Genomic DNA, 72,089 nt, shown 5'->3' with positions numbered 1-72,089 from the left:
GACTGAGCCACCCAGGCAACCCTCCTATGTATTCTTTCTTGGGAAGTTACTTGGGGATGTGTATCAGCAAAGTGAAGGAATAAGGAAAGAAGATGACATGAGAACCAGAGGGAAAGTGGCTCCAAATATAGAAATCAGGAAGGAAGCTAACAGAAAGCATTCAGCACAGAATGGTTCAGAGAACAGATGTCAGATGTTCCAGAAGAGAGTTATCTAGGGATAAAGGAGGTCAGGATCTGATGATATTCCTGATCATCTGAAACAACATAAAAAGTCAATATAGGGTGTCAATATAGGCTGGCTCAGTTAATTAAGCATTTGCCTTCAGCTCAGGTCAGAATCCCAGGGTCCTGGGATCAAGTCCTGAATTGGGCTCCTTGCTCAGCCAGGACCCTGCTGCTCCCTCTCCCTCTGCCCCTCCCCCCCTGGCTTGTGCTCTTTTTCTCTCTTTCTCTTTCTCAAATACATAAATAAAATCTTTAAAAAATAAGTCAATATAGGTGCATAATTTGGGGGTGGGGAATGGGCAGGAAAAGAAAGTAGAAGTATCAAAGATACAAAAGCTGTGCAAGAAGGGAAACCAAATCACACCATGTCTCATCACTATCACAACAGTGTAAACATCTCATTAATTTATAATTTTTAAAACCAACATAGTCAAAGCATGCAATATTTAACTATAAGTATCTAAATATAATCTTAGCAATTCCAATGCTGAAAAAATACAAATGATAAGTTTAGAGAGACAAGTGAGAACAATCATGGGATGGTGTCTAGAGCTGATATAATAAAAAAAAAGAAAGGCATAAATATTTTCAAGTTGCAAAGATAACCAATAAGGGAGTAATATAATTATATTACAAGAAGGAGGTTGAAAGTAAATAAAGTGAGATAAAAACTCAGCTAAATTAACGGAAGTCAACAGCTAATAGCTAAAATTGATATATCTAGAAATAGCTATAGTGCATATTATTTAGAGACATGGCAGAAACTATAAGAAGAAACAGCTAAAATTAGAACATGTGACCTCTGATGAGCAGGATGGGCAGAGGGACAAGGCACAGGATGGTTGTTTTTCTTTATAAGCTCTTCAATTTGACTTTTTTAACCAAGAATATATACTACTTTGATAAAAATAAGTATATTCTTAATTTTTAATGAATTTAATCAGAAAAAAATTAACTTATTGATTAAATTTTTTGTTTAAAAAAAATGAGAACAGGATATATTTCAAGTTCCAGATATCACTGCAGTTTCCCGTAAACGAATTCTGGTCATCCTTTAAAGGTGCTCACCCTTCCTCAAGCATTCCCATTTGTCGCTGCACTGCAGATTAGTCTTATCTGGGAAAAAGCAAGTCTCATTATAGAATTTAAAATTCTAAAATAGTTACCTCTCAGCGTTAACCCAAGCAAGAAATTATAGTTGCCAGGAAGCAAGGTTCTTTTGCTACCATGTGATATCCAAGGATGTGGAGTGAATGGAGGAAAGGATTCTAGTCCCAGTCACAAATGCATTTGCCCCAACAGGAAGGAAACTTTTCCCCCTTCCCCTGCCCCATCCCTTGCACACATGTGTGTACCCTATTATGGTTGGCTGGAAAGGGGGACTAGTCTAGACTGTCTTCAATTCCTAAAGTACAAATAACTAACCTGCAAATTACCTTCCAAAAAACAATCTGTTTCTAAATTGTGGGCTACCCATACAAATACCATAATGCTACATATATCATCAGAAACTAAGGGATTCCACATAAGCAATATTAAAGATATTAGTAAGAATGCATACCATTTATCAATATTTGCTCTATGCCAGGCTCTATACTAAGACTGGATCATATATTAAGGGGAGGGTTTTTTTAATCTTCACAATAATCTTTGTGAGGTGGTATTATTTTACTAAATGAAGTATCACTGATTTCATCATTTTACTCACAAGGACACGGAGCCTCTGAGGACATAGTCATAGCAAGTTAGAGTTAGGATTTGAATTTAGGTATATCGGACTTCAAAACTCATGCTTTTAATCATCATATTACATTGTCTCCCTCATTCCATTAAGAACTAAAATCAGGGGTGCCTGGGTGGCTCAGTGGGTTAAGCCTCTGCTTTCGGCTCAGGTCATGATCTCAGGTTCCTGGGATCGAGCCCCACATTGGGCTCTCTGCTCGGCAGGGAGCCTGCTTCCCTTCCTCTCTCTCTGTCTGCCTCTCTGCCTGTTTGTGATCTCTGTCAAATAAATAAATAAAACCTAAAAACAAAACAAAAAAACACCTAAAATCAGACCATTTCTATGAAAATCTTTTTAACACATTAGATTTATGGCTTTCCTATAAAAATACTAAGTATAATGAGACTTTTAATTGGTGAGTTAACATTACCATTTTTGTTACCATACATTATAATTCTACTTTGTGATCTATAATGATGTCCTTAGGAAATACTGATGTGTGTGGAAGTAATCATTCCTCATCTAAATGTTTGCATTTCCCTATCTAGATTTCCAATGTTTGTCTCTTGCCTCACTTGTAAATAATCACCTCCACTTCTTAAAACTTACTGTGCTAAAGAAAAAAAGAAAGAGGTTCAAATTAAAAAAAAAAACCCAAAAACAAAAACTTAGTGTGCTGACCTATTCTCTAACAGTCCTGCCTCCTCATAGTGACAGACGAGGACAGGAGAAGAGGGGAAACTTTGTGCCTAGATCTCCATCTGACACTCAGGGGTGGGAGAGGACCTCACACTGGTGACTTAAAGGAGCTGTGGTACAAACCTGGCCATATCAACTTCCTCCCTTGCCACCACCCCCACCCTCCAGCAACCATGGACTCTGGAAAGGATCCAGAAGTTCCCAACTATGCTACTAGTGCTGATGTTGCATAAGCAGATGGTTATCACAGTAGAGTGAAATGACCCTGTAGCCAAAGGCTGTGTCAAACGGCCTGACTTAGGGGTTCAGGCAAATATCAGAGGTGAGCTGCACAGCCAGTGGGGGCCTAGACAGGATCAAGTTAGTACACACACACCACACATATGCATGCATACACATACACATACCACACACACATACACAAGGAGTATGTGATGGGTTGAGGCCGGGCATCAAGTTCTGCTCAATTCAAGGAACAGAATATAAACTCAGCTGCTAGTCATCTAGTGACCAGAACAGAGGCCACTACCAGAGACTCAAGGACCTGGGGGGGGGGGCGGGGAATAAGACTTTGCCCTGGGGATCTGAGGGCTCCAAGGCGGTGCACGTCACCACACATATAAACACGGGGTGGCTTGTGTCCACCCCACACACCATCAGAGAGGGAAACAGTGGGGTGGGCTGAATTAGGTTTTCAACACAAGAGACTGAGTTACCTCGAAAAGAATAATTAAAACAGAAGCATTTGAGATACTACTAACTGGGACATTCAGAGTCTCCTTTTGCTGTTCAGTGGAGTGGGAACTTCTGAGGGAGATAAGCTTTGTTAAATAAGATAAAGAAGTTAGCCAGGGCACCCACATGGCTCAGTCGTTAAGTGTCTGCTTCAGCTCAGGTCATGATCCCAGTCCTGGGATGGAGCCCTGCTCAGCAGGAAGCCTGCATTTCCCTCTCCCACTACCCTTGCTTGTTTCCCTCTCTGGCTGTCTCTCTCTGTCAAATTAATAAAATCTTTTTAAAAAATAAAAATAAAAAATAAAATAAAGAAGTGAACCCAGGTGGGTCTGAGTCGATTTGCTACCATGTTTCTGGAAGTATATCTGCATAAAAGGAGACAGCTCAGAAAGTGGGAATCTCCTGAAAAAAGTGCATAAACTCTGGTGCAAGAACTCCGTGAGAGCAATCTTGTTCAACTAACTCTCCTTAATTCCTCCAGGTGGTTGGCTATACTCCCACTGGTTAAGAATGCCAAATAAGAGGGCTCTAGTGAAGTAATACGGACTTTCTAGCTAAACGGAGAGATACGTATTCCACATCCAAACATTAATGGCTCTGGGATTATTTACTATTTTCCAAGCTGAATACATGAAAAGTTATTTTGAAGCCAAGCAAAACCTGATTAGGAAAGTATCCTATTGCATGGACAAAACAAACAAACAAACAAACAAACAACCCAAACATAATTTCCTGAGGCTGCAACAGAATTGGCATGATCTGGATATAAGAGATCTGGAGATTTTAAACTGAGAAATGTTAGGAAATCTGCCATTCTTCATTGGTGCAAAGGGCATCATCACCATCAAGACTGCATGTTTTAATAGTCATTGGGTCATTACTCCCTGAGGTAAGCAGACACTAGTATTAACTCATTTTTATAAATATTGCAAAAAGGTACTAAATTGACAAAACATTTCCTAGGCCATATATCTAGTAGAACGGGGACTCCCTAACACTGTATCAGGGTTCATGGAAACAAAATTAATAGGAAGTGTGCATGTGTGCACATGTGTGTAACCAGAGAAAGAGATTTATTATAAGGAATTGGTTCGTGTGATCATGAAGGATAACAAATCCCAAGATTTGCAATTGGCAAGCTGGAGACCCAAGAAAGCCAATGGTGTGTAGTTCCAGTTCAAATATAAAGGCCTAATAAGGAGAGCTGAGACCATGACCTGAGCCGAAGGCAGAGGCTCAACCCATTGAGCCACCTGGGTGCCCCTCTGATGGTTAATTTTATGTGTCAGCTTGATTCAGTTACAGAATGTGGAGATATTTGGTCAGATACATTCAGAGTGTTTCCATGAGGATGTTTTTGGATGAGTGTAACATTGATTTTATTCACTTATTTTTAAAAATATTCCACCAGCCTTTTTCTTTTCTTTAAGATTTTATTTGTTTGTCAGAGAGAGAGAGAGTGTGTGTGTGTGAGCGTACAAGCAGGGGGAGCAGCAGGCAGAGGGAGAAGCAAGCTCCCTGCTGAGCAAGGAGCCCAATGCGGTACTTGATGGCAGGACCCTGGGATTGTGATCTGAGCTGAAGGCAGACGCCTAACCAACTAATCCACCCAGGTGTCCCTGACCGTAACATTTATTTTTTATTTTTTATTTTTTTATTTTTTTTAAAGATTTTATTTATTTATTTGACAGAGAGAGAGATCACAAGCAGGCAGAGAGGCAGGCAGAGAGAGAGAGGGGGAAGCAGGCTCCCGCTGAGCAGAGAGCCCGATGCGGGGCTCAATCCCAGGACCCTGGGATCATGACCCAAGCCGAAGGCAGAGGCTTTAACCCACTGAGCCACCCAGGCGCCCCTCAGCTCAAGTCTTAATCTCAGCATTGCGAATTTAAGCCCTGCATGGGGCTCCATGCTGGGTGCGGAGCCTACTTTAAAAAAAAAATTAAGAAGAACCTAGTGGGACAGTCCTGCCAGCCCTCTGCTCTGTCATCTTCAGCTTCTTCCTCTAGGAATAGGTCAGTGACTCCTGGTCTAGAAGTCAAAGCCCAGGGTTGAGGAGGGAAACTGGTGGCATTCTATGTTCTCCAATCTGGTTTAATAGTCATAAAGCTGATACTGTATTTTGACTTTCACGTGGCTCCTTCAGACAACCTTTACTTGGGTAAAAACTGGAGGAATGAAGGTTAAATTGGCTCGGACATATTAACATGGATTAAAGCTCCAAAATCCCAAAAGGTGTTCAGAGATCATCTGCTTTCTTGCCTCCTGGCTCTGACAAATTGCACTGATGAAAGTCTTTATAAAATATCTACAAAGGAAGAGGCAATATGATCCCCTCCAGAACACTCTGGGTGCTCTGTTAAGTCCTTTTCACTTTCTCTCTTCTCTTTGGGGGGGAATATATATATATATATATATATATATATATATATATATATATTTTTTTTTTTTTTTTTTTTTTTTAGTAGAGACCAGCCCTTCCATGTCTCAGGCCCATGACTCTGAGATCTGGAACAAAGTATCACTATAAACAGTTGAGATTACACTGGTAGCCCCCCAAAAACCATGCCTCCCTGCGTTCATGCCCTGGTTTAGTTCCTCCCCCTTGAATCTGGGTGGGTCTGCAATTTGCTTTGACCAACAGACTGCAGCAGAATGGATGCTATGCCAAACCCAGGCCTAAGCTCTGAAGGTCTGGAAGCATCTGCTTCTGCACTCTTGGGAGCCCTGAGCTGCCAGGTGACCCCTGAGCTATACTACTAGAGACACCACATGGACATTCTACAAGCAGAGGGCATCTAGTAAGACAGAGGCCATGAGATTCTATGGAGAAGCACCAAGGAACCTAGTCAACAATGAAAACCAATGGGAGAAGAAGGGTGAAAGTCACCCTATTAATCCACCCTTCCCCAGCAACCCCTAGGTCCCCAGAGCACCATCTGAAAGAACAATCATGGAGACAATAAGTTGGGTCCTACTGGCAGTTTTGTCCCTCATGAGCCATGTGGGTATGTCACTTCAGCTCTCTGGGTCTCAGTGGAGGTAAACTACAAGTTTTCTTCTTCTGGTAGCAATAAAATCTGACTCCTAAGTGACTGGATTCATAATAAAGCACAAATCAGATGGCATTTCTGCAACCTGCGGGTACCCACCCTTGTCATCAACCAGTTATTACCCTGAACTATCCCTTCTCTAAATGCTGGACTCTGTAGAGTCTAGGTCACTTTAAAAGGAGCAGAAATACCTTCTAAACTCAACTCGGCGGGAAGTGACACATTTCAGGTAAACCATGTTGTACAGAGCTTTTGCTCAGCGGAACTGCCTGTATTTGGATACGTGATATAATGGGCCATAACCCTATAAAAGTGTACCATTTGTCAAGGGTACACGTCTACATTACTATGGTAGACAGAAATCACATGTTGGTAGGTCAGTTTATATATACAGAAAATACCCACGTGTGTCTTTGGAATCTGTAAAATCCAAGTAAGACAAATGCTCTTGATTATACATACTGCTATTTTTTAAAGATTTTATTTATTTATTTATTTATTTAAACGTATTTGAGAGAGAGAGAGAGAACACAGGAGGAGGAGCAGAGGAAGAAGGACAAGCAGACTCAGTGCTGAGCATGGAGCCTGACATGCGGCTCGATCCCACAACCCTGAGATCATGACCCAAGTGGAAATCAAGTTGGATCTTCACCGACTGAGCCACCCAAGTGCCCCCGTACATATAGCTTTTGCATATGGAATGTGTGACTTCCAGTCAGCCAGTGGGAAGCACCAAAGTGTACCTCCAGAATCATAGTCTCTGAACTGATCAGGTCCCTCCTACCTTGTTCAGGAAAATGTGTAGGTTCCACTTGCCTGCCTGTGCCATGATTTATTCATTGGCTCTCATCTGAAAGTTCCCTGTATCTCCAGGTCTTTGATGCAAAATAGATAGATTCTACTGCCTCCCTCTGATGCCTTTTTACCCCCTGAAGGTCTTTAGCTGTAAGAACGCATGCAGTTAAATGTAAGCTTTCCCAAATTCAACCTTCATCAGGCCACACAGTTTTCCTCCACTTTGCACAATAAAATAAACACTCTCTTAAAATTTGAAAGGCTCCCCTCCCCACAGCATGTAAAGTTTCTTCAGCTGATGGGGCATGAGCCAAGTCATACCACATTAAGAGAGCATCATTCCAAACCTACCATTTGCTCCTAAAGCATAACACAGAGATATTCTAAAAAGAAATTATTAGAAATTTGCTTTTCACCCTCATTAGCACCAAAAAAAAAAAAAAAAAAAAAGGAGAGACTAAGCAATGACTTAGCAAGTGACTCAGTTTGGGCCATCACACACATAAAAGCTATATCCAGCAAACAGTTCATGGTAATGTATTATTGTTCCCTGTGCACACTGGTTATTTAGAGGCCTACAATATAAATTTCACAATATGCTTCTAAGAACTAGAGGTATTTTTCTTAGAAGGGAACACATCTTTGGAATACTTTCACTGTTACAGATCACTAAGGATATCAGTGTGCTTACAAAAAGTAGTTTGAGTAAAATCAACTTTTTCTGGGGGGCCTGCAGGACTCAGTAAGTTAAGCGGCTGCCTTTGGCTCAGGTCATAATCCCAAGGGCCTGGGATCGAGCCCTACATTGGGCTCCTTGCTCACCAGGGAGCCTGCTTCTCCCTCTCCCTCAACCTGCCGCTCTCTAGCTCTCTGTCAAATAAATAAAAATATTTTTTTATTATCTTTTCCTTTCTTTTAAAACACTAGAAAAACAAAAGAAATCATTGAGATAAATGATGAGAACAAGAAGTATGTACATAAGCACTAAACAAAGAAAACAATATTTCAACTTGCCTGAACCTAAATAAAATCCATACCAGAAATTAATTTTTAGAAACACAAAACAGATTGAGATATGGTAATATTTGGAAGAATGGAGAGGATGGGATGAGAGAAATATGAGCTAGGTCAGTATGACACACCTAAATAAAATACCTAAAATCTTAATACCAGCAGAAGTCATGTTCTGACTCTATTGTGTTTTTCAACAATAAAATTCCATGAAATTTTAGACTCTTCTAAATTATAAAGGGCCCAATATTGGCACATTACAAATCAAACTCCCAAGAGATTCGATAATCATTTGTTTTGCCTCTAATTTTAATATTCTACATAAATACACTTTGAAGATTTTTTTTTTTTAATTTATTTGACAGACAGAGATCACAAGTAGGCAGAGAGGCAGGCAGCTAGAGAGGGGGAAGCAGGCTCCCCACCAAGCAGAGAGCCCAATGCGGGCCTCGATCCCAGGACCCTGGGACCATGACCCGAGCCGAAGGCAGAGGCTTTAACCCACTGAGCCACCCAGGCGCCCCCATAAATACACTTTGATTAAGTCAGTAAATTACAATGGAAAGAGAGGCTTCAGTTTCAAGAGCAAACTCAAAACTCTGTTTACTGGGTAGTTACCTCTAAGTACATGGTTTCAGAAACATGACCTCCACCTCAAATTAAAGGATTTTAGAACAATAAAAACAGATGAATCAGTTTTATAAACAGGATGGAAGGGAACAAAACCCCATGAAATTGTGTTAAAAGTGTAGATTTTTTATGATTCAATGATAGTTTACATAAGAAATAAGCGGTCAGTGATATGTTGAATTACTGGGAAGAAATATTTAATGGTGTCCTCAGTTGCTAACAAATGGTGAAACAGATTAATCAAGTAGGTGTTTTATTCTCATTTTTATAGTCAAGATAATTTTTAATGCATATCTATACATATTATAGGCATTTTTAACAAAACTCATTGACCATCATTAAAGAACATGTAAAAATTTGATTCCCAGAACTAAAAAAAAAAAAAAAAGTGACTCAAAGTAAGCAGTATAGAATATTAAATAGTGTTAGAAAATTATTTTTTAAATTAGTTTTACATTTGCCTCCTGTGTTATTTTAAAACTTTCTTGGTGGGACACCTGGCTGGCTCAGACTGTTAAGCGTCTGCCTTCAGCTCAAGTCATGATCCCAGGGTACTGGGATCAAGTGCCACATGAGGCTCTTTGCTCAGCAGGGAGCCTGTTTCTCCCCCTGCCGGCTGCTCCCCCAGCTTGTGCTCTCTCTCTCTCTCTCCCTGACAAATGAATAAATAAAATCTTTAGAACTTTCTTGGTAAACAGCTCAGTGAAGCTAAAGTATAGTACCAAGGTGAATGGAAGGAATCTCAGAGCAGCTCAGTTTAATACAACAAATACTGGAGTATCTACATTGTCCCAGACACAGAAAGAGTACAGGGGACATAGCTGTGTGTCTGAAAGCTCTGCTGACCTCCCCTGACCAGCTGTACCTACCACAGTCTACACATCACATAACTCCCTACCCTCCCCATTGCCCACCCAGGTCCCAGTCACAGCACATGAGACCAGGAGGGGACAACTGCCCAACCAACCCATAGGCAGGGCTGTGCCAATTAGATTCTCTCAGAACAAAAACCAAGACAATAAGGCCAAGAGGTCTGTACAGTTGATCCCGTACGTGCTAGTCAGTAAATGGAGAAAGGAGGTCTTGGGAGAGAAGCAAGGCACTCAGATGGATATGCAGAAGAGCATCTATTGAGGCAGGTGAGGAGAGGACTGGACCAAAAGAGGCAGACAGACAAAGGCGGAGATGGAGAGATGGAGGCAGAGACTACAGTCAAAGAGAGACAGGAATGAGATGGAGCAAGATGACAGACAGTGATGAAGGTGGCAGAGATCAAAACAGACACTCAGGGATATAGACAAAATGCAGAGAGCAACAGAGACAGAAAACAGAGATAATCTGTGGCAAGCAGCAGTAGGGCTAGATGAGCAGAAAGACAGAAGGAGAGAGGAGAGAAAGAGGGAATAGAAGGACAGGGAGTACTGGTGGGGGGTGGGGGAGATGGAAGACAGCCAACAGGGAGTACAAGAGTGTGAGTCACAGCTGGAGAATGGGCACCCAAGAGCAAGATACCTACAGCAAGACCTAGAGAGTGAGTGAGCAGAGAACATAAGCCCACTGGAAGAGCATGCAGGAGAGATTGAGGAGAGAGACAGAGACCAAGAGCCAGAGGGAGATAAAGAAGAAAACCAGAAAATTCAAAGAGAAGGCATAACTAGAGACAACAGGAAAGCTGGGATTGGGAAGTTGAGGAGAGAGATAGCTAATTCATATGCTGGGACCCACAAAATGGTGGCCGCACCAGTCGCCCAGCCCATGTCACAAATGTAAACTTAAGTTAGCCCACTTATGCCTCACTGTCAAGGACACCTCACAACACCAATCCCAATTGTCCAACTCAGCTGTAGTTCGCCTACCTTACTTAGAAGACCTTTTAGTCTCGTGAGGAAACCCCCTGACCTCCTAAGCCATCATGCTGCCCTGTTTCCACATTGCCTCTTCTTTAAAAACTGCTCTTGCCCTCAAATCCCTCCAGAAGAGCCTCTGCCACTTGTGAGGCAGGGCACTCCCCCAGTCCATGCATTGCTTTTCTCTTAAATAAAGAACATCAAAGTCATCACTAAATTGTTTTAGTTCTGTCATCGTCAAGAACAACAGAGAGGGGCGCCTGGGTAGCTCAGTTGGTTAAGCAACTGTCTTCAGCTCAAGTCATGATCCCAGGGTCCTGGGATCGAGCCCTACATCGGATTCCCTGCTCAGTGGGGAGCCTGCTTCTCCCTCTCCTTCTGCTGCTCTGCCTGTTTGTGTGTCTTGCTCTCTCTGTCAAAAAAAAAAAAAAAAAAAAAAAAAGAACAACAGAGAAAAATGCCACACTCTGAAAGTCCGGCCAGAGCATAATCCCTGGCCGTGCTCGCTAGGCGGGAAAAACGTCAGGTGTCATTTCATCTGACAGAGGGAGAATGACTAGAGTTGAGGGAATCCTTGGTCTTCAGAAGGTATTAGTTACCACTTCAAAATGGCTGATGGATCACGCCGCGTATCTCCTCGCTCTGGAATGACAGCTTGAAAACTGAAAGGAATATACACAACAACAAAGAGAAGGCATGAACTCTGTTTCCAGGAGATGAAAAGTAGATGGGGAGTAAACGTGCAGCACAGGAAACCACAATTTCAAAATTCCAGAGGAATCTGGCCACATAGGGGGCTAACAGGGCCCCGCAGGTCCCTGGAGAGATTTCACACCCTGAAACACTAGCTGCCACACGAGGCAGGAAGGGCATGTGAGAAAAACTGGAACAATAACCGAAAGGCTATTTCAGTGAGTGAAAAAGTTCACTCACCCTCCAACAGGCACCCTCCTCCATCCACTCACCGAGCAGCCAACCCTGTGGCTCTCAAGTAAAAAACCGCCTGGGGTGGGTCTCAAAGCAGTGGTTCTCTGCCTGCGACAGCCTTCAGAGCTGCGTGGAAGGCTCAGGAAAACACAGGCACTGGGCCCTCGCCCAGAGATTCTGATGCACCCGGGATGAGGGCCTGAGAATCTGTGTTCTTAATGAATCCCAGGGATTCTACTATTAGAAAGTAACTGAGGGCCATTGACTTAGTGTCTTTAAACCTCAGCATCTGCAAGGGTAGAGTGGCAATAACAGAAGCACCCACAGGACAAGAGTCACCCTGAAGGTCAGAGTAGGCAAAGCATGCAAACCTCAGGTACTCGGCCAGGCACACATGTGAGAAAGGCCATCTGTCCAAGGTCACAACTGTAACCAATAACTCTAATCTAATAGTGCTCCTAACTAGCGGTTCCTGCTTTCCGACATCTCTGGTAAACTCTCAGTTTACTTATGGTCTTCCGTGACTTCTGAGATCATGACAGTGAGGAAAGATGGAGAAGGAAAGTGAAAGCAGCTCTCCAGCCTCCAGATGACCAACTTGCCAATCGGAAAAGCAAGGACGCGCTGTCTTCAGCAGGCAGAACACAGGTGTTTTTTGTGAAGCTGAAAGAAGTACCTGAATACACACCCCCCCGCCGACCAAGTTCAACCCCTTGAATTACAGTGGTCTGGACAGAAGGTTGAGAAAGTACTTGATCCAGAGAACAAGTGACTGGTTCTGTCCATCAGTCCCGGCAGGGAAATGGCACACTCAATTAGTTAGCTAGAGGAGTGTTTAATGACGCAACTATTTACAAAGGCAAGTATGAGGTGCCGGCAGCAGCAAATGATATATACTATTTGCCGATTTCTGAGGGAATTGCTCCCAGCAGGGCAGGTTTGCAGCTACCCAGCTGATGTCCCAGAACCTAGAATGGGGAAGAGATGCGCATAATCAGATCTTAAGAGGGGGTACCAGCTGGCTGCTGCCTGCCCCCCCAGAACACCTCTGAGGAAACTTCAGGGACACGGAGCACCCCCAGGGTTAGTAAGACATTCAAACCTCCCCAAACCCAAAGAGAGCGAGCTGGATATGTAACCGTTAATCAAGGCAAAACAGCTAGTCTACAATGGAGGGAAGGAGGGAGGGAGGGGGGAAACTGGAAGAATAAATAGCACAGAGTAAATAAAATCTCCCTCCCGTCTCATGGTGGTACGCCCCACAAGCTGAAGCCAGCCAGAAGCCAGAAAGCAGGGGAGCCTATGGACATAATCCGTACAAGTCAGCCTTATAGGCACAGAGCAGGTTGGAGAAGAAGAGTGAATGACTCCAGGGAGGCAAAGAGAAAATGGGCAGGACAGTGATCCAAGAAGAGGCTCAGAGCACAACTGTCATGATAGAACTCTAGTCAATTTGATACCAGTAATGCTGAGAAGAAACAAAAGAAAACTGAAACTGAAAAATATATTTGAGGGGCGCCTGCTGGCTCAGTTGATTAAGCATCTGCCTTCAGCTTAGGTCACAATCCCATGGTCCTGGGATCGAGTCCCACATTGGGCTCCTTGCTCAGCAGGGAGCCTGCTTCTCCCTCTCCCTGCCGCTCTCGGGCTTATGCTCTCTCTCTCTCACAAATACATAAAATCTTCTTTTAAAAATCTATTTAGATAAAATAAATACAGTCTTATCATTCAAATTAACTCCATCTTCTTTGCCATGGTTGTGTAATGTACAATAAAAACCAAACTCAAGCAGGAGCTAAACATCTTCCAGATGCTGACCCCAGCCCTTGAATGTCAGGGCAGGGTGCCTATGCTTGTTTGTTGCTTTCAGAGAAGGAAGGAAGGAAGGAGAGGCCATTCTTTACAGAAGCACCCGATATCATCACAAGACCTTTAAAAAGATGTGAGAAATGATGGTTTGGGGGCACTCTCAGTTACAATTACATTAATAATTATAGAATTGAGTCAGGGGCCTTTCAGTGACTCAGTCAGTTAAGCATCTGCCTTCGGCTCAGGTCATGATCCCAGGGTCCGGGGATCAAGCCATCAGGCTCCCCGCTTAGCAGGGAGTCTGTTTCTCCCTTTCCTTCTGCCACTACCCGCTCTCATGCTCTCTCTTGCTCTCTCTCTCTTTCAAATAAATAAATAAAATCTAAAAAAAGAAGAAGAATTGACTCTGTTAGTTTGCAAACTCAGCTTTATGCAACACAGGACTAACCAAAAGACTGTCATTTGAAATTTCAAAATGAGCAATCTTAGGATGAGTAAGCAAACATCCTGATCACTGGCACAACTCTCTAATACCCAATCAGAAGAGTTTTTGGTAGTTGATCATTAACAGCAATGGGGGGCTGTTAGAGCAGAGACCATGAGAACTGAGGAGATGCTAAAGTTGGTCAGAGCACAGTGGGTTTGCCAAGACTGCATGCACATGGAGAACCACCAGAGCACCAAACAAATTCCAGCATCTAGCTCATGCTGTGTGAAAATTTAAAAAGGGACACCTTACTAAAATGCGAGTGGAGAGCCCAGAAAGGGGAGCTCTCCCACGGTACCATTCAACATCAAGAACTGTCCATTATAGATTTGAGAAGATGGGCTTCATATATACAATGGAATATTACTCAGCCATCAGGAAGGATGAATGCCCACCATGTGCATCAACATGGATGGAACTGGAGGGGATTATGCTGACTGAAATAAGTCAAGCAGAGAAAGACAATTGTCATATGGTTTCACTCATATGTGGAACATAAGGAATAGCATGGAGGACATTAGAGGAAGGAAGGGAAAACCGAAGCAGGGTAGATCAGAGGAGGAGATGAACCATGAGAGACTATGGACTCCAGGAAACAATTTGAGGGTTTCAGAGGGGAGGAGGTGGGGGGATGTAGTAGCCCAGTGATGAGTATTAAGGTAGGCATGTGTCCTAATGACCACTGAGGGTTTTATGCATATAATGGGTCATGGAACACTACATCAAAAACCAATGATATAAAAAAAAAAAAAAGAAAAACAACTAATGATGTACTGTATGGTGACTAACAGCATTAAAAAAAAACAAAAACAAACTGTCCATTACAGACAGACCCCCAACAGAAGAATCCTCAACAGGAAAGAATCATCATCAGCTACAGGCCCAACAGGGAACAAAGTACACTGTGTCTCCTGTAAGAAATGATCATCTCAGCAACTCAGAGAATGAGAAACCATCATCACCCTGAATTTCTGCCTTTCTCCCATGAATGTTTGTTTGAAACAACCCCTTCCAACTTCCTCCTTCTTCTCCATCAAACAACGTTCCTCTCCTCTGTTGGACTATCCTGTCATTTCTGCCATAGCCTGCTTGTCCCAAATTGCAATTCTCTGCTATTCCTGAATCAACCCACTTCTGCTGGTAAAATAACCGTTTTATTTTTAAAGTCAACAACTGAAAACTCACAATGGGTGAACAAACCAAGAGAGCATGCCAAAGAAGTCAGAGCAATGAGCTATCCCAGAGGAACAAGATTTTTTTAGGAGAACTTCCACCCACCGAAACAAAGATTCACACATTCTGTAATCTTTAAACTGACTTCAGTGATCTAGTCATCCCACATTCCATCTCGCAGAAAAAGAAATGGCTGTAAAAATCTAAGAATAATTTGGGGGTAAGGCATTTATAAGGGGAAAAAGTGTAGTGTGTGTTCAGCTGACGTAACATTTCTTAAATCTTTCCAGGTTTATAGGGCATGTTGGTCTTTATCATAAATCCCTCAATGAACCCCAATATCACAAGTCCTCCTCATTTTGGTATGCTCAGCCTCTAGCTCAGTATGAGACACAAAGGAGGTCCACCATGTTTGTGAAGCTGAACCCATGAGCAAGCCTTTACTTTTCATTTTACTTTGTCTTTGATTTTTCATTCCTCCTTCATCTCTGCCCTTCTTTCCATCAGTCATTTTCCATCTTTCGCTAAAATAAACCTAACTCATTCACTTCCTATTTCCTTCTCACTTCCAGCTCTGATGCTCCCACAATCTCCATCCCTGGGGTTTAGTGATTCTCAGTTTAAGAAAACGGGGTTCCTAAATACACACATCCACACGCATGTCTGCACGCACACACACACCCCTGCATGCACCCTTCGCACACAATTCTAACTGTGCTAGTCTTTCAGGTCATTCACCAGCGTGTGTGAGGGAGTTCAGACTGTGAGAACAGTTCAACACACACTCGATGCTGATGCCTCCCCAAGGACAAGAGCAAGTTTCGTTTTCATTTCATTTTGTTCATATGCTCACTATTAACATAACTCTAAATGACCCTGTTTTATGAGTTACTAGACTCTTTGGCCAATGTCCCTACCAAAGAGAAAAAGACAAAAATGCCAAGTTTTGGCAAGGAGGTGGAGTGATGCGAGCTCTCCCTTTGCCGAGGGTGGGACGGTAAGTTGATACAGATCCTTCAAACAACTGGCGGGCAGCTTCTACCACAGTAAACCATACATATCCAGTCTCTACACAAGAGAAACCTGTGCCCACGTGTCCGGAAAGACATGTCCAAGAATGTCTGCAGCAGCACGAATAGCATAAGACTCGAAACAACTCACAAGTTGCTGGAGGAAGTCAAGGAGATGACGTGACCACTGGTTGACCTGCCAGATGGATCCAGGCAATCAGAGGCACCTCACCCTTTCCCCTGCCCTGGAAATGTACGTTCTGCTCACAGCTCCCACAGGGGGAGCCATTCCAAGCATGTAGCCCTGAGACAGTAAGGGGTAGATACCATGTGGGCTGTATATATGGCTGACCCCAGTTAAGGCCTGTATATAAACTTTTCAGATTCTGGCAGTGGGTGTGGAGATCTACTTGACTTTCAGCAGCCCAAGACAAGCTTCTGAAGGAAGTTCCCTTGTTGACTAAACCTGCCAGTTACCCATCTGAAGTGCTCTGCCTCTTTCTTCGGTATATCCTTGCCCTCCGTGTCCAGAGGCGAGTTTGTGAACCAATGTATGTCCATCAAGAGCAGAAGGGGTAAATAAAATGTGTAGTATAGTCATACCATCAACTATGACATCACAGCGAAAATGAACTAACAGCACCTGTAACAACATGGGCAAATCTCCAGCTGACCAGAGAACACATGCTCTGTGGCCCCATGCATAAAACCCTCAGCAACGGATAAGAAATTAACTATGGGTATTCAGAAATAGGAAACAAGGTGGTAAAGCTAGGAGGAAAAGCAAGAAAGTGATCAGCATAAAATCAAAAGATGGCTCCCTTTGGGGGGTAAGAGAGCTGGGATTAGGAAGGGTTCCAGGGGCTTCTGGAGAGCTGGCAGGATTCTATTTCTTGGCATAGATGGCAACAGCACAGTATTTACTTTATACAAATGTGTTGAGCTGTACAAAATTATTTTATGTTCTTTTCTGTTGTGGTATTATACAATCAAAAAGGTTAAAAAAATGCTGTGAGGTGTGTAAACCTGGCGATTCACAGACCTGTACCTCTGGGGATAAAAATACATTATATGTTTATAAAAAATAAAATTTAAAAAAAAAGGTTAAAAAAGGGGGGGGGAGAAGAATCAAGGTAGGACAACTATTACCAAATAACTACCACCAAAAAAAAAACAAAACAAACTGGTTTTTGGGTGGAAGAAAGGAGTGAACTAGGTCAGTTTTGTTCTATGAGGCATACCTCAAACAGAGCAGAGCTGTAAAAGGACAGATTTAGGTGAGACCAAAGAATAACAATAAGAAAAGAAAAAGGAGGAGGAAGAAGAGGGGGGAGGGAGGAGAAAAGAGAAAAGAAGGGGAGGGGAGGGAAGGCAAAGCAAGACAAGAGACACCTGTTCACAATTACAGTTACTTAAAAGCAGAACAATCCTTGTAAGAAAGTGAGTGTCCCATCCCTGAAGCTATTCAAGCATGGGCTGGATAAACTGAGAGGGAGGTTCTGGAGACATTGGAACACTGGAAAACGAATAGTAAACAATGTCCTTTCAGACCTAAGATTCTATGATTCTATTTCTCTTTCTCAGCAGTTACAGGTGCGGCCACTTAAAGAAACAAAACAAAACAAAACTCAAAACAATAACATGGCCCAAATATCCTAAACATACAAAGTAGACACTCACTTCACAAAAGTTGTTCCTTTAAAAAAAATAACAAGTATTTTTTAAGGGTTTGCATACAAGCCATTAACTAACCAAAAATAAAGGACGGAGGCGGGGGTGGGGATGGGGGGGAAACTGAGGAACTTCACCGTAATGCTGGAGAAACCACTGTCAAATGAGGCCCAATCATAAATGAAGAGCTGGTGTCAGAACAAAGGCAAAGATCCAAATTGTCCACAATGCTCCTCAAATGCTTTTCTTCTTTTATGATCGATTATCAAAATAGAAGGATTTCATAAAAACCATGGAGTATGGAAATGTTATTGCCTCACGTTAACTCAGAAGCCTTTATCCTCCCCATCTTCGAGCTGATATCAATCACCAGAATTAACTCTTTGACGCTTTCAGAGCAAGAGAGTGGAGCCTTGGCTGAAGGTTATCTTAGAACACATTACATGAAAAAAAACAGGCTCCACTGAGCTGGTAATAATCCAGATTACCACCTAGTCCCCTTTCAGAGCAACAATGGATTTTAACCAGTTTTCTGTTTTATAAATATTATCGTGGCTCAACATATCTAGGAGACACAACATTACCCGCGGCTTTCATCCTGTTTGTATACTAATTATATCAACAACCTGAACCAACTTAACACTATACAAAAACACAGCTGATTTAGCAATCTGTAAATTATACATGTACAGAAATCTGTACCAGAATGTGCTACGTTTCACTCCTGCTAATGTGCATGGATTCTTACTGGCACCTACAATTGTTTGATACAGGTTTCCGAACATTAAAACATATGTTCTGCCTAGGATGGGACCATTTAGGGTAATATTTTTGTAGTTTTCTGGCACTAAAGTCTGCCAGCCTTCATAAGAGAGTAAGTGCCTGGATTTAAGCAACCATCAAAAAATATTCTGGAAAAACACTTTCCAATCATGAATATAAAGAGAAACAGGCTGGTTAGAAAGTCAAAAGGAGGATTTGAAATGATCACTGACATGACCATAAGCAAAATCTGGGGCATAGTCACTTATTCCTGCTAACCACTTGCAACTATCCAAACCACAGATAATTACTAAATCTCTCCTCCAAATGGTCTTCACAAAAAGTTAAACTAGATTTTAGTCCCATCAAGGACAATTAAACACCTTAAAAAAAAATTTTTTTTAAACACAATGTCAGGCCTAAATAAGAGCTCCAACCAGAAACACTGTGGAAAGGTGCTTGGACCAAGTTTCATTAGAATGTAGAATTCTAAGGGGTAAGGAGGGTTTCTGGATTCCCACTATATCCCCAGTGTTCAAGAAATGGGCTCAATAAGTCCTTTTCAAATGAACAAACCTGTCACAGCTGCTGACTAGTCCCTGACAGGCCTCTAACTGCATTTTCTAACTCTGCCTTTTACTAACTAGAGGTAAATTACTTAAGGATTCTTTTTTTTTTTTTTAAGATTTTTATTTGTTTATTTGAGAGAAAGAGAGCACAAGCAAGGGAAGCAGGAGAGGGAGAAGCAGGCTCCCCACTGAGCAGGGAGCTGATGCAGGACCCAATCTCAGGACCTTGGGATCATGACCTAAGGTGAAAGCAGACTCCTAACTGACCGAGCCACCCAGGTGTCCCAAGATTCTCAGGTCTTAAAATTCTAAAATGGAGACACTGCTCCTCTTCTGCTTGCATATGAGGATCCAAGTTATTTAATACTTTATAACAGGTGCTTGAATCAGTAAGGGCCTGTTACCCTGCAGATGACTTCAGTTAACCCATGGACAAAGGTGAAACTGCTGCCCTTAAAAGAATTAGCTTCTCCTTTGCCCTGTTACTCTGTTTGGATGTGGCAGTGTGGATGTTAGCCAAAATGGATGTGTTCTTGTTGTTATAACATTTTTATTCAGTCTCCACTGGGAAATTAAGCTTCTCTAGAGAACATAATGGTAATACAAGGAGGTCGTTGCAGAATGTATCGTGAGGAATATGACACTGGGGTCAAGGGACTTTGGGTCTCAACAGCTCTGCCCTTAAATATTTGAGGAAATGTGCTTGCTTCACTTTCTTCATGTATACAAAGATGGGGAAGGAGAGGCAGACAACATAGCAGCAAACCCTACAGGTTATAATATTCCAGACACCAGATATTCAAATGGCCCAAGACAAAGCCAGTTTTATTATCCATAAACATATAATGAGAGTAGTTGTTTTATTTTGTTGTTTTTGAAGGATAACAGTAGTTACACATGCTAAATCTTATGGCTGGAAAAACAATGATGAATGATAGCCTCCAAAGACCTCCTGCGTCAGGCACTGTGTGCCTCCCACTTTGAATAAGTCATTTACTATTCCTAGGGCTGTTTTCTGATCTGTAATAGATGAACAAAAATACTGCAATAAGACCACTGGGAGAAAATGCTTAATTAAGATGATCCAAAAAGTATTGCTATTTAAAGGTAAACTGCTATTTCAATACTGTAATGTCCAAAAAAAGGCTAGTGGATCTGGGGAGGAGACAATCAATATTTTTAAATAGACCTTTTTCCATCACAGTAAAATAAAATAATGCATGGAGATATTGTGATAGTTCCATGAGTCCACATATTTTTCTTCTATTTGTGTTTTGGAAATGTGGTGAAAGGGATCACTAAAAGCTTATATCCCACGTGTCAAGACCAGAATATTTTCTTCTGAAATAATAGATAATTTAAAAAGTTCATCCAGCTCTCCTAGGATGTTTTGTTTGTGTTGTTGATGTCCTTTGGTTGGGTGGTTAACTGAAGTCAAGCTGTTGGAATTGGTGCTGAAATTAAAATGGCAACACTAAAAATATTCCCAGCTACTTAGTCTATTGACATTCTATATATGCTTAGAGAGAAGTGGTTCTAAGAAAATCAACTAGAGTATTCTGCCATCTCAGCTCCGAGATTCATTTTATGTTTGTGTGGTATTTCACCATTCTTTTTGCTTTTTAAGATTTATGTATTTATTTTAGAAAGAGAGACAGAAAGTGCAAGCAGGGAAGGGGCAGAGGGAGGGAGAATCCTTAAGCAGACTCCCCACTGAGTGGGGAGCCCACCACAGACGTTGATCCCAGGACCCTGAGATCAGGACCTGAGCTAAAACCAAGAGTGAGACACTCCTCGGACTGAATCACCCAGGTGCCCCTGGTTCCACCATTCTTAAGGTCCTCCTACAAGCCCAATGAACCTTATGACTGTTTCATATAAGATTTTTACCTCTCTCTCCACTCAAAAATATTATATGATGCACATTAAACATAAGCTTTCCCCTATACCTTAAAGAACACAGCCTCTTCACACCACACTCCCCCCCCAAAAAATGGAACTGTCATTGATATTTATGAGAAAGTTGGGTGTCAGGCACACTAGGATCCCCAAATCTGCAAGACTGTCTCCACAGCCCCTAACAGGTCAATAACCACAGCAGGTTAACTCTCAGTGATTTCATTTTTTAAAATGCATGAACACCTCTAGCTTTTTTATGACAAAAGAGTTCATTTGACCCTTTGTGTAGTAATTATCATCCCCTCGAATCCCCAGGTCATAGCTGTGACCTTGTTCTAAAAGCCACCTCACTAAGTTTGAGTGGACAAGACATTGAAGGGAAAGGTGACCAACCAGAAATTCTTCAATACTCTTATTCTTCAGAGGCACACGATAAAGGATCATTTCTAAAATATTTAAATAATCTACAATAATATGTTATCATAGTTGACAAGTTTTTTGTTGCAAGCTAACCTTACAACACTTTTTAATTAAAGAGTATTTCTTGGAGGCATAAGTCACTTTTCACGCTCTTCCCCTGAATCCCTAACTAAATCCAAATAGAAGCCCATGATTTTAACACAAGCTCCTCCTTAAAGCTCTAAAGCTGCGCTATTTCCGCATTTTTAAAACCTATTTCCTCAGTCAACTCTTCGTATCATCTGCATCTGGAAGGAGAGGAGTCCCAGAGCCCGTGAAGATATCTCCGCTCTTGGCCCCTTTCCATCCAGCCCTTTGACGAAAGGGTGTGCACCGCACCTTCCAGATGCCACCTCCTAACTGCTCTGCCAGGCGCGTTAGCCAGGATGCTTTGCTGTGGGTCCTAAAGGTATCCGAAATATTTCTTTTTCCATCCCTGCTGCTAGAACTCTCACAGTCTAGCGCTTCACGACACGGTCCCTCTTAATGCCACAGAGAAAGAGAGGAGCGGGGAACACTGGTTTACTGGGTAAGGGATAGACTGACACACTTGGTGAGCTTGGGAATGGAGAGCTGAGCAAGATTTATAGGCATAAAACACCGCTGAGGTTTGGAAGAGAGGAACTATACGGCAGATTTGCTCCTGTGATCGTTTGGCCAGCTCTGCACCTATGCGCTCCATTTCCCATATAAGTCCAGGAAACTCTGCCCCTCGGGAGCCTCAACTTAACCTCCAAGAGGGTGGGTGGGTGAAGAGGTGGAACCGGGTAACCTGCAGCTAGTCCCTGTATCTCCGCGTCCCCACACCTCGGACTTTTCTGCTGCCGGATGGAAGGTGGAAGCAACTGCCGCCCCCATCCCTCGGGGGCGCAGACCCGAGTGGCCTTCTCTGCTGCTGGCTCTCCCTGGGGAGAGGCGGCGCCCGGGGTGCAGCCGGAGCCCGACGAGCCTCGGCGGAGGGGTGGGCAGTGCCGATGCGGAGCGCGCTGCCGCTCCTGCCGCGTCCGGCTTCCCATCACTTTTCCCAATACTTTGCCCATCAGCTATCACGCTCTCTGGAGAGGAGACAGAGAAGAAGCGAGAAGAGCCCTAAAGGCGTCCCCAGCAGAGCTCTCCTCTTGGGACGGGGGCCCACAGACCTCGCCCCACCCTACGCACCTAGCCCAGCCTCCGGGAGGCAGCCCCGGGCGCCCGCGCCGCGGCTCCCAGCAAAGCTCCGGGTCCTACTGCATCTGCTGGCGCCGAGCGGCGGGAGGCGGCGGCAATCGAGGCACGGATAAAAAGCCTGGGTAACCGAAATCCGAATGCACCTCTTACCACTGGACCGCCGGACAATGTTCTCCAGAAACGTGTTCTGCGGGGCCACCAGTCCTCTCCTGCCCCCGGCCATGGTCATCCTCCCGGCAGTTTGGAGTCCTGGGGGTGTCCCGGCGCGGCTTCTCACGGCAGCAGGAAGCTGGGCGCCGGGCCCTCGCGCGATCCCAGCTCCAAGCGCCCCATGCGCCCCGCGGGGACCCGGGCGGCCAGGGGCGGCGGCTCCCTCCCGCGGCCACCCTCGCGCCCTCTTCGCGCCTCCCTCCCTGCGGCCCGCCTCGCAGAGCACTCGCGCGGGGCTCGCCTCGCCGCAGCCGCTTCCGGGTGGGCGGAGGGAGCCCCGGCGCCTGGGACGGGGCGCCCCCTACCGGGCGCTGCGCCCCCCACCCCCCGCCGGCCTGCGGGAAGCTAGCGGGGGGCTCCCGCAGCTGCCTGGAAGCTGCTGGCGACGGTGGGCCGAGGCTGGGTTAGCAGCGCCACCCTCTGGGCACAGCCCCGCGATGGGTTCGGGATGCGCCTTGGGCTAGTGGAGAGGAAGGCGTTCTGAGCCCTGTCCTTGGTGGATTCACTTCAAACAAGGTCACCACGAGTCCTGGGAGGACATGATCCTATAAGTCTCTTCCTTCAGTCTCTTTCAGGCCGGAGCCTCTGGGAGCTCTGAGCCTCTTGGAACACCTTCCCGCCTCTCCTTAGGGTTTGTTAGCCTCATCTGTGAAAGTTGCCAGTGTTCCACCAGTAGTTAAAAAAAAGTTGAATTTTAAGAGGTCAGCCGTGCAGAGTGACCACCTGACCGAGTTCCCGAAGAACGGTCTTGAGTTGCCAAGATAACCAAAGGCACAAATGCAGGCTCTGGACGTTTGATAAATTTGCTGAGTGACTGACCTGATTGCCAGCCTTCTCCAGCATCTACTTTCACAAAAGGGCAAGAAAATATATGTACATATGCATAACTTTTTTTTAGCCCAAGCGCAACCTGTTAATAGGAGCAAACTGACAGACATCGAAACAGTGGGCTTGGGGCTCCTGGGTGGTTCAGTGGGTTAAGCCTGTGCCTTCGGTTCAGGTCATGATCTCAGGGTCCTGGGATGGAGCCCTGCATCGGGCTCTCTGCTCAGCAGTGAGCCTGCTTCCCCCTCTCTCTGCCTGCCTCTCTGCCTACTTGTGATTTCTCTCTCTCTGTCAAATAAATAAATAAAAATCTAAAAAAACAAAAACAACAACAACAAAAAAACTGGGCTTGGGGCACCTGGGTGGCTCGGTGGGTTAAAGCCTCTGCCTTCAGCTGGGGTCAAGATCCCAGGATCCTAGGATCGAGCCCCGCACCAGGCTCTTGGCTCAGTGGGGAGCCTGCTTCCTCCTCTCTCTGCCTGCCTCTCTGCCTACTTGTGATCTCTGTCTGTCAAATAAATAAATAAAAATATTTTTAAAAAATCTATATGAGGAAAAATTACAAAACTCTAATGAGAGAAATCAGAGAAGATATAAATAAATGGAGAGGTGTTCATAGATAGGAAAACTGAATACTGTCAAGACTGTCAGTCTTCCTGGGCGGCTCAGTGTGTTAAAGCCCCTGCCTTCTGCTTGGGTCATGATCCCAGGATCCTGCCTGCCTCTCTGCTTACTTATGATTGCTTTCTCTGTCCAATAAAATAAATAAATAAATAAATAAATAAATAAATAAATCTTAAAAATCAAAAACAAAAACAGTGGGCTTGCCTCTGAGGGCAAATGCTCGGGGTGGAGGGATGGGGCCAGCAGCTTCCCCAGCCTTGGCGTAAAGGACTGTCTACACCACAAGGATGAGGTACTGGTCTCCACACCTGCCCCTGATATAACGAATCACATACATCAAAGTTTTCCGGGCAGGATCACACTTTGGCTCGCTTTCCTGTGCTCATTTAGTTGGGCCATTTCCACCTGAACATGACTCTTTTTACCTGTCTTTTTTACTGTATGTCCTCGGTGGATGTGGCCAGAAATGGTGCCCCACAAAAGGAATGAGCTGACAGTCTTCTGGTCAGTTCCAGACTAGATGAATAGTTGACACAAAAATGTTTACAAGGGAAAAACAGACTCCACCACATCGACGGTCCAGGTTAACCATCCCGACTCACCCTATTTGTATTGCAGACAGCCTGTCTCCATTTACTAGTCTCAAAATACAGGGACTGATTCTTGCCCAGCAAAGCCTCAGCGTTACCGTGAAGATCAAACATAATGATGCAGGGGGGCAGCGCTCTAAACTGTGAAGTGCTATACCAAGGTAAGACGTCATCATTGAGTGACTAAATAAATTGGGCCATTGCAGACATCATCGTGTGAGGCCACAAAGTAAACAGGGGTCGGCTAATAGCCCAGTTAGGTAAGGTTTGTGTAGGATTTGAAATCGAAGTAATGATAACACTTCTTCCATAAGATAGCCCATCACAGAAGACACCCAGCTTAGAGCTGCGATTTCTTAAGCCCTAGCTCCGTCTAGTGGCCCTTTGTTCCATTACAAATGAGGTAACATGGTGATTGGCAAGAGCTTATCTGAAATGTACTTGGTGCTGAGCTGGCTCGGTGGTGACTGCCCACTTCATTTGAATAAGTTCATTTGAATAAGGTTCTTAAGGTTATGTTATCTAAGGCACAAACATGCCCAAAGGGAGATTTTTCATGACAATATTAAAAACCCATCAAGCAACCTCATAATCCTGCTTGTGCAAGGAAGATAAAGAAGAGAATAGGGGAAATCTGTCAGAGAGAGTTAATAAAACTTCTCAGATTTTAATGAGCTTTCATGTTCTGCGGCTCAGATAAAAAAGAAACAGATGATATTCATTTGAGGTGAGAGATGTTAAAGCCTTTTACCTGATAAGAAGAAAGAACAAGGAGATCTCTTCCATTTTAATTTTTAAATGTAGTACTACTGTGATTCTCATCATGCACTACATTGTATGGGGAGGGGCACCGTTTTAAATACTATAAATTTTAGTGGCACACTTGGAGAGATTAAAAGACCTAAAAGAACACTAAAAAATCAGCAGTCTTTAACCACCATTACTACTCAGTGTGACCATGTCACACAGTGTCTATGAAAGCATGTCTCAAAGAGAAAGCAAAGCATTCTCTTGCCCCACGCTCAGCACTGTCAGACTGTGGGAAGAGAGTTGTGTTCTGTCCCATCCACGTTCTCTTTGATAATTCACAGGCCAAGGTTGCATGTGCTCAGTAAATACACCTCATCTTTTCAGGAGCAGGTTTGACAATACACTCTACTTCTTACCTCTTGACACCTTATGTTCCCTACTCTACATTCAGTTCCAGGATCTGCTCAGCTTCAAATTCTGAGATCTATTACTGAAATGTAAGTATCTCAGTGGGAGCAAGCTTTCTTCTTAAAAATTTGTCAAAATCTGGTAACACATTTGTAAAGGATTCACACTATACCGATGTGCCTTGGCAAAGCAGTTGAGGGTTCCAGTATTTTTATATAACAGGCAAAGCCACTTCTCATTTAAAGGGACAATTTTAAATAACTGTGACCAGAATTCAAATTAAGTTGCCTCTATCCCTCCTTGCAGAAAGTTGGCTACCACTGTCTAGAACTTCTACCGAGAATACAGAGTCTGAAATGAAACCTTGTAAACTTTGACTCCAATGTCTCTCACCTACCGTTCTCAGCGGTTCTCCTCCTGTACTTTCCAGCATTTAGTTTATCCCTCAATTATATCATATTATCATTATATCATATCACACAATAGATGGAGAGCTCCTTGAAACAAAGGTGAACTTTGCCAGTCTTTGTTCTGACCAACGTAATTGAGCCATGATGTAATTAGTGAGTTCACCGGGGCTGGATAGTGATGGATACTACAACAGAGAGAGCATGGCAATGGAAGTGTGCAGACTGGCTGGGAAAGGAGTCCAGAGGTTACCAGAAAAATCTCTATGCCTGAGAGCAACAAAAAAAACTCTCAAATGCAGAGGAAGACAATGCCACGTATTGGGGGCGGGGTGGAAATGACAAAATGCAAAGAGAGAAATTACATTTTTTTTCCTTTTATTAAGACCGTCAGGTATAGGTGACATATTTCAGAAAGCCAAGGACCCTGATGGGGTCCGTGATCAAAGGAGCGAGACTGCTGCAAAGCGGAGGTCAAGCCAAGCTTTATTTCGCACCTGCACCAAGAATCAAACCGACCGGCCAGGGCCGTCTCTTACGGAGAAAGCAACGACCCCCAGCCTCACAGACTAGCTTTTATAGAGTGAAGGCCATGTGGTTGAGCCTGGCCAATGACACTGTAATACACAGAGAAAGTTGCATAGTCATGCTAGGTCACACATGGGTGGCCAATTGAATTACAATTTACCCTATAGTAGCTGTTTGAACTAGCCTATCTCTCTGGTCAGAATTGGCACCCTAGTTTGGCACCCAAAAGATGGGGTTTACATTCTTTGGTGGTTAGGAAGATAGTATGTGTGCTTTACTGATTGGATGTCTCCACCTGGCCTGACTCGTCCTTGCATTCTGGGCTCTGTTATCTCCACATGACCTAACCCGTCCTTGTATTTGGGCTCTGTTATCAGGGACTGGTCAACAATATTTTACTGGTTTCCCAGACTTGCTTTTAAGTAAGTTCTCCTGGTGGTGGTGGTGGGGGGGAGTGGGGGGCAGGGTCAGTTTAATTTTTACTGCATAAAAAACAAAATGGCTGTTTAATCGAGATGGAGTCACTCTGGCTAAGTAGGCCCCTACAGACCCCTCAAACATGGAAGAGTCACCTATGAGTCCTGGAAGCTCTGGGAGCCAAAATGGCCAAGCAGGGATACCTCATCATTACCAAACAATTAGCACCATTAGGAGAAATTGAACGTGAAGGTAACTTCACCTGCTCTGCCACCATGAGTGAAATATTTAAAACAGGGGGAATTTACAGCAAGAGAAATTTCAGCTCCTAAAACCCAATGACTGATGTGTCGTTTGTTACATTTAACTTCTGTTAACAAAAATTCTTTTCTAATAAACTTACAGGAAGAGGGTTGTGAAGGCCATACCCACTGGAAGGACCTGTTCTTTATTATAGATACTTCCCCTCATCCCTGGAGTGCTGGGAGAAGGGAGAGAATCTGCCACAATGAGAATCATACTCCATAATCTATGTGACCGGGGGGAAAGGATGCACAGATGTGGGTGTTGCACTCAACTGTGGCTAACTCAATAGGCATATATAAATGTCTGTAGAATTGGGTTATGTCCTTCTAATGCCCAAAGTTAATATCCTTCTTTCTCATTTCCTCTTACCATCAGAGAACAGGATCTGTTACTGCACTCCCCCTCATGGAAAATAATTAAAAGCCATTTACAACAGTCTCATTTTATTATAACGTTTGCTCAAAGACTAGTATATGCCAGTCACTGGGAGAGATTCTGAGGATGGGAAGATGCTAATGATTGGCACTTGCGCTCAAGAAACCAATAAACACCTGGTGAATGCTTTTGCTTCTTTACAATTTCTCTCCTTTTAGCTACCTTCCTCTCTCAGTTACACACTCTAAATCTTTCTTTCTCTGTCAATAAATTAGAGTTCAGCTTGATCTCATCACTGAAGACTTTCCCAACTCCTCTTAACTGACACTTGAACTTCCTCTAAGATCTTGAAATCCCACTGATCACCCTCCTTTGGAGGCTATTCATCTGGTATGGTCTGTGTTCCTAGAAGCCAGAAGCTGCAATGAGAATTCATCTAACCCCTCAATAACATCTCCAAATCACTACTCTTCCACATTCATATAAACTTTTTCCTGGAGGAATCAAGATGGCTGAGATGTAGCAGGCTGAGACTACTCCAGGTAGCAGGAGATCAGCTAGATAGCTTATCTTAAGATTGCAAACACCTACAAATCCAATGGGAGATCGAAGAGAAGAAGAACAACAATTCTAGAAATAGAAAATCAACCACTTTCTGAAAGGTAGGACTGGCGGAGAAGTGAATCCAAAGCGACGGGAAGATAGACTGCGGGGGGAGGGGCCGGCTCCCAGCAAGCGGCGGAGCAACGGAGCACTAAATCAGGACTTTTAAAAGTCTGTTCCGCTGAGGGACATCGCTCCAGAGGCTAAACCGGGGTGAAGCCCATGCGGGGTCAACGTGGCCTCAGGTCCCGCAGGGTCAATGTGGCCTCAGGTCCCACAGGGTCACAGAAGGATCGGGGGTGGCTGAGTGTCACAGAGCTTGCATGTATTAGAAAGGGGAAGCCAGCTACAGAGACAGAGCCGAGGAGTGAGCTCTCAGCTCGGGGTTACCTTGAACCAGTCGCAGGCTTGGTCAGCTCAGAGCGCGGCTGGAGGCCAGGGAGATGGGAGTAAATGGGCGTTGTTCTCTGAGGGCGCACTGAGGAGTGGGGCCCCGGGCTCTTGGCTTCTCCAGGCCAGAGACCGGGAGGCCGCCATTTTCATTCCTGTCCTCTGGAACTCTACGGAAAGCACTCAGGGAACAAAAGCTCCCGAAAGCAAACCCGAGCTGATTACTCAGCCCGGCCCCTGGTAAGGGTGGTGCAATTCTGCCTGGGGCAAAGACACTTAAGAATCACTACAACAGGCCCCTCCCCCAGAAGATCAAGAAATCCAGCCAGGACCAAGTTCATCTACCAAGGAGTGCAGTTTCAATACCAAGGAGAGCAGCAGAATTCCAGAGGAGGAGAAAGCAAAGCACGGAACTCATGGCTTTCTCCCCATGATTCTTTAGTCTTGCAGTTAATTTAATTTTTTTTTCTTTTTCAATTTTTTTTCTCTCTTCTTCTGATAATTTTTTTTAACTTTTACCCTTTTCTTTTTTAATGTTTTTAACTAGTTTATCATTATATATATATATATATATATACTTGTCTTTTTTATATTTTTCCTTTATTCGTTTTCTTTTTTTAATTGTTTCTTTCATTTTTTCTTTTTTTCTTTCTGAACCTATTTTATCCCCTTTTCCCCCCCCTCATGATTTGGGATCTCTTCTGATTTGGTTAAAGGATATTTTCCTGGGGTCTTTGCCACCCTTTTAGTATTTTACTTGCTCCTTCATATACTCATATATGGACAAAATGACAAGGCGGAAAAATTCACCACAAAAAAAAAAAAAAAGAACAAGAGGCAGTACCGAAGCCTAGGGACCTAATCAACACAGACATTGGTAATATGTCAGATCTAGAGTTCAGAATGACAATTCTCAAGTTCTAGCCGGGCTCAAAAAAGGTATGGAAGATATTAGAGAAACCCTCTCGGGAGATATAAAAGCCCTTTCTGGAGAAATAAAAGAACTAAAATCTAACCAAGTTGAAATCAAAAAAGCTATTAATGAGGTGCAATCAAAAATGGAGGTTCTCACTGCTAGGATAAATGAGGCAGAAGAAAAAATTAGCAAACTAGAAGACCAAATGACAGAGAATAAAGAAGCTGAAAAAAAGAGGAACAAACCGCTACTGGACCATGAGGGGAGAATTTGAGAGATAAGTGATACCATAAGATGAAACAACATTAGAATAATTGGGATTCCAGAAGAAGAGGAAACAGAGAGGGGAGCAGAAGGTATATTGGAGAGAATTATTGGAGAGAATTTCCCCAATATGGCAAAGGGAACAAGCATCAAAATCCAGGAGGTGCAGAGAACCCCCCTCAAAATCAACAAGAATAGGGCCACACCCCGTCACCTAATAATAAAATTTACAAGTCTTAGTGACAAAGAGAAAATCCTGAAAGCAGTCCGGGAAAAGAAGTCTGTAACATACAATGGTAAAAATATTAGATTGGCAGCAGACTTATCCACAGAGACCTGGCAGGCCAGAAAGAGCTGGCATGATATATTCAGAGTACTAAACGGGAAAAACATGCAGCCAAGAATACTATATCCAGCTAGGCTATCATTGAAAATAGAAAGACAGATCAAAAGCTTCCGGGACAAACAAAAATTGAAAGAATTTGTAAACACCAAGCCAGCTCTACAGGAAATATTGAAAGGGGTCCTCTAAGCAAAGAGAGACTGTAAAACTAGTAGAACAGAAAGAAACAGAGACAATATACAATAACAGTCACCTAACAGGCAATACAATGGCACTAAATTCATATCTCTCAATACTTACCCTGAATGTGAATGGGCTAAATGCCCCAATCAAAAGACACAGGGTATCAGAATGGATAAAAAAACAAAACCCATCTATATGTTGCCTACAAGAAACTCATCTTAAACCTGAAGACACCTCCAGATTTAAAGTGAGGGGATGGAAAACAATTTACCATGCTAATGGACATCAGAAGAAAGCAGGAGTGGCAATCCTTATATCAGATCAATTAGATTTTAAGCCAAAGACTATAATAAGAGATGAGGAAGGACACTATATCATACTCAAAGGAACTGTCCAACAAGAAGATCTAACAATTTTAAATATCTATGCCCCTAACGTGGGAGCAGCCAACTATATAAACCAATTAATAACAAAATCAAAGAAACACATCGACAATCATACAATAATCGTAGGGGACTTTAACACTCCCCTCACTGAAATGGACAGATCATCCAAGCAAAAGATCAACAAGGAAATCAAGGCCTTGAATGACACACTGGACCAGATGGACATCACAGATATATTCAGAACATTTCATCCCAAAGCAACAGAATACACATTCTTCTCTAGTGCACATGGAACATTCTCCAGAATAGATCACATCCTCGGTCCTAAATCAGGTCTCAACCGGTATCCAAAGATTGGAATCATTCTCTGCATATTTTCAGACCACAATGCTCTGAAGCTAGAACTCAATCACAAGAGGAAATTTGGAAAGAACCCAAAGACATGGAGACTAAACAGCATCCTTCTAAAGAATGAATGGGTCAACCAGGAAATTAAAGAAGAATTGAAAAAATTCATGGAAACAAATGATAATGAAAACACAACAGTTCAAAATCTGTGGGACACAACAAAGGCAGTCCTGAGAGGAAAATATATAGCGGTACAAGCCTTTCTCAAGAAACAAGAAAGGTCTCAGGTACACAACCTAAACCTAAACCTAAAAGAGCTAGAGAAAGAACAAGAAAGAAACCCTAAACCCAGCAGGAGAAGAGAAATCATAAAGATCAGAGCAGAAATCAATGAAATAGAAACCAAAAACACAATAGAACAAATCAACAAAACTAGGAGCTGGTTCTTTGAAAGAATTAATAAGATCGATAAACCCCTGGCCAGACTTATCAAAAAGAAAAGAGAAAGGACCCAAATAAATAAAATCATGAATGAGAGAGGAGAGATCACAACGAACACCAAAGAAATACAGACAATTATAAGAACATACTATGAGCAACTCTACGCCAACAAATTTGACAATCTGGAAGAAATGGATGCATTCCTAGAGACATATAAACTACCACAACTGAACCAGGAAGAAATAGAAAACCTGAACAGACCCATAACCAATAATGAGATTGAAACAGTCATCAGAAATCTCCAAACAAACAAAAGCCCAGGGCCAGACGGCTTCCCAGGGGAATTCTACCAAACATTTAAAGAAGAACTAATTCCTATTCTCCTGAAACTGTTCCAAAAAATAGAAATGGAAGGAAAACTTCCAAACTCATTTTATGAGGCCAGCATCACCTTGATCCCAAAGCCAGACAAGGATCCCATCAAAAAAGAGAACTACAGACCAATATCCTTGATGAACACAGATGCGAAAATTCTCACCAAAATACTAGCCAATAGGATTCAACAGTACATTAAAAGGATTATTCACCACGACCAAGTGGGATTTATTCCAGGGCTGCAAGTTTGGTTCAACATACGCAAATCAATCCATGTGATACAACACATTAATAAAAGAAAGAACAAGAACCATATGATACTCTCAATAGATGCTGAAAAAGCATTTGACAAAGTACAGCATCCCTTCCTGATCAAAACTCTTCAAAGTATAGGGATAGAGGGCACATACCTCAATATTATCAAAGCCGTCTATGAAAAACCGACCACAAATATCATTCTCAATGGAGAAAAACTGAAAGCTTTTCCGCTCAGGTCAGGAACACGGCAGGGATGTCCATTATCACCACTGCTATTCCACATAGTACTAGAAGTCCTAGCCTCAGCAATCAGACAACAAAAGGAAATTAAAGGCATCCAAATTGGCAAAGAAGAAGTCAAACTCTCACTCTTCGCAGATGATATGATACTATATGTGGAAAACCCAAAAGACTCCACTCCAAAACTGCTAGAACTTGTACAGGAATTCAGTAAAGTGTCAGGATATAAAATCAATGCGCAGAAATCAGCTGCATTTCTCTACACCAACAACAAGACAGAAGAAAGAGAAATTAAGGAGTCAATCCCATTTACAATTGCACCCAAAACTATAAGATACCTAGGAATAAACCTAACCAAAGAGGCTAAGAATCTATACTCAGAAAACTATAAAGTACTCATGAAAGTAATTGAGGAAGACACAAAGAAATGGAAAACTGTTCCATGCTCCTGGATTGGAAGAACAAATATTGTGAAAATGTCTATGCTACCTAAAGCAATCTACACATTTAATGCAATTCCTATCAAAGTACCATCCATTTTTTTCAAAGAAATGGAACAAATAATCCTAAAATTTATATGGAACCAGAAAAGACCTTGAATAGCCAAAGAAATATTGAAAAAGAAAGCCGAAGTTGGTGGCATCACAATTCCGGACTTCAAGCTCTATTACAAAGCTGTCATCATCAAGACAGCATGGTACTGGCACAAAAACAGACACATAGATCAATGGAACAGTATAGAGAGCCCAGAAATAGACCCTCAACTCTATGGTCAACTAATCTTCGACAAAGCAGGAAGGAATATCCAATGGAAAAAAGACAGCCTCTTCAACAAATGGTGCTGGGAAAATTGGACAGCCACATGCAGAAAAATGAAATTGGACCATTTCCTTACACCACACACAAAAATAGACTCAAAATGGATGAAGGACCTCAATGTCAGAAAGGAATCCATCAAAATCCTTGAGGAGAACACAGGCAGCAACCTCTTCGACCTCAGCCACAGCAACATTTTCCTAGGAACATCGCCAAAGGCAATGGAAGCAAGGGCAAAAATGAACTATTGGGATTTCATCAAGATCAAAAGCTTTTGCACAGCAAAGGAAACGGTTAACAAAACCAAAAGACAACTGACAGAATGGGAGAAGATATTTGCAAACGACATATCAGATAAAGGGCTAGTGTCCAAAATCTATAAAGAACTTAGCAAACTCAACACCCAAAGAACAAATAACCCAATCAGGAAATGGGCAGAAGACATGAACAGACGTTTCTGCAAAGAAGACATCCAGATGGCCAACAGACACATGAAAAAGTGCTCCATATCACTCGGCATCAGGGAAATACAAATCAAAACCACAATGAGATATCACCTCACGCCAGTCAGAATGGCTAAAATTAACAAGTCAGGAAATGACAGATGCTGGCGAGGATGCAGAGAAAGGGGAACCCTCCTACACTGTCTGTGGGAATGCAAGCTGGTGCAACCACTCTGGAAAACAGCATGGAGGTTCCTCAAAATGTTGAAAATAGAATTACCCTATGACCCAGCAATTGCACTACTGGGTATTTACCCTAAAGATACAAACGTAGTGATCTGAAGGGGCACGTGCACCTGAATGTTTATAGCAGCAATGTCTGCAATAACCAAACTATGGAAAGAACCTAGATGTCCATCAACAGATGAATGGATAAAGAAGATGTGGTATATATACACAATGGAATACTATGCAGCCATCAAAAGAAATGAAATCTTGCCATTTGCGACGACGTGGATGGAACTAGAGGGTATCATGCTTAGCGAAATAAGTCAATCGGAGAAAGACAACTATCATATGATCTCCCTGATATGAGGAAGTGGAGATGCAACATGGGGGGTTAAGGGGGTAGGAGAAGAATAAATGAAACAAGATGGGATTGGGAGGGACACAAATCATAAGTGACTCTTAATCTTACAAAACAAACAGGGTTGCTGTGGGGAGGGGGGTTGGAAGAAGGGGGGTGGGGTTATGGACATTGGGAAGGGTATGTGCTACGGTGAGTGCTGTGAAGTGTGTAAACCTGGCGATTCACAGACCTGTACCCCTGGGGATAAAAATATATGTTTATAAAAAATAAAAATAAAAATAAATATTAAAAAAAAATTTCCTTTGAAGACCATGATCAATAGAAATAACACTTTACTCTTCTTCATTTCTTTAAATAGATTTAGGGAAGATTTTATTCAGTTTTGAAAAAGTTGAGGTGTTTGTGGGACATAACAAAGAAATATTGAGTGGGCAGGGGATACACACAGGTGTAGAGCCCAAAAGACACATCTGGGTAGAGCCAGAGATTGGAAATCAACAATTTACAGACTTCAGAGGAGGCTGAGAAGGAGCAGTTTGGAAGCAGGGACAATTCTGAGAAGCAGTTTTCTAGAAGCCCAGAGAGAGAAAGTCTTTGAAGTGGGAGAAATGAAGGACACCATCATATGCTATATGCTGTAAACACTGGAAAATGTCCACTGGATCTAATGATTCACTGGTGATTTGAGACCTTAGTAGATACATCTTCAATGGAATACTGGGGAAGAAGCCAAGTTACAATGACTTTAAAGGGTAACTAGAAACTAACAATAAAGATGGCAGATTGAGCTAAGGAGAGGTGAGTACTGCCTTTCTACAATAAACAGAGAAAGGACAGGGAAAAAATTTTTTTTTAATTTATTTGACAGACAGAGATCACAAGTAAGCAGAGAGGCAGGCAGAGAGAGAGGGGGAAGCAGGCTCCCCGCCATGCAGAAATCCCGACGTGGGGCTTGATCCCAGGACCCCAAGATTATGACCCGAGCCGAAGGTAGAAGCTTAACCCGCTAAGCCACCCAGGCGCCCTGGAAAAAATATATGTTTTAAATGTATGTTTAATATATTGCCAAGATCAAAAGCAAAAAGGGGGAAATTTCACATGTCAAAAATAAGAAGGAATCCACAGCAATTAGTGGGATTCTAAGGGGCATGGGGAGGCTTATAACCTAAAAATAAAGGCACCTTACAGGCTGCACTTTAAGTATTTGTGTGATGGTATAAACCGAGGATACAGGCTCTGTGCATAGTGGGGAAACTGGAACTGGAATTCTGGTAAAATCAGGAGCTTGGAAAATTGGGACCTACCACCCCTAGCTCTCAGCTTGCCCAGAACATGGGTAGAAACAGTTGACCTTCAGGAATCAAAACCCCTGGACAAAACATCCCACATATTTGGAGTGGGATTTTCCCAGATGCCCTCACAGTGTGACAACTCTGTGCTAAGAAATTTTTTTTAAAGATTTTATTTATTTATTTGTCAGAGAGAGAACACAAGCAGGCAGAGTGGCAGGCAGAGGCAGAGAGAGAAGCAGACTCCCTGCTGGACAAGGAGCCTGATGTGGGACTCAATCCCAGGACCCCAGGATCATGACCTGAGCTGAAGGCAGCGGCTTAACTGACTGAGCCACCCAGGCATCCCTGTGCCAAGAAATTTTATATAGAAATCTCACGTAGCCCTATCAGAAACCAACACGAAACTACCCCCATAGGAAAACCTGTACTGAACAGTACACCTCAAGGTCCAAATGATAAAAATTCTCCCCAAAAGTGAGCATACAGACATAATTACAAATTACACCAAATTGAGTTTTCCAAAATTAAATTCTCAAATTTAAAAAGTGGCATAAGGGGAAACAAACAAATCAGACATATTGCAGTGAAACTTCAGAACATAAAAGGAAAAGATAATCTTAAAAACTATTGTAGGAAAAAATACATTAGCTACAAAGAAATGAAAATGACACTGCCATTAGAGATCTCAACATGAACAAGAGAGTCAGAAACAGCAGAATACATGACGAGTTCCCATATATACCCAATGGAATGGTTAAAATCAAAAAGACTGACAGCACAACATGTTGGCAAGGACATAGAGCCATCATACGTTGTTGTGGAAATGTAAAATAATAAAAGCCACTTTGGAAAACAGCCTAGCAGGTTTTTGTTGTTGTTGTTGTTATCATGCTGTATTGTCTTTAGTTAAGGACTTCCAATCACATCACCCAGTGCTCTGGCCACCAGTCTCTTATCTCTTTCTTCAGCAGTGGTGAGGTGGATACCCTTTCCATGGGGAAGAGAAATCCATGGCTTTTTGAGTTTGCCAATAACAAAATATTGGAGAGCCAGGTGGCAAAGCTGTTGCCATTGGCATCTTTCACATGAACCACATCAAGAGAACAAAGGTAACTCTCTCAACTGGTGATCATACCAATTCTTTCCAGATTAGCACCTCAGGTCACCATGCACAGATTACCAGTGTCAAAGATGGTGAAAATGGTAATCTTTCCAGTCTCCAAATCAATCTGAATTGTGTCATTCACTTTGATGAGGGGATCAGAATAGCAGATGGTGTGGGCATCATGGATCACCAGATGGGGGATTCCTTTTGTTCCCACAAAGGTCTTTCTCACTTTTGGGGGAGCCTGAGTGGCTCAGTTGGTTAAGTGTCTGCCTTTGGCTCAGATCATGATCCCAGGGTCCTGGGATCAAACTCTGCATTGGGCTCCTTACTCAGTGGGGAGCCTGCTTCTCCCTCTCCCTCTACCTGCTGCTCCCTCTACTTGTGCTCTCTCTCTCTGTCAAATAACTAAATAAAATCTTTTTTAAAAATCTACTTGCTGCTCCCCCTACTTGTGCTCTCTCTGTCAAATAAATAAATAAAATCTTTAAAAAAAGACAACAACAAGAAGAAGATCTCACTCACTTTGTACAACTTATACTTAACCTCCTCAGGTGTAATCTGATGAAGAGCAAAGTAAGCCTTGGTATCATAGATCAAATGGAAATTCTCCCCAGTCTTGTGGGTGAATGGTGAAAAGAAATCAGAACGAAGATTTCCTTTTAAGGGGGTTTCTGGAGATTACCTAGGAAGGGGTATGATGGAACTTTCTAGAAAGAATGGCACCATTCTATATCTTAATGAGAGTATAGGTTATTAAGGTACATGTATTTGTCACAACTCACAAAATGATACATTTGAGTTTTATACATTGTGTATATTTTATTTCAGAAAAGGAATTCTAAACACATATTGAACAATAGCTAATAATATTCCATCTAAGCATTTAAGGGTAAAGTACATGGATGCTTACAACTTTTTTAAATGCATCAAAAATAAGATGGAGGGGCGCCTGGGTGTCTCAGTGGGTTAAAGCCTCTGCCTTCAGCTCAGGTCGTGGTCCCAGGGTCCTGGGATCGAGCCCACATCGGGCTCTCTGCTCAGCAGGGAACCTGCTTCCTCCTCTCTCTCTCTGCCTGCCTCGCTGCCTACCTGTGATCTCTATCTGTCAAATAAATAAATAAAATCTTTAAAAAAAATAAGATGGAGAAATAAATAAACAGATATAGGATAAAACAAACACAGCACGGTGTTAACAAATATTGAATCCAGGTGGTTAGGATATAGGTGTTTACTGTAAAAGTCTTTCTACTCTTCCATATATTTGAATTATTTTCATATCCACCTGAACTATTTACTTTAAAGGAGGATAAAATAAGGCATTTTCAAATACAGAAAGGATAAAACTGATAGACATTTGCTGAAAGAAATGATTAAAAATATACTATGGCAGGGACGCCTGGGTGGCTCAGTTGGTTGGACGACTGCCTTCAGCTCAGGTCATGATCCTGGAGTCCCGGGATCGAGTCCCGCATCGGGCTCCCGGCTACGCGGGGAGTCTGCTTCTCTCTCTGACCTTCTCCTCGCTCATGCTCTCTCTCACTGTCTCTCTCTCAAATAAAATAAAATAAAATCTTTAAAAAAAAATATATACTATGGCAGAAAAGAAAATGAGCTGAAGAGAGAAGTGAAGCACAAGATACAATGGTAAACAGAGAAACTTGTAAAAAAAAAAGTGTTACTAAACTTCAATAAATATTGACTCCTAAAAATATTGAGGACAATAACAGATAAATTGGAAGAATCCTAACAACATGATGGCACTGAAATACTTGACAACAGTGAAATGAGTATTGGAAATTGAAGTATTCTAAAGTTCTAATTTAGACATAGCAAGAATCTGTTAAATTTTAGACTTTGTTAGAAAAATTTACAACTTTCAAATCAGCAAAGGGAAATGGGAATGGGGATAAAGAAAATATAATCAAACTAAAATATGCCATTTAAAGAGGAAAAAAAGGTGTAAAAATAAATACAGTAGACATAAAATACATTAAAGGCAGCAGAAATATAACCAAATATATCAGTAATCACAATAAATATAAATTGATTAAATTTGCTTATTAAAACAAACTTTTAGATCAGATAAAACAAAACAAAATCCCTCTTTTGCTGGTTTAAAAGAATCTCACTTGGAGGACAATTACACAGAAATGTTTAATATGGAAAGAGATGAAAATGGATATAGTAAGACTTTGGATTTGGGCAGTATTTCAAATTAGAAATTTAAAAACCCTCCTACTACATATATCAAAAAAAAACAACAACACTGGATAAAACAAATAATTTTATATATATCCTTTTAAGTGAGTAGCTATCAATTCAAATGTAAATAAATGTTCAGGAACCAAAAGCGAAGATAGAACTGAAAACAAAGCAATGAGTACAATGACTTTACACTGTGGTCATCCAAGCAAACTAGAGGTGGGAGGGTGGAAAACCAAAGGCCATATCAATAAAAGTTTTGTTGTCATGTTGAAGAGTTTAGACTTTACTCTGTGAACAGTCTAGAGGAACAAAAACTTAAACAAGTACATGAATTACTCTAGGTTCTGGGGATACAGTAGTGAAGAAGGCAAATATTCCTTAAGGAGCTAAATTCTGATTAAGTAGGGTTGGCAAAAAAAAAAAAAACAATATACACTTTACTTTGTGTGTTAAAATATAGACTTTTTTTTTTTTTTTACTCACTTTTATTTCATTTTGCAGCTAAAAGAGAATGATCCAGAGCAGGTATAATCATTATAGGAAATATCTGAACTGTCAGCATTATTTTCCAACATGAGACCTTGGAGATGGGTTAAGTTAAGTTAAGGGGATATTTCAGCTGTTTTTCAGCTGTTTTCCGCCTTCTCAAAAGATCCTTTGGCATTTTCTTTTCCAGTTGACTACTTCAGTATCACTGGTATTGGAACCCATAAAAAGTTACTCTAACCCAATTCTAACATGACTTTTATGAAAAAGATCTTATTTTTCTTTAAACAAAAGATCTTCACATCTAATTAGTACTGTGATAATCTGCCTAGTTACTTACTACTACATAACAAATTACCTTACAATTTAGTAGGTTAAAACAACCAATATTTATTATCTCACAGTTTATGTGGGCCAGGAATCTAGGGAGCTTAGCTGGGTGCCTTTCATACTAGGTTTCTCATGAGACTTCAATCAAGCTATTGACTGGGACTGCAGTTTCATCTGACGGTTTAAATAGCAGAGGATCTGCCCCTAAGCTCCCTCACATTGTTTTGGGCAAGATTTAATTCCTAACCGTGGGCCAGAAGCATCCTTTAGCCCTTGCTGGGTGGGCCTCTCCCTGGGGAAGCTGACAACACGGCAGACCCTCAGAGTGAGGAAGTGAGAAAGCACAAGAGTGGATGCAGGGGTTATTGTGAATTGTCTTAGAACCTGCTTACCACATCTACTTTTGACCCAAAACTTCTATCTTTTCAGTTTGATTATTCAACCATTGTCCACCTCAAACATCCTTCTGTGTCTTTGGGACATTCAGGTCACTGAAGTCCCTATTAGTTAACACTACCACCATTACTACCATGATGTTTACTTCCCACGTCATTCAGTTTAGATTACGTCGTTTGTCAGTAACTCTCTCACCAACATCTTAAGACTTCCTTGCCCCTTTACCCTTTATTGTTTCATAAACCCAATCCTGGATAAATACACTATCTGTTCTCTTTGTGTCTGCATCTTGGCAGCTAAACCATACTTAAGGAAATTGTGAAATAGACCAGAGAGGCATTGCTACCTATACCTGAAAGATTTCCTCCCTGACCAGAGCTCTCAGCACTCCCTGGCAGTCATGGTATACTTCTTGAGTCTTCTTGCTTGCTACGCTTTACCAGCTAAAACCTTCTTTCTTCAACCAACACACCCTCATTCTCCCAGTTTCAATTTTATGCTCCACTTCCCAAAAGACAAAGTCAATTAAAGAACTTTCTTTGACTTTCTACCACAATGACCTATTTACAATTGCTACTATTCTCTCATCTATTCCACCTTTTGAAATAGTAGTGTGCCCTGAATACCAACCCCAGACTCCTTCTCAGAAGCTTACCACTACTGATTATACCTTTTCTATCCTATATCTTCATCATCTTCTCTCTACCAAATCCTTCACCTTAGAATTAAAAAAAAAAAAAAATCCCTGATCCAACTTCCCACTCTATCAACTGCTATCCTATATTTCTCCTCTTCTTCACTGTTGATCTTTAAAGAATTGCCTAAACTTACTATTTTCATTTCCTCAAATCCTATTTTCTCCTCAGTCCAATCCATCTCTTTCCCCTCCCAGCCCTCTGCTGAAATGGTTCTCACTAAGGCCATTGGTGAACTCCATATCACTAGAGCCAATGAATATTTTTCACTTTTCACAGTACTGGACCTCTTGGTGGCATTTGAAACATACTTTTCCCCTTGGCATGATGCCACATTCCTGATTTTCCTACTGTGTCTCTATACTGGAATTATTTACATTTATGGTGTCTTAGAATCTTTTAAACACATTTTCATATCGTGTTCACTTTCTTCACAATGAGTCTAAACTCCCAAGGCAAAGACCTGGGCCTGCCTTGACAGCCTCCCTTGCAATCAAGTGTAAGCATGTGACATTAAGTCTCACTACTTACTGCATCCACATGAGACTTGGAATTACAAGAAAATGATAGAAGGAAGGAAACAAGTCAAACTAATTTTTCTTGCATAAGTTATGCAAGCTATAAGGATTAAAATTTGGTAATATACATACAGCAATTAGAACAGGGCCTGGCACAGTGCACTATGTAACTGTTAGCCATTATTATTCTTAAAGGAACACTGGTAGCTTCAGACAATCATTGGAGTACAGTAAACATCCTTAGTTATCACGGAAAACAGAGTTGGGCCTCATTACTCTATTGTATGCAGTTTCAAATAACCCCAATACTATTATTTTATTTATTTTAATTAGGCTCCATGCAGGGTTTGAGTAGGCTCAATGCAGGGCTTGAACTCAAGACCTGGAGATTAAGACCTGAGCTGAGATCAAGAGTTAGACACTCAACTGACTGAGTCACCCAAGCACCACGCTCATATAAAACTATTTTGAAAGAGTCCTATTATCACTATCAGCCAAATATTTTCATCAAATATAAGACACACAGCCATCTGAAGACCAGTTACCATTGCTATATTGCTGGTGAAAATCATGAATAGATCAACAGATATAGAAGGAAACCGAGATGTTTAGCATGCATTATAGGAAGTTGGAAGATTCAGTGTGATTTAAATCATGGTATCAAATGACAAATCAATATTTCTAGGTATGGCCTGCTGCAGAAGGACATCGCTGACCTTCACACATGGCATTTATTCCCTCAGAAATTAAAAGAGAAAGGGGTGGGGTCAGGGGGACACTTCAGACTAGAAGGCAGAAATTAACTCTATTAATCAGAGACAAGGTCTCCCCTCCCTCACATCCCCCTAAACCCACTAAAGTTTGGGATTAGCTATCATGTAAAATAAGAAGAGCCTTATTTTTAATGGATTACTGCTTTGCAAGGCAAAATAACTGAATTATATAGAACAACATGTGTGTAATTTTATATAATCCACATATCTGTAAAGTGTCATATATTATCTGCCTTACTTAGTTGTGATGAGGAGTAAACAAATTAATAATTAAACCAATGAGAACAATGCCTGGCACACCATTGTTTGCTTGTTTGTTTTAGGTTATACACTTTATGTCCTGCCATTCCCTTTCACTGTCTAAAACTGGTTAATACAGCTAAACTGCCTGTAGCTCAGAGGATTGTGATGGGAGAGACACTGCACAAGAAGAGAAAGAAGAAAAACCAGGAATTCTAGGGGTTTCTCTTTGAAGCTAAAATCTCCCCTTCCCCACTAATCTTTCCAGGAAGCTATAAGAGAGGTCTCTCTCTTTCTTTTTTTAATCATCCCCATCTGTGCTGGTGGTGTATTTATTTCTCCTATATTTTATTTTATTTTTTTATTAGTTTCAGTGGTAGAATTTAGTCATTCATCCAGGGCTCATTATACCAAATGCCCTCCTTAATAACCATCACCCAGTTATCCTTCCCCTGACTCATCTCTCCTCCAGCAACCCTATTTATTTACTAGAGTTCAGGGTCTCTTATCGTTGGCTTCCCTCTCAATTTTCATATTTTATTTTTCCTTCCTCTCCTCTATGTTCTTCTGTTTTTTTTCCTTAAATTCCACATGTGAGTAAAATCATACAGTATTTGTCTCTCTCTTATTTCACTTAGCATAATATCCTCTAGTCCATTCATGTTGCAAATGGCAAGATTCCATTCTTTTTTGATTGTTGAGTAATATTCCATTGTGTGTGTGTGTGTGTGTGTATTTTTTTTTTTTTCCCCACATCTTCTTTATCCATTCATCTGCCAATGGACATCTGGGCTCTTCCCATAATTTGGCTGTTGTGGACATTGCTGCTGTAAACATTGGGGTGCATGTGCCCCTTCAAATTACCATGCTTGTAGCCTTTGGATAATTACATAGTAGTGCAATTGCTGGGTCATAGGGTAGCTCTATTTTTAGCTTTTTGAGGAACCTCCATACTGTTTTCCAGATTGGTTGCACCAGTTTGCATTCCCACCAACAGTGTAAGAGGGTTCCCCTTTCTCTGTATTCTCACCAACATCTGCTGTTTCCTGAGTTGTTGATTTTAGGCATTCTGACTGGTGTGAGGTGGTATTTCATCATGATTTGATCTGTATTTCCCTGATGCCAAGTGATGTTGAGCATGATTTCATGTGTCTGTTGGCCATTTGTATGTCTTCTTTGGAGAAATGTCTGATTGGAAGAACAAATATTGTTAAAATGTCTATGCTTCACAAAGCAATCTACACAGTCAATGCAATCTGTATCAAAATACCACGAGCATTTTTCATAGAGATGGAACAAACTATCCTAAAATTTGTATGAAACCAGAAAAGATCCAAATAGCCAAAGTAATGTTGAAAAAGAAAACCAAAGCCAGAAGCATCATAATTCCAGACTTAAGCTGTATTACACAACTGCAATCATCGAGACAGTATGGTACTGGCACAAAAACGGACACATAGATCAATGGAACAGAATAAAAAACCAAGAATAGGGACCCTATAGTCAACAATTCTTTGACAAAGCAGAAAAGAAAATCCAATGAAAAAAAAAATCTCTTCCACAAATGGTGTTGGGAAAATTGGACAGCCACATGCAAAAGAATGACACTGGACCTGTTTCTTACACCATACAGAAAAATAAACTCAAAATGGATGAGAGACATAAATATGAGAGAGGAATCCATCAAAATCCTAGAGAAGAATGCAGGCAGCAACCTCTTTGACCTCGGCTGCAGCCAACATCTTGCTAGACATGTCTCTAAAGGCAAGAGAAGCAAAAGCAAAGATGAACTATTGGAACTTCATCAAGATCAAAAGCTTTTGCACAGCAAAGGAAACAGTCAACAAAACTAAAAGGCAACATATGAAATAGGAGAAGATATTTGCAAATGTTTTATCAGATAAAGGGCTAGTATCCAAAATCTATAAAGAACATAGCAAAACCAACACTCAAAAAAAAAAAAAAAAAAAAACCAAAAAACAAAAAATATCACCAAGAAATGGGCAGAAAGCATGAACAGACATTTCTCCAAAGAACAGTAAAAAAAAGAAGACATACAAATAGCAGAGGTCTCTTAAGAGAAGCCATAGACAGAGACCATGAAGGTGCCCATTGCATGACAACACACTTAAAGTTGGCCCCACCTGCCACAGCCTGGCTTTCTACCTACTACAGTGCCTGCGGCAGGCAGAGCCTTCCTCTCCAACCCAGGCCAGAGATTCTCAATCCCCAGTTTTGTGAGCAGCAGTTTTTATAGTCTCGACCACACCAAAGATTGTCCAACTGCACCCAGAGCATCTAGGAGAACAACATAAGATTTTCCTCTCTGATGGGGTGCCTGGGTGGCTCAGTGGGTTGGGCCTCTGCCTTCGGCTCGGGTCACCATCTCAGGGTCCTGGGATCGAGCCCCGTGTAAGGCTGTCTGCTCAGCAGGGAGCCTGCTTCCCCCTCTCTCTCTTCCTGCTTCTCTGCCTACTTGTGATCTCTCTGTCAAATAAATAAATAAAATCTTAAAATTTAAAAAAAAAGATTTTCCTCTCTGTTCTTAACATTGGGCAAGATTCAGAATTGAAAATCCAGTGGAATAGTAACCCTTATTTGTGCTTTTAAGTCACTGAGGAATCACTGTGACACTGTTTGGATAGCTTTAGTTTGTTTACATTATACATGATCTTGTTATCACAAGATTTCTCTCTACACCAGCATGAGATCCTACTTACCTCCGTCCTTCAAGTGCCATTTGGTTTAATCATTGGCCATCCTTTTCTGAAATTAATACTGTCTCAGCATCAATAGGCCCCTTCTGTGGCCACCTAATTAAGTCACTTGGTAACGTATATTCCAGTAAGAATTACATAGCATGAATTATCAGGAGCCTTAATACAATTTACCTTTATAAAGTATTGACTATTACAATACAGTTCTAACAGTATTATTATGTATCATCCCAAGAAGGAAGAAAGTGAAGAAGAACATAAAGAAACCAGAGCACTACAGCTCTGCAAACAGTTCACATTTAAGACATAAATATAGAAATGACAAAAGATAAATGCTGAAGAGTTGTATTAGCCTGTGAACCAAATGCCAGAGACTAACTCCTTTAATATTCAGAGAATTATGATAAATGTTACAGGCAACAAAGCCTTATTCTTAGAGCAAGTAAATGAATATATAAAGCAGAGGACCACTATTTATAGAATATGTATGCATAAAATGCAACAAATGACAGCAAATATGGAATTCCTCAAGGTCCCTTTTGCTTCTTTGTTAAAGAGAATAATATTTGAACTATATTCAACCTTCCAACCTCATACAGAAGAAATTGAAGTCTAAGATATGGAAAAATGTATTAAGAGAACATACAGCTCATTCAAGTTAATTCAAGCCTCCAAACCCAAGTGAATGCAACATTAGAGTAACCAGAAACCTAAGCACACAATGGTTTCCCAATTCTGTTCAAAAGGAGAAAGAAAGAAAAAAAAAATAAGAAAAAAAACAAACCACTGTTTGGCAAGCTAATGATGCAGATTCGGCACAAACTGTAGATTAAGTACACAGGTTGAGACTATCTAGAAATAAATGAGTCAACCACTGGGAATTAGAAATGGGAAGAAAGAGAGGAAGAAAGGAGCAGAAGATAGTAGAGGAAATAAAAGAATAAAAGGGAAAATTGTGAATTCCTTGGAAATGCATGAAAAATCTTACTGGATGTCTTTAATGAAAACCAAGTGGTGTCTAGCACATCCTCCAAAGATACCTGGTTTTATGGGGTCTTTGTGCCCTTCATAGACATTGAGCTACTTATAGCTCTGTAATTTGTAGACAACTTAGAGCAGTGCAAATTAATTTTGTCCAGAGGTGTACAAATGCATTTTTTCCTGATGAAGCTTCAATTGATTTTCCTCCCCCAATGTGGAATAAACCAGTTTTGCATTTCTGAAGAAAATTTGTCTTCATACTCCTGATGGCCTGTATGGCCTGTATATGTTTCTGCTCTCTGGACTGTCCTTTGAACCTGTTGTAGCATCTTACTTTTTCCCACATTAATTAATGAGTTAAATAAAATCTTTGATTTTAAAAAAATTTATATTGTATAGAGGCAAGACTTTCCCTTTAAAATATATATTTCCTTTTATGGGAGGATGGAAGGGAGTTCCAGGCAAAAGAAGTAGTGACATCTTTTTAAAATATGGAAATGAGGAAAAACATACTATGTTGATAACAGAAATAGCACGTGCACTAGTGGGGAGACGAGGCTGGAAATGTTAGCAAAAATTAGGTCAGTGGAAGTGAAAAATGTACTGTCTTAACAACTGGCACCAGAATTCCTCTTAGGGAGGCTACTGTAATTTTTTGAGCCAATATTTAGATTGCTACTTATTGACAGACCAAAGAGTGTGAATGTCAGCAGGTACCATGGTAAATGTTTTAAAAAGTGGCTAGAGCGGTCTTCCTAAAGCAAAGAAAGAAATAAATTTTAACATCTAAACAGGGAGTGTTTACGATGCACAGTTGGAGACCATGTAGGGTAAAAGGCCAGTAATGTGGGAATAGCTACAAGGCATTTCAAAAAAGGAATATCTAATGTTCAATTTGAAGTCACTTGCACTAATGCAATATAAATCTTCCCAAAATTAGCTTTAAGGCAGCTAATTTCAAGGCCAAATTCTAGTGAGGTTCTTAAATGTTTATAGAACTTACAAAGAAGCAGAATCATACCTGCAAAGGCACTACCTACTAAAATCCGAGCCAAGGAGTAGGAGTATTCATGCAAAAGATGAAGAGACAGAAATCGTGGAAAGAAACATGAATTATCTTGGATTGAGGTGATCCTATTTGGGTTTCAGTGGGTAAAAGATCTAAAACTGACACATGGGTTACATAAACCAAAAATAAAGACTTTCTACTTGGTCTTGGAGAAGATATAGAACCCCTGAGGTGACTGGCATGGCAAGATAGCTATGCCTAGAGGTTAGAGAATGACATGAAAAAAGGCGATCAAGTGCTCAGTCGGGGTAGGAAGGCAGAGAAGAGTTGCAAATTATGGAGCATTTCAGTTTGTGAATGGGGAAAATGATTTTATATGGGGACATTAAAAATAAACTCATTAAACCCAGGGCAGAGAGCAGTGCCATGATTAACAAAGTAATGGAAGGAAGGCCAGACAGTGGCTCAGATCACCAATTCATTGTCTTATACTTTTAGTTCCTAGCAGAGACGGCAAGGCTCCAATTACCTTCCCACATATTACCAGCATTTAAGAAATCATGCTAGCATCAGTGCAGGGGAAAATGGGAAATGATGTGTGAGTCGCTTCCCAGGGAGCACTGACATTTTCCAAAAATGGTTTATGGAAGGACAATCTATCTTATCAACCACAAATCCTTTTGAGGAATCAACTTCTACTGAAATCCAGTTTTGGAGCAAGCTCAGTACTGAAGAGCAGAGGAGAAAAAAATAATCTATTGGAGATGGGTCATCATTATGGTTGAAAATATGAGTTTTTAAGTCAAATAGAACAAATTTGAGATTCAGTTGTACTCCTTATTGGCTGTGTGATCTTGGGCAAGTTCCCGAACTTCTCTGTTCCTGTTTTCATCTATAAATGAAGGTTAATAATAGTAACTTTCTTAAGAGTATAAGGATTCAACACCAACACTAACCGTAACACTAGCTAAGCACTTAACATTTGCTTCACTGTATAGAACACTGGATTTATAAGAACAAGAACTATTCCTGGCTCTCCTGGTGGTAAGCATTATTCTCTTTAATCTTCTTGGATGGTTCTTTCCCAATGTGAATAATTTCCTCATACACATGTGCCAATCTAGTACATACACATAATTTCCTCATACACATGTGCTAATCTCATACGTTGCTGAATACTCAAGGGGACCTTCTTCAGGCACTAGCCACTTTTCATGCACTCAATAGCCCCATGTGGTTAACAGCTAGTGTTTTGAGCAGCACAGATATGGAACATTTCCATCCTCACAGAAAGTTCTATTGGATAGTGTTGTTCTAGAGCCAGACTTGTCTAACTTCAAGCTGATACTCAGTCTGTCAGTGCTTCTCAAAAAAAAAAAAAAAATTTTGTTTTTAAGATTTTATTTATTTGACAGAGAGAGATAGCAAGAGAAGGAATACAAGCAGGGAGAGTGGGAGAGGGAGAAGCAGGCTTCCCGCTGAGCAGGAAGCCCTATGCAGGGCTTAATCCCAGGACTCTGGGATCATAACCTGAGCTGAAGGCAGATGCTTAACAACTGAGTCACCCAGGCGACCCAATGCTTCTCAAAATTTACTGAGCAGGTAGATCTTGTCAAAATGCAGATTGTGATTCAAGAGTTTTGGATAATACCTGAGAATCTTCATTTCCATCCTGATGCCAGGCAATAACAATACTGTGGGTTAGCAGACAACATTTGAGTAACACTGAAAGCCATTAAATCTAAAGATATAAATTTCTGTATGTTATTAAGTTGGTGTGTGTTTCCTTCATGGGAAAAACATACTGGAACAACAACAAGAAAATCACCTGACAGTGAGAAAAGATCAGTGTAACATTTCTTAACCTTTCTTACTTGCAATACCTTTTTTTAAAAAAGATTTTATTTATTTATTTGGCAGAGATCACAAGTAGGCAGAAAGGCAGGCAGTGAGAGAGGGAAGCAGGCTCCCCGCCGAGCAGAGAGCCCGATGCAGGGCTCAATCCCAGGACCCTGAGATTATAACCTGAGCCGAAGGCAGAGGCTTTAACCCACTGAGCCACCCAGATGCCCCATTTACAATACCTTTAGTACCTAACTCACAACTCTAATTTTATACACAAGTTAATTTCCTGCAGGGAATTAGGAAGTTTAAGTTTCATGTTTGCTGAATCTCAAAGTGAACAGACCTTTCATGCTAAGGGGAGAAAATGGTGTTCAGTATGTGCTTGAACTGATTCACCCCAGCTTATGAGAATTGATGGTTACATTTTCAGAATCTTGCAAGTCAGTTGCTAATGAAAGGCCTTATTCAACATTACATTAAATTAGAATTAAATAAATTATATTAAAAACAAATACTCAAAACTCATCACATTCTAATTATTTTTCTGCTTTACTGTATAGTATTTATTTACTTTTGTATTTTATTACTTTACTATTATCTGCCTTCTTGAAGTTATTTGCACCTACTTTTTCTGTCCTGTGGAAATGCTATGGAGTGGTGTGCTACTGCATGTTTGTAGCTTAAAAGTGAGGATGGTGGGAGAATTTCCACCACAGAAACAAGCAAATATTGCAAATATAGGCTTCCTTCTTCACCCCTAGATGGTTGATTGTTACACATTTACTAGCATGCATGTGATGGTTTTGCCTTAAAGATGAAAATAAATTGACAAAGGGCAATCATTCAGTTGCCCCTTCAACCTCTCTAGTATTTCTCATCAATTCTTAGAGCTAGCTTGGACAGACATTTTGAAACATGGAAGGAACAAGATACCTGAGCCTAAGAACAGAAAGATAGCTTACCCAGAGAAAAGCAGATTCTTAGACCCAGGGAATCCCGCATGCCATTTAATACGGCATTTCACCCACCACAGGAGCCATGAGGCTACACAAGATCTTGATGAAGAGAAGCAAATAGCTTTGTTTTTAACTGGAACAGAAATCTCAATCATTCACATGACAGAGGCAAAACTTAACCAATGCAGGACTGTTCCTTCCAAGGGCCTTCCTGCCCCTCCACTTCCCAACACCCCCCAGAAAGCTCGAGGAGTGGACTGTGTTTTACCATCACAGTTCCCAGACCTTTTATGATAAAGAATTAAGGAGAATGGGTGAGGATAGTAAAAGCAGAGTTTAGGGAATAGGAAGAGGAAATGAGATCTAAGTAGACACCTGAAGGAATTACCTCTTCTAAGAATCAGCTGGTGTAGGGTACATTACAGGCTGAGGTAATAGAAGGCCAGAGGTTGTGAAGCTTACTCCAAGAGTGTGAGAGATATGTGTAGTGATGTGTTAATGAGGAGATTATGTCTGACGTTGTTGACCCAATGAAAGGTTTACTCTACCAAAAAGCAATGGAAAGCCATTGAAGGATTTTAAAGAGAGGAGTCATAGGATTAGATGTGCATTTTAGAAAGACCATTTCAACTGCAGTGAAAAGTATATATTATAATGGGCTAAGCCTGGGGGCAGTGACCAGTTGGTGGAGGTAATGAAAAATTAGGGAAGTTAGAGGATATTTATACCCTTATAGGAGGAGATAGAGTGGGAGCAGTTAAATCAAGCAGAAAGACAAGTTTCATGTTGGCTACCTAAAATTCACTTGAGGGATGCCTGAGTTGCTCAGTGGGTTATGTGCCTGCCTTCAGCTCAGGTCATGATCAAGTCCTGCGTTGGGCTCCCTGCTCAGCGGGGAGCCTGCTTCTCCCTCTCCCTCTTCTGCTTCCCCTGCTTGTGCACTCTCTCTCTCTCTGTCAAATAAATAAATACAATCTTTAAAAATAATAATAAAAAATATAAGTCACTTGACTACCCAGGATCTTAATTTTCTCATTTTAGAAAATGCATCCTACCTAGCCCTGCAGAGTCCTCCTTCCCTTATCACAATGATACAGAATCTATTTTATGTACAATGTACTCAGGGCAAACTTCTAGTATTCCAGAGAGAATTCCAAAAAATTTTAATATTTGTGAAGTATCTCTCTTCTAAGGAACAAAAGCCTTTTAATAACACTGTCTCGTGAGCCATTTGGTTCCAGCTTCCCCGTGAAGCTGGAATAATCAACAAACACAATTGATTGGCTCAATAAAAGGGTCAAGCATTCACTGGCTTATTGATAAACTATCCAGAGAGACGGAGTTCTTTCCTTTGAGAATTTTCCACACCATCAACATTGATAAACCAAATGCATCCTCTAGGCCACCTTGAAAGATTAAGATTCATATTTAAGAACTCCAAGGAGCATAAGTCAGAACCAGTGAATTACTATTATTTAGTTTATTTGTAAAAAGTATACATGTGTTTTCAGCCTATTATTAGAATTATCAGTAAAGATATCATATTTTGTATGTACATTTTCCCCAGATTTTTTTTTAGTTTGAAATAACTTGATTCTAATTTTTATGCATTGGTATTATAATTATCATATCTAAAAATGCAAGGCAATAGATTCTTTTGCTGTTGTTAAAACTGTCTTCATTCACTCTTTCCCCAGAAGAGTTAGACCTAAACACGTCAATCTTTTAAGCACTCATAAAAAAGTGACTCTGTTTTGAGAACATTCAGTGTCTATATATTTTAATTAAATATCTGTAGAATTCATAAGGAACTTAAAACAATACATATCTTTCATACATATACACATGCATGCGCCTGTGCACATAAACACACACATATATATGTATACCATTCTAGACAAAGAAACTAACTTTGGTGGAATACTTGTAATTCTGCCCCCTAAGAGATTAAAGGTTATTTGAAATCTAGAATTCATATCAGACTGTGAAGGTTAGATATAAACTTGATGAAGTTTGATAGACCAGAAACAATACCTCCCAAATTCAAAGTCAACCATAGGACTAAGAACCTACCATCACTGGGATATCAAACAGCTGAAATTAATTATAATATCGTCCGTCGGAGTTGTAAACCCGAAGAGGAGGTAGATATTGTAGAACTAGTGCCCAAACGTTAGAATAACCCAAGAAGAGCCCAAGACACATTAGATAGTAAAGGAGGGAGTCCCCCAGGAAAGCAAATGTACTCCTCAAAATCCGGACTGCATGTAAGACCCATATAACGTTCAGTGCTCTCACAACTTAGAACGCTGAAGGCCTCCTTGCAGGTGAGGTGTCCAGGTTTCAGGTCTACAGCTCTGCCAGTTTGTTCAGCAGATGTTGAGCATCTCGATGTGCCGCATCCTGTACTGAGGCCAAATATAAGTTCTTGTGCTAAAATGGGGGCAAGCAAAGAAAACAAAAATTAGGTGATGGGTTTGAGCTGAGTTCCATGGAGTATGGAAGGTTAGGAGGTCATATAGAAACACAGTAAAAGTAGCTATGTAAGTAGCTATGTAAGCTCCACTTACATGCCTGGCACTGTTCTGAAAATTTATATTCATTGACCCATTGATTTTTCACAGCAACCCAAGAAGTATGTACAATTCTCATCCCCACCTTATAGAGAAGGAAATGGAGGTACAGAGAGTTTATGTTACCTGCCCAAGGTCACACTAAATTTCCCACCAAAACTTCAGGCTGCTTTCAGACAAATGTCTGGATCACTTCCAAGGAAGTGATACAGATTAGTAATAAAAATAACAACAACAACAATGATAATAATATTTATTCAGTACCTGGCATTTTTTAAGGGTTTTATTTAAATATCTGTATTTTTTTAGACATTCTTCATTAATTAACAGACTATTTTTTAGAGCAACTCAAGGTTCACAGAAAAATTATGTGGGAAGTTTAGGGAGTTCCCATATACCCTATTTTCCCTCCTCTCTCCATCCCACCATGCACACGGTTTTCCCTATTATCTACATCTTGCATTAATGTAGTACTTTTTTTTTTTTTACAAGTGATGAGCCAATATTGATGCATTATTATTAATTAAAGTCCACAGTTTATGTTAGAGTTGACTTTTGTGTTGTACAGGTCGATGGGTTTTAATAAACGTGTAATGATATATATCCACCATTACAATATCATACAGAATAATTTTACTGCCCTAAAATTCCCCTGTGTTCCACCTAGTGATCCTTCCCTTCTATCCCTGAACCTTGGCAATTACTGCTTTTTTTACTTTCTTCATAGTTTGCCTTTTCCAGAATATGCTATGGTTGAAATCATATAATGTGCAGGCTTTTCATAATGGCTTCTTTCACTCAGCAGTATGCAGTTAGGTTCTTCCACATCTTGTGTGGCTTGATAGCTCATTTCTTCATATTGCTGAATAATCTTCCATCGTAATGATGTGCCTGTTCACCCATTTACCAGTTGAGCATCTTGGTTGCATCCAAGTTTTGGCAATGAAGAATAAAGCTGTTGTAAATGTGCAAGATTTTGCACAGACATGTTTTCAACTTGTTCGAGTAAATGCTGAAGAGTATCATTGCTAGATTGTATGGTAAGAATGTATAACTTTATAAAAACCACCAAACTGGGGACACCGAGGTGGCGCAGTTGGTTAAGCGGCTGCCTTCAGCTCAGGTCATGAACTGGGCTTCCTGGGGTTGAGCCCACATTGGGCTTCTTGCTCCTCAGGGAGCCTGCTTCTCCCTCTGCCTGCCACTCCCCTGCTTGTGCTCACTCACTCTCTCTCTCTCTCTCTCTGACAAATAAATGAATAAAAATCTTTAAAACAAATAAACAAACCACCAAATTATCTTCCAAAGTGGCTATACCATTTTGCATTTCCACGAGTAATAAATGAGAGTTCCTGTTGCTCCACATCCTCTCCAGTATTTGGGGTTGGCAGTGTTCTGGATTTTAGTTCTTTCTTTTTTTTTTTTTTAATTTTTTAAAAGATTTTATTTATTTATTTGACAGACAGAGATCGCAAGCAGGCAGAGAGGCAGGCAGAGAGAGAGGGGGAAGCAGGCTCCCCGCTGAGCAGAGAGACCGATGTGGGGCTCGATCCCAGGACCCTGAGATCATGACCTAAGCTGAAGGCAGAGTCCTAACCCACTGAGCCACCCAGGCGCCCCTGGATTTTAGCTATTTCAATAGGTGTGTGGTGGTATGTCATTGTTGTTTTCATTTGCAATTTCCTAATGACAAAATACGATGTTGAGCATTTTATATGCTTATTTGCCATCTGTCCAGATCTTTTGCCCATCTATTAACTGGGTTAAGAACCCCATTTTCAGATGAGGAACCTGAGGCACAAAGGGGATCTACAAGTTGCTCAGGGTTACACAGTGGGGGATTGAGGCCAGGCAGGAGGGCTCAAAGCCCACAGTTGTAATCACTATTCTGTAATGCCTTCAGGGTACAGGTTTGGAGCTAAAAACCTGGGTTTCCAGGCTGGCTGTTCAGTGTACCTAGCGTCTAACCCCAAGTAAATAATTTAATTTTAACCCAGCCTCAGTTTCTTCTGTAATATGAGGAAAACAGGTTTTGGTGTTGCTATTAGGATTAAATGAAACAAAGTAGAAAAAGTGCTGAACTTGTTCTCTGAACATAGCAGCTGCCAATAAACGGTAGCTATTGTTAGTCCAACGCCACATGAAAGAGCGAGAGAGGCCTGCTATAGCCCTAAGAATTAGCACCTGCCTCCAAACTCAAACAGATCCGTCTGGACTTTAAATTCTATAGAAACTCAGACATTTCTTGGTGAGGTTTCCAAGAACAGTGATCAGCTGACACATCAACTCCTTACACCTAGTGCACATGAAGGAATAAAGGGGACTCCAGTTGCTTAAAAGAAAAATAGAATTTTACTGTATTCAATTACGTTTCCTGTTCATCTCGCCCTTTTGGTGGCCCTTGCAAAACAAAACAAAACAAAAGTCACAGTTGTATTAACCTTGCAGCTAATGAAGCATGCCCAGAACCAGATGCAACCTGGGGGACTCCAGTAAAGCTAGAATGGTGGCAGGAAAGGAAAACAAGCCCTTGCACCCTATGTGTGTGAATGGCTGCCAGAGGATGCAGGGCTCGTCCGAACCCCCAGGAGCTGGGAATGCCCTGATGGCCATATACCTCAGGGGGTGGTTCCCAAACCTGGCTGATCACCAGAATCTCCTGAGGTGCTTTGCAAAAGAGCAGATTCCTACCTGCTCAGCTCAGACTTGACTGAGTCCGAATCTTCTCGGAGTGAATGAGGAGAGAAAGGGATTCTGATATCTGTACCATTAAAAGTTCTGAGAGGCTCTAATGGTCCGGGAACTGCTGATGTTTGGAATCTCTGTGTGTGTGCGTGTGTGTGTGTGTGTGTGTGCGAGCGAGAGAGAGAGAGAGAGAGAGACAGAGTTAGGGAGACAGAGAGAGAAAGCAGGCAACGCTGTGGGAAAACAGAGCAGTATGGGTTGTAAGACCTTTACAATTGTACGATTTATTGCACTTTATCTGTAAAAGTAGATGCAAAGCAATTCAGAAGCACCTGAAATCATTTTCTAATGAAGGTGATCAAAAACAAAGACTACAAGTTCAAAGGGGAAAAAATGTTAAACAGAACCTGAGCTTTAGACCTCTCACTTTATTCTGATGTCGGAGCAGCATCCTTAGCAGATCCTTATATAATGACTCTTAACTAATTTGGATAACTTGTTTTCCCATGAGAGACAACAAAGTTGAATAATTTCAATATTTGGAATAAAAATCTAGTGTTTTCCTTTAGGTTTTCAAGTTTCCAGAACTTCAATGAGTTAATGAGAAATTTGCATTCAGTACAACAATAAATTAATTAATTATACTTGGAAGAAATCCAATTTCATGGGTTTAAGCTATTATTAAAATTCTGCAAATACTTTGATTTTCCAAGTCTAATCTTTTGATTTTTATTTACTCATTTAATAAGCTTTTTTGAGTACTAGTACTATGGCAGACCATGGATTTAGATGGTGTTAATATGAAGAGGAGTTCTCCATATAAAAAAGAGAGGTGGGAAGGTTTGGAAGCAGCTGTGCTAGGAGAGAAAAGAAACTAAGATTTTAATGAGCACTTACTCAGTGCAAGTCTCATTTATATACAGTATTCTATTTCATAGGAAAATCTGATGACATAATTTGATCACTAAGAACTAAAAGTAACAAATTTCCTAAACCTGTGTTAAATAGTCCTGGAACTGGATGTACCCAGTGTTAGACAATACTGAAAAAAAAAAAAATTGACCTAACTCCTTGCCCTTGGAAAATAAGACCCTGAACCAAATAAAATAGGTTAATTCCAACATTAGCTGCATACTTGTCTCCCTAGACCCCCCAATCCAAAGTTGTGATTTCATCATTTCTGCCCACCTCAACTAGTTCTCTACCTTGAATACTATCCAGCCTACCTAAATCCTATAACTATCCTCCGCTGACTTCTCCCTTCTGAGATATTACTGTCAAGATGATGTTCACCCTTACTACAGCAAATCCAATACACATAGATTTTTTTGGCCAGTGGGTCTTGTTTTGTTTTTCTGGTGGCCTTTTGGGGAGTCAACTGTCAATAGCTCCATTCTTTAATGAAGAAATTTGCCCAAATTCATCAGCTATTATGAGCTACTTTCTTCAAGAGCCAAGTGTTAAACACAGCTGTGACTGACTTTGAAATTCATATTCTATTCATTGGTGTACACATTTAGGCACATGTACTAGATGAGGTAAAGGACATGCAGGTTTTTGCCATCTAGTCTCAGGTGCTCTCAAGCAAGCAACTTTAAAGAGGATGGCAGCATTAAAAGTGGCAATCCATAAATGCCAGGGAGATTCAAGTCCTTAAATCAAGTCAGGATATATTTACTGCCATCTGCTCTTCATGGTGACACAGCAATAAAATGCATAAGTAAATGACTCACAGACCATAAGAGAGTTGCCTAAATGAGCCCCATAAACAGATGCAAACAAGAACAAAAGTCTAACTATTGATTGATAACAATAATTAAAGCTTAAAATGTTGCACATGATCCTAAAAAAATTACGTAAGCCCTTCTCTGTCAGAGTTCAATAATCTCATAATCATCAATTTTGGGGGCCTAAGTGTTGCATGGTTATTGAAAAGAGAAAACATCAAAAATGTAGCAGTATTTCAGTTTCAAATGCATTGACTTCAAAATGGAACTGAGGTGAACAGAGGAGCTCTGTGTGACACAGAGGAGGTAGGTTTGGTCAATAGTCCCAGACAGTTTGATTAATTCTACAAAGAGGTAAAGAGGCAAACATCCTAAAGGCAGAATGGCATGAAGGAAAACAATGAACCATTTGCCAGAAAATATAAGATATGTTCTAGATATTCTGGCTAAGTGCTCCCAGCTTGGCCAGTGTGGTTCTAGGGTCAGAATGAAAAGGCCATGGTGAGTATTGACACTCTGCCTTTGAGGAGGGTCTGGAGGGACACAGGCTGGGTGGGGGTGTGGGAGGTTGGGGGGATGGTACAGGAAATTCCATAGCAGGGAAAGTTTCTCTCAAAACCCAGTAGGGAGACACACCATGGCATTACCATCATTAACACTGGAAAATGCAAATTGTACTGTTGGTGAATGAATTAATAACAATGACCGCTAATACCTTCAGGTAGCACTTTTTTTGTGCCAGGCAATAATCGAAGTACTGTACGTACACTAACTCATTTAAAGTTCACCGATTGTGGGACACCTGGGTGGCTCAGTTGGTTGAGCTTCTGCCTTCAGCTCAAGTCAGGATCCCAGGGCCCTGGGATCAAATCCTGTGTTGGGCTCCCTGCTCAGTGGGGAGCCTGCTTCTCCCTCTCTCCCTGTGCCCCTCCCCTACTCATGCTCTCTCTCTCTCTCTCATTCTCTGATAAATAAAATTTTTAAAAAAGTAAATAAAGTTCACCCTTTGGGCACCTATGAAGTAGGCCCTATAATTATCTTTATTTTATCTACGAGGAAATTGAGGCACAGAGAGAGATTAAGTGACATGTCAAGGTCTTATAGCTAGCAAACGAAAGAGTCAGGATGAATCAATCAATCAACTAATTATAATCCAAACACTTGTGATGTTCTATCTTAGCAGACAGAAATATATTCTTTTTTCTATTCTAATAATATAGAAATATACTCTACACTCATTAGCCTACTTCAGACGTCAAGTTTGAGTACTCAGTACTCACACGGGATATAGGCTTCTCCCCTTGCTATGTGGCATTTTGTCCAGCCTGGGATGTTTTATGTAAACTGCTCTTAAAGTGTCTTCACGTTAGTTGGCCAAAACTGATTTGTTCTTTTCTATTCATTTTCAGAATTATAGTTAGTGATTTTGAGAATTATTTTTAATTTTTTATTTTTATCATCAATTTTTTGGTCTTGGAACAATGTCAAACTTATAGAAAAGTTGCAAGTAGAATTCAAAGGCCTTTTCTTCCTGGACCATTTGAGAACAAGTTGCCAACCTGATGCGCCATCACCCTCTAAATGCTTTAGTGTATCTTTCCTACAAACAAGAGCATCCTTTTACAGTCCACAACACAACCAACACAATCATAAAGTTAACACTGACACTGCACTACAATTTAATCCTCAGACCCCAGTTGTCTATTAATGTAGTTCATAGATCCAGTTCACAATCACACATTGCATCAAGACAGGTCCCGTTTCTAATCTCTTTTAGGATAGAACAGTTCTGACCTTGACACTCAAGACCTTGACATATTTGAAAATGACAGGCCAGCTATTTTATAGGATGCCTCTCAATTTAGAGTCATCCGATGATATTTTCTCCTCATTAAATTCAGGTTAGGCATCTTTGGTAGGAATATTCCAGAAACAATGCTGACATCCTCTCATTGCATTCTTAGGTGGTGCAGCTTTTGATTTGTTCCTTTATGGAGAATGTCACCTTTAACTATATAATTTAGGTCGTGTCTGCCAAGCTTCTCCACTGCAAACCTACTCTTCCCTTTATAATTAATAAATATTTTGTGTAGAAGCACATTAAAACAATGTAAATTTATTAATTTATATTAAATGGACTCATAACTTCCTATTATATTCAGTGGGTTACCATCTGTAAGATAATAGATTATATCTCTTGGAGGCTCAAATTGATCAGTGGGATCTCCTTCAAGCTAACTCATGTCCTTTTGTTGTTTTTGTATTACTTTCTATTTATTTATTTTTTTATTGAGGTATAATTAACATGCAACAATATGTTAATTTCAGGTATACAACATAATGATTTGATATTCATATACATAAGTTTAATTAACACCCATCCATATACATAAGTCTAATTAACATATACATGATATATATTATGTATATGAATATCAAATTTGTGTTACCAAATTTTGTGTTACCAAAAAAATTTTATGTGATGAGAACTTTTAAGATCTACTCTCTTAACAATTTTCAAATATAGTGTTATTAACTTGGGTCGCCATGTTGTACACTACATCCCCATTATTTATTTATTTGATAACTGGAAGTTGGTACCTTTTGTACCTCTTGACCTCTGTCACCCACTTCACTTATCCCCACCCCTCACCTCTGACAACCACTGAGCTTCTCTGTATCTGTGAGCTTGGTTTTTCATTTGTTTTTGGAGTTTTTTAGATTCTACATATAAATAAGATCCTAAGTGAGATCCTGTCTGTTTCTCTATCTGACTTATTTCACTTAGCACAATGCCCTCAAAGTCCATTCATGTTCCACATGGCAAGACTGCATTCTTTTCTGTTTAAGATTTATTTACTTATGTGAGAGAGACAGACAGAGAGAGAGAGAGAGTGATGGGGAGGGGCAAAGGGAAAGAAAGTCTTATGCAGACTCCAGGCTGAGCGCAGAGTCTGAGGCAGGGTTCCATCTCGCCACCTGAGACCACGACCTGACTGGAAACCAAGAGTCTGCTGCTTAACCAACTGAGCCACCAGGCCCCAAGACTTCATTTTCTTATGGCTGAATAATAGTTCATTGTAAATATACAGCACGATTTCTTTTTCTTTCTTTTTTTTTGTACAGTATTTTCAGTTTTACTATAAAAATGCACACAAAACAAAAATTGTCACAAGCCATTTCTTGGCTCTACTTGTGTTCAGCATTGCATTTCAGCAGCTTCTTTGCTTTTAGCATCTCAAAAGTTTCCTTACATTGTTTCATACCGTCCTTCTTTAGCCCACCAGGCACTGCTTCTGCTATGTGCCCCCATCTCTCAGATGTATTTACTGGGTATGTTTTCAAAGTTTGTTCCAAAAGCGTCTGTTCTTCTGTTGTTCAAGGGGTGAAATCTGTGTGTGGACCTTCCACTAGGTTCTGAAGGTGTTGCGTTGTCTGCTTGAGGCACCACTCTATGTTCTTTTTAAAATTTATCAAATGCCTTTTTCTTTTATCATCTTATTGATGAGGATCAAGTTTTTGAAGACTCTTTACTTTATCAATAACATCTTTGGCAGTTCTCTTGACTCCAGAAGAAGGATGTATGTTCATCCTTAGTAGGATGGAGCCATAACTTCCCATGCTGAATTTGTTCCAGCAGGAAAGAGGTTAATTAGTAATTGCAGATGGGTAGTCTTCTGACCAATTTGTACTGCTGTTTCCACTTCACCAGTTGCTTTGTCTACATTCTTAAATGCTGTTGCATGTGACCTTCAGGCTCCTCTTCTCTTTTCTAACTTGTTCATTTATTTCTTATGTTTTTCCAGAGCAGCCTTTCCTACTTCTTTAGTAGATGGTGTGTTTCATTCAAATACTGTAAGCTTGCTAGTTCAAGACAATCACAAATTGTATCCACTTCTTCCATCATTAACCTGCTCTGCCTCATTGTCAGGAAAGTGATTCCAACTCTTAGACAAGTTTTGAAGTTTTTGCCTTTCCTTTAAATGGCCTTTTTTTTTTTCTGGATATCTTTGTCCTTCTTAGCCAAAAATGCTCATTGTCTGACTTCCTCCTCTTCTTTCTCTTCTGCTAATCAAACAGCTTCTGGTTCAGCTTGTCCTTGTTTTTCTTCAGTTTTTCTCTCCTTCCTTTTTGCTTTGCTTTGGTTTTCTTTTCTGCTTCTTTTGTGGCTTTTTCTTCTTCCTCAGTTTTTTTAATCCTTGGATCACAGCATTATCAACTAATGTTCTTATCCTGCTTATTTCTTTTTTTTCCTTTGTGTCTTTGTTGCTCTGTTCTGTTTTTCAATCCATCTCCTCTCATCACGATATTATTTTTTCTTTTTCTTCTTCATTTAAATAAGAAAATTCTCTCCAAGAATCAAAATTATACCAGAAAGAATGAAATGGATCTATATCTTCTTATGATGAATTCATAATACCAAGTTTAGGGACTTTTTTCTTTTTATTTGACCATCTGGAATTCCTTTCAAACACTGGGGAAAATACATCAAAGAAAAGTGTTCTTTGCTTTACTTTTGGAAGGAACCAAGTTATCAAAAGTAGGATCTACACTGTGGAATGCTTATCTTTTCACTGGATCAGATAGCATTTCATAAGCCTTAGTTATGCAAGTGAAGTAGTGTTATCTCTTTCTTTATTGGTTCACCAGCTGCTTTCCGTTTGTTTTAAAACCATTGCTTTATCTTCAGCTCTTTGTGATCAAGTGTTTTCAATGTGGGAAACTCTTCTAACTACAACCCTTCATCTTCTGATTCTTCTGATAACTCTTTTTATCCTCCAGTTCCTGAAAAGAGGCAGAAGCATTTTGTTTCTCCTCTTAACAAAAGCTTCAAACCACATTCCCAGAGGTTCAGCTTGACAGAATGAGGAAGCAGTCAGAGCACTGGTGACAATGGCTCTATGGTTGTCTGCAGAGCTAGGCAGGAGCTGCATAAGGGCACCAGGCTACTTCGTATTTTCTTTATCCATTCATCCAAAAATGGACACTTGTTTCCATATCTTCATTATTATAAATAATGCTGCCATGAACTTGGGGTGAATTCAAGTTAGTGTTTTCATTTTCTTCAGATAAATACCCAGAAATGGAATTGCTGGATCATATGGTAGCTCTATTTTTAATTTTTTTGCAGAAAATTCATACTATTTTCCATAGTGGCTGCACCAACATACATTCCCACCAACACTGTATAAGAGTTACGTATTCTCTACATTCTCACCAACACTTGTTATTTCTTGTCTCTTTCATAATAGCCATTCTGACAGGTATGAGGTGATATCTCATTGTGGTTTTGATTTGCATTTCCCTGATGATGAGTGACATTGAGCAACAGGTACAGGTACACTATAAATTGGCCATCTGTATGTCTTCTTTGGAAAAATGTATATTCAGATCTTCTGCACATTTTAAAACAAGATTTTTTTTTTTTACCATTGAGTTGCATGAATTCTTTACATATTTTGGTTATTAGCTGCTTATCAGATATATGATTTGCAAATATTTTCTCCCATTCAGTAGGATGCCTTTTCATTTTGTTGATGGTTTTCTTTGCTGTGCCTGTATTCATTTGACATGCTCCTTCATTCCTAGAAAACTTACTCTTTGGCTCAATAAGATGTCTCAAAAGTTTTAACTGAGGCCTGGAATCAGTCATCTCTAGAAAGCTCTGATACTTTTTAGTAGGAAATGACATTTAGAAACCTGGATGAAAAGTTTGCTCATTGCTGCTGGGGTGGAGAAGGGATGCTACTGCAAGGCCATCATACATACACAGCACACATCTGTATCTATTTCTTTATTTTATTATTTAAATTATTATATTTATTGAAATCATGAGTTCACACAGATACAACAAATCCCAACCTAACACCAAAGTGTCCATTCCAGTTTTCTCCCTTTCCAACAGATAATGAAAATCCTGACTCCCATTTTTCTTGATGTCTTTATCTTTTTGATTACCCACCCTCATTTTGTAATCCATGTCCCGTTATTGCTGCCATCTTTTCCCTATATAGACAACATCTTTATTCTGCTCAGGCTCTGAAACCTCATGGCTAGGCTTCCCTATACTCATGGGTGCTCACTTCACCCAGCTTGCCCTCCAACATTGCTTTAGGGTGCCCTGCCCTGTGAATGCCCTCCTCACCCAGCTCTGGCTCCCCTACACAATAACTACCGCACAATGCCCACCTTATTCTGACTTTAATATCTGAGCTTTTCAGAAAGGAGAAAGGAAGCCAACTGATACATTATCAAATGCTATTTTAAAACATGGGAATTGTTCCAGGAAATAAGAAATCACCAGAAACTTTCATTTGAATCTCCTAGAAAAAGATTTTCAGCAAATTAAAGCATTTTTAAATGAATTCTAACCATGAAGAAAATGTTTATTTCCCATGAAGATCTTGTATCAACCAATAAACAAAACTGTAGTCATCATACACAACTTTGTGAAATTTCCCCCAACATATACATGACCCAGAGTAAGTACAAATGTAGACTCACATACCAACAGAAGAGATACTGGAAAGGTCTAACTCACATTAATAAGCTTTCAAATAAAATATGTTCTGTCCTCTTACCTTGACAAATTATCTTTCATAACAAAAATTTTTAAATGTATGAAACTATGTTTTTTATATGATCAAAAGCTAAATATCAAAAACAACTGTATTTAATTGCTACTGCACATCTTGGGTTATTCTGTTGATGAGTCAGTGATAACTGATTAGCAACAAAACATTCATTGATTATATTTATTCCATGAAATTTACTTTTCTAGTTTCCATTCTAGCAAAATCACTAATTATGTGGTTATAATCAAGATTTTTCACATAGTTTCTACTCTCAGTCATTCCTAATTAGATGGCCTTTCTTGAACCAGAGAAGTTCCTATATAAGTTTTTGTTTGTTTGATGGTTACTAATTTCAATTTGGAGAAACTTTACTGAAACAACCGCAACTAAAGTAAAATCTCTAAAGCATTACTTAGATTCAGAAACAAATCATGAACTTTTTGTATCTTATTCAAACATTGTTTAAAAAGCTATATATGAAAAATTATTATGATTGCTAAATATTACAAAATATTTTAATTTCACCATATAAGTCACTATCATTTAATAGTTTTTATCATTTCTTAAATCAATATCTATATCCAAACGTCTATATAATCAGTTACTACACATGTTTATCTATGTAAGACCTACATGTTTATCAATGTAAGAGTAATATGAGTCATTTAATATTATACAGTATTTCACAGATATAATGTTCAGTTGTAAGCAAGTAAGAAAATGGATGCTAGGCAGTATTGGAATATAATAATTCATTATGTGAAAATCTATTGTATTCATATTAACTGAGAGGAAGAAATTGGCAAGTTAATTAATTTGCTTTTTTTCTCTTACCTAAGTGCTTCTACTGCTCAAATCTTTCCCTCAAAAATGTTTGTTTCTAATATTGGCAGTGGCACAATCTATAATCATCACCACTCAGACACAGTTATTTTTTGTGTTGAGGACATGTAGCAAGGGGTGAGGAGATGAATGCTTTTGTCTCAAGAGGGGATTTAGGATCACAGGTCATGCTGTGCCACAGAGGAGCTCATCTCATGAGTGACACAGTCCACACATTTCTATTTGTGTGTGTGATGCCTCTGAAACATTGCAAAGGCCCTTTCGCTGGAGTCTAAGGACAGTAATGTTATGCTGCCTATAGGATGTTAAGTACTATACAAAATAACAGATGAAATTAAAAGACATGGCATATTTCTTCATAAGTCTGAAATCTAAATGGGAGTGACCAGGGGAGGGGAAGGAGTACTAGGATCCATAAAGTGAACAAACACAATAAGACTGAAAGTAGCCCAAATGTTGAGAAATATGAGGCACTTTGTACATATTATGCACTGAATCCGCATAAGTCCCAGGCTGTCCCAAGGGTAGGGAATGCCTCAATAACCATGGAGCTTCAAAATCAATGAACAATAAATGTTGAGAATGAAAGAAAAGAGCATGTGGCCCCTGAATTGATGAACTCAAGCTTCTAATGCCTTAAAAATGTCTTCACCCCCAGTTTGTCCTTCACTTCTTTCTTCCTCCCACCTGCCCTCTTAATTCTTCTTTACCCCCTCAAAGGCATACCTTTAGAAGTTAAGCTTATGCACTTCCCTAGTTTTAAGATACCAATGCATGTTTGACGTTGTCTTTTTTACTTTCTTGTAATTAATATTTACTGTGGGAGTTTGGGCATGCTAGTGTACACATTTAACAATTTAGCTGACATTAGGGAATTTTTTTTCCTATGCATTTTACATGATTTCATGTCTGTTGATGAAGGTTCTGACAAGGAAGTGAGGCACAGTAATCCTTAACTTTATTAGAGATGTTTTTACAACAAAGTAAAATCCTTGAGATGATTTTCCAGACTCATTAAAAATGTTAAGTCTTAATCATGCCCAGTATCTAAGAGAAGAGAAATAACTAATGTGGAATGAACCCAAATTGTTCTTCATCTGTTGTGGAACAGAGCTATATACACACAATCACTCACACAAACACTCGCAGGCATGCTCTAATTCACCCTCTTAAATGTCTGATATTTGATCCTATCTTGGTTAGCTCTGCTTGCTTTAATTATGATCAAAATCTGGGAGTTGAGAAATAATCCAGATATTTGTCAAGCACCCACAAAGTTCATGGTACCATATGAGGTCCTTGGAACATAGTGTACAGAGGAGACAGTCCTATTCTTCAAGAGCATATAATCTAAGAAGAAAGGAAATAAGAACATACAATTACAGTAACTACAAAATGAATAGGCCAAAGACTGCATTTCCAAGTTAGAGAATGGGCTGAATCAATTCAGTCTTACCAAAATGCTGGTTTGCACCAAAGCATACACAAAAGGAAAGAAAGAAGCCAACTGAGAGCATGATACATTTGACTTAACTTTTTAAAATTAAGGTAAAATGTACTTACAATGAAATGCATAGATATTAAGTACACAATTCAATCGGTTTTGGGGCACCTGCGTGGCTCAGTGAGTTAAAGCCTCTGCCTTCAGCTCGGGTCATGATCCCAGTGTCTTGGGATCAAGTCTCGCATCTGGCTCTCTGCTCCGCGGGGAGCCTGCTTCCTCCTCTCTCTCTGCCTTGCCTCTCTGCCTACTTGTGATCTCTCTCTGTCAAATAAATAAATAAAATCTTTTAAAAAAACAATTCAATTGGTTTTAACAAATGTGCATACTCTTATAATGAAATAGTAATTATGATACAGAGTATTTCCATCAGCCCAGACAGTTCACTAACATCTGTAGGATCTAATATGGTGATAGTTCCTTTTTCATCCCTGATTTTAGTAATTTGTGTTTTTTCTCCTTTTTTCTAGGTCAGTTTAATGATTTCTTTCAAAAAGCCAACTTTAAGCTATTAATTATTCTCTGTTGTTTATATATTTTCCATTTTATTGATTTCTGCTCTTTATTTTTTTCTTTGTACTTTTTTTTATTATTAAATTTTATTTTTTATAAACATATAATATATTTTTATCCCCAGGGGTACAGGTCTGTGAATCGCCAGGTTTACACACTTCACAGCACTCATCATAGCACATACCCTCCCCAATGTCAATAATCCCACCCCCCCACCCCCCTCCCCCCATTAACCCTCAGTTTGTTTTGTGAGATTAAGAGTCACTTATGGTTTGTCTCCCTCCCAATCCCATCTTGTTTCATTTACTCTTCTCCTACCCCCTTAACCCCCCATGTTACATCTCCTCTCCCTCATATCAGGGAGATCATATGATAGTTGTCTTTCTCCGATTGACTTATTTCGCTAAGCATGATACCCTCTAGTTCCATCCACGTCGTCGCAAATGGCAAGATTTCATTTCTTTTGATGGCTGCATAGTATTCCATTGTGTATATATACCACATCTTCTTTATCCATTCGTCTGTTGATGGACATCTAGGTTCTTTCCATAGTTTGGCTATTGTGGACATTGCTGCTATAAACATTCGGGTGCACATGCCCCTTCGGATAACTATGTTTGTATCTTTAGGGTAAATACCCAGCAGTGCAATTGCTGGGTCATAGGGTAGTTCTATTTTCAACATTTTTTTTTTTTTTTTTAAGATTTTATTTATTTATTTGACAGAGAGAAATCAGAAGTAGGCAGAGAGGCAGGCAGAGAGAGAGGAGGAAGCAGGCTCCCTGTTGAGCAGAAAGCCCGACGCAGGGCTCGAACCCAGGACCTGGGATCATGACCTGAGCCGAAGGCAGCGGCTTAACCCACTGAGCCACCCAGGCGCCCCTATTTTCAACATTTTGAGGAACCTCCATGCTGTTTTCCAGAGTGGTTGCACCAGCTTGCATTCCCACCAACAGTGTAGGAGGGTTCCTCTTTCTCTGCATCCTCGCCAGCATCTGTCATTTCCTGACTTGTTAATTTTAGCCATTCTGACTGGTGTGAGGTGGTATCTCATTGTGGTTTTGATTTGTATTTCCCTGATGCCGAGTGATATGGAGCACTTTTTCATGTGTCTGTTGGCCATCTGGATGTCTTCTTTGCAGAAATGTCTGTTCATGTCCTCTGCCCATTTCTTGATTGGATTATTTGATCTTTGGGTGTTGAGTTTGCTAAGTTCTTTATAGATTTTGGACACTAGCCCTTTATCCGATATGTCATTTGCAAATATCTTCTCCCATTCTGTCAGTTGTCTTTTGGTTTTGTTAACTGTTTCCTTTGCTGTGCAAAAGCTTTTGATCTTGATGAAATCCCAATAGTTCATTTTTGCCCTTGCTTCCCTTGCCTTTGGCGATGTTCCTAGGAAGATGTTGCTGCGGCTGAGGTCGAAGAGGTTGCTGCCTGCGTTCTCCTCAAGGATTTTGATGGATTCCTTTCTGACATTGAGATCCTTCATCCATTTTGAGTCTATTTTCGTGTGTGGTTTAAGGAAATGATCCAATTTCATTTTTCTGCATGTGGCTGTCCAATTTTCCCAACACCATTTGTTGAAGAGGCTATCTTTTTTCCATTGGATATTCTTTCCTGCTTTGTCGAAGATTAGTTGACCATAGAGTTGAGGGTCTGTTTCTGGGCTCTCTATTCTGTTCCATTGATCTATGGGTCTGTTTTTGTGCCAGTACCATGCTGTCTTGATGATGACAGCTTTGTAATAGAGCTTGAAGTCCGGAATTGTGATGCCACCAACTTCGGCTTTCTTTTTCAATATTTCTTTGGCTATTCAAGGTCTTTTCTGGTTCCATATAAATTTTAGGATTATTTGTTCCATTTCTTTGAAAAAAATGGATGGTACTTTGATAGGAATTGCATTAAATGTGTAGATTGCTTTAGGTAGCATAGACATTTTCACAATATTTATTCTTCCAATCCAGGAGCATGGAACATTTTTCTATTTCTTTGTGTCTTCCTCAATTTCTTTCATGAGTACTTTATAGTTTTCTGTGTATAGATTCTTAGTCTCTTTGGTTAGGCTTATTCCTAGGTATCTTATAGTTTTGGGTGCAATTGTAAATGGGATTGACTCCTTAATTTCTCTTTCTTCTGTCTTGTTGTTGGTGTAGAGAAATGCAACTGATTCCTGTGCATTGATTTTATATCCTGACACTTTACTGAATTCCTGTACAAGTTCTAGCAGTTTTGGAGTGGAGTCTTTTGGGTTTTCCACATATAGTATCATATCATCTGCGAAGAGTGAGAGTTTGACTTCTTCTTTGCCAATTTGGATGCCTTTAATTTCCTTTTGTTGTCTGATTGCTGAGGCTAGGACTTCTAGTACTATGTTGAATAGCAGTGGTGATAACAGACATCCCTGCTGTGTTCCTGACCTGAGCGGAAAAGCTTTCAGTTTTTCTCCATTGAGAATGATATTTGCGGTGGGTTTTTCATAGATGGCTTTGATAACATTGAGGTATGTGCCCTCTATCCCTGCACTTTGAAGAGTTTTGATCAGGAAGGGATGCTGTACTTTGTCAAATGCTTTTTCAGCATCTATGGAGAGTATCATATGGTTCTTGTTCTTTCTTTTATTAATGTGTTATATCACATGGATTGATTTGCGGATGTTGAACCAAACTTGCAGCCCTGGAATAAATCCCACTTGGTCGTGGTGAATAATCCTTTTAATGTACTGTTGAATCCTATTGGCTAGTATTTTGGCGAGAATTTTTGCATCTGTGTTCATCAAGGATATTGGTCTGTAGTTCTCTTTTTTGATGGGATCCTTGTCTGGTTTTGGGATCAAGGTGATGCTGGCCTCATAAAATGAGTTTGGAAGTTTTCCTTCCATTTCTATTTTTTGGAACAGTTTCAGGAGAATAGGAATTAGTTCTTCTTTAAATGTTTGGTAGAATTCCCGCGGGAAGCCATCTGGCCCTGGGCTTTTGTTTGTTTGGAGATTTTTGATGACTGTTTCAATCTCCTTACTGGTTATGGGTCTGTTCAGGCTTTCTATTTCTTCCTGGTTCAGTTGTGGTAGTTTATATGTCTCTAGGAATGCATCCATTTCTTCCAGATTGTCAAATTTGTTGGCGTAGAGTTGCTCATAGTATGTTCTTATAATTGTCTGTATTTCTTTGGTGTTCGTTGTGATCTCTCCTCTTTCATTCATGATTTTATTTATTTGGGTCCTTTCTCTTTTCTTTTTGATAAGTCTGGCCAGGGGTTTATCGATCTTATTAATTCTTTCAAAGAACCAGCTCCTAGTTTTGTTGATTTGTTCTATTGTGTTTTTGGTTTCTATTTCATTGATTTCTGCTCTGATCTTTATGATTTCTCTTCTCCTGCTGGGTTTAGGGTTTCTTTCTTGTTCTTTCTCTAGCTCTTTTAGGTTTAGGTTTAGGTTGTGTACCTGAGACCTTTCTTGTTTCTTGAGAAAGGCTTGTACCGCTATATATTTTCCTCTCAGGACTGCCTTTGTTGTGTCCCACAGATTTTGAACCATTGTGTTTTCATTATCATTTGTTTCCATGAATTTTTTCAATTCTTCTTTAATTTCCTGGTTGACCCATTCATTCTTTAGAAGGATGCTGTTTAGTCTCCATGTCTTTGGGTTCTTTCCAAATTTCCTCTTGTGATTGAGTTCTAGCTTCAGAGCATTGTGGTCTGAAAATATGCAGAGAATGATTCCAATCTTTGGATACCGGTTGAGACCTGATTTAGGACCGAGGATGTGATCTATTCTGGAGAATGTTCCATGTGCACTAGAGAAGAATGTGTATTCTGTTGCTTTGGGATGAAATGTTCTGAATATATCTGTGATGTCCATCTGGTCCAGTGTGTCATTTAAGGCCTTTATTTCCTTGTTGATCTTTTGCTTGGATGATCTGTCCATTTCAGTGAGGGGAGTGTTAAAGTCCCCTACTATTATTGTATTATTGTTGATGTGTTTCTTTGATTTTGTTATTAATTGGTTTATATAGTTGGCTGCTCCCACGTTAGGGGCAGAGATATTTAAAATTGTTAGATCTTCTTGTTGGACAGGTTTTTTGCGTATGATATAGTGTCCTTCCTCATCTCTTATTATAGTCTTTGGCTTAAAATCTAATTGATCTGATATAAGGATTGCCACTCCTGCTTTCTTCTGATGTCCATTAGCATGGTAAATTGTTTTCCATCCCCTCACTTTAAATCTGGAGGTGTCTTCAGGTTTAAGATGAGTTTCTTGTAGGCAACATATAGATGGGTTTTGTTTTTTTATCCATTCTGATACCCTGTGTCTTTTGATTGGGGCATTTAGCCCATTCACATTCAGGGTAAGTATTGAGAGATATGAATTTAGTGCCATTGTATTGCCTGTTAGGTGACTGTTATTGTATATTGTCTCTGTTCCTTTCTGATCTACTACTTTTAGGGTCTCTCTTTGCTTAGAGGACCCCTTTCAATATTTCCTGTAGAGCTGGTTTGGTATTTGCAAATTCTTTCAGTTTTTGTTTGTCCTGGAAGCTTTTAATCTCTCCTTCTATTTTCAATGATAGCCTAGCTGGATATAGTATTCTTGGCTGCATGTTTTTCTCGTTTAGTACTCTGAATATATCATGCCAGCTCTTTCTGGCCTGCCAGGTCTCTGTGGATAAGTCTGCTGCCAATCTAATATTTTTACCATTGTATGTTACAGACTTCTTTTCCCGGGCTGCTTTCAGGATCTTCTCTTTGTCACTAAGACTTGTAAATTTTACTATTAGGTGACGGGGTGTGGACCTATTCTTATTGATTTTGAGGGGGTTCTCTGAACATCCTGGATTTTGATGCTTGTTCCCTTTGCCATATTGGGGAAATTCTCTCCAATAATTCTCTCCAATATACCTTCTGCTCCCCTCTCTGTTTCCTCTTCTTCTGGAATCCCAATTATTCTAATGTTGTTTCGTCTTATGGTGTCACTTATCTCTCGAATTCTCCCCTCGTGGTCCAGTAGCTGTTTGTCCCTCTTTTGCTCAGCTTCTTTATTCTCTGTCATTTGGTCTTCTATATCAGTAATTCTTTCTTCTGCCTCATTTATCCTAGCAGTGAGAGCCTCCACTTTTGATTGCACCTCATTAATAGCTTTTTTGATTTCAACTTGGTTAGATTTTAGTTCTTTTATTTCTCCAGAAAGGGCTTTTATCTCTCCGGAGAGGGTTTCTCTAATATCTTCCATGCCTTTTTTGAGCCCTGCTAGAACCTTGAGAATCATCATTCTGAACTCTAGATCTGACATATTACCAATGTCTGTATTGATTAGGTCCCTAGCCTTTGGTACTGCCTCTTGTTCTTTTTTTTGTGGTGAATTTTTCCGCCTTGTCATTTTGTCCAGATAAGAGTATGAAGGAGGAAGTGAAATACTAAAAGGGTGGCAACAACCTCAGGA

General features: G+C 40.4%; 1 protein-coding gene and 2 pseudogenes across 2 annotated transcripts in view; all 3 read right to left on the bottom strand.

Moving 5' to 3' along the window:
- LOC111162367 (potassium voltage-gated channel subfamily H member 1) overlaps positions 1–22,879 on the bottom strand; it is a 373,079-nt gene extending 350,200 nt beyond the window's left edge. For both annotated transcript variants that reach the window (XM_022526742.1, XM_022526743.1), the window contains exon 1: positions 22,801–22,879. In XM_022526742.1, coding sequence (XP_022382450.1) covers positions 22,801–22,879 — 79 coding nt within the window. The remainder of the gene's footprint in view (positions 1–22,800) is intronic.
- Positions 22,880–36,883: 14,004 nt separating this feature from the next.
- On the bottom strand, positions 36,884–41,439 carry LOC111162363 (annotated as a pseudogene).
- Positions 41,440–52,585: 11,146 nt separating this feature from the next.
- Positions 52,586–62,155, bottom strand: LOC111162362 (annotated as a pseudogene).
- Between the last annotated feature and the right edge of the window lie 9,934 nt (positions 62,156–72,089).

The sequence above is a fragment of the Enhydra lutris genome, unplaced genomic scaffold, assembly GCF_002288905.1.
Source record: "Enhydra lutris kenyoni isolate GAN:26980312 unplaced genomic scaffold, ASM228890v2 scaffoldscaffold91, whole genome shotgun sequence".
Taxonomy (NCBI): Eukaryota; Metazoa; Chordata; class Mammalia; order Carnivora; family Mustelidae; genus Enhydra; species Enhydra lutris.
Note: the sequence above shows the minus strand (reverse complement) of the source record. Positions and strands in the feature narration are given on the sequence as shown.